Source organism: Cavia porcellus, unplaced genomic scaffold (genome assembly GCF_034190915.1).
Source record: "Cavia porcellus strain 051 isolate PalLab524CR breed Dunkin Hartley unplaced genomic scaffold, mCavPor4.1 scaffold_21, whole genome shotgun sequence".
NCBI classification, from domain to species: domain Eukaryota; kingdom Metazoa; phylum Chordata; class Mammalia; order Rodentia; family Caviidae; genus Cavia; species Cavia porcellus.
This window is the reverse complement of record NW_026947504.1, coordinates 48,336,934-48,407,267: the sequence shown is the minus strand read 5'-3', so window position 1 is coordinate 48,407,267 and position 70,334 is coordinate 48,336,934. Positions and strand designations below refer to the sequence as shown.

General features: G+C 50.0%; 1 protein-coding gene and 2 long non-coding RNA genes across 4 annotated transcripts; all 3 read right to left on the bottom strand.

Annotated features, from left to right (window-relative positions):
* Positions 1–27,788: 27,788 nt before the first annotated feature.
* Positions 27,789–43,698, bottom strand: LOC100725063 (poliovirus receptor homolog). Its single transcript, XM_063232819.1, has 9 exons — positions 43,426–43,698; positions 42,544–42,877; positions 39,327–39,686; positions 37,862–38,182; positions 36,054–36,171; positions 33,605–33,756; positions 32,051–32,215; positions 31,377–31,423; positions 27,789–30,983 (listed from the first exon to the last, which is right to left on the bottom strand). The coding sequence occupies exons 1-9, from the start codon at positions 43,696–43,698 to the stop codon at positions 30,813–30,815; spliced, it is 1,941 nt and encodes a 646-aa protein (XP_063088889.1). The 3' UTR covers positions 27,789–30,812.
* A 1,125-nt stretch (positions 43,699–44,823) lies between these two features.
* Positions 44,824–51,922, bottom strand: LOC134471987 (uncharacterized). Of its 2 annotated transcripts, XR_010041797.1 has the most exons (3): positions 51,656–51,920; positions 48,158–48,292; positions 44,824–47,139 (listed from the first exon to the last, which is right to left on the bottom strand). It is a non-coding gene; the product is annotated as an uncharacterized LOC134471987 (long non-coding RNA). The 2 variants fall into 2 exon arrangements; XR_010041796.1 differs by lacking the exon at positions 48,158–48,292 and having other exon boundaries at positions 51,656–51,922.
* Positions 51,923–59,807: 7,885 nt separating this feature from the next.
* LOC134472051 (uncharacterized) lies at positions 59,808–62,307 on the bottom strand. The gene is made up of 3 exons (XR_010041876.1): positions 62,121–62,307; positions 61,814–61,944; positions 59,808–61,091 (listed from the first exon to the last, which is right to left on the bottom strand). It is a non-coding gene; the product is annotated as an uncharacterized LOC134472051 (long non-coding RNA).
* Positions 62,308–70,334: the final 8,027 nt, after the last annotated feature.

Here is a 70,334-nt window from a genome sequence, read left to right as displayed (position 1 = left end):
ACTCAGGCTGGCCTCGAACTTGTGTCAATCCTCCTGCCTCAGCCTGAGTGCTGGGATGGCACATGGCCGCCACCATGCTGAGCTCAGCTCCCCACCGTCTCTGCCTCCCTTTGCTGTGCTGTTCCAAATATCCTGTCATTCTTGTGCAGCCGGCTGCTCCAGTCCAGCGTCTGCTGCATGAGTGAAGGGTCAGGCAGTGGACAGGCGACCCAACGGCCCTCCGGAAAGCAGTGCAGTCCCCTGAGTATAGGTTTGGATCCTAACGGTTCAGTCTCTGAGCAGCTTCTACCAGCCTCCAGAGCGCCCTCTTCTGGGGTTCACGGTAGCATCGCACTTGTCCCCATCTCTGGCATTAGTTTGTACCACGTGACTTGCTCCAACCAATGAAATGTGTGAGGCACTGAGTCGCGCTCAGAGCACTATCAATGCTCCATCTCGGGGGCGGGCTTATATGATACAGAATTTAAAGGAGTTGAGTGACAGAATCCTAACATAACAGTGGTTTTTCTCATTTGGCCCTGCCGGCTCTCAGTGTGTTGCCCTCAGCCACATGACCCAACGCGGCTCCCACTAACTTCTCCAACCCCAGGGGAAGGAAAACCGAAAGACCAGGGATTGCCATCCCGTGAAACACAGGACCTATGAACTGCTTGTGTAGCTTCTGCTTACACCCCATTGGCCTGCAGTTAGTCACATGACTCACTTATAGCTGCAAGGACTCTTGGGAAATGTAGTTTGTATATTACAGTAGGCAGCCAAATGCCTGGTTAAAAACTCGTAGGAAAAGAAGAAAATGGGTATCCAGGCTTGATAGGCAGTGGCTGGAATCGAAGAAGGGAGGCCTATGGACAGAGTCTGGATCCCTAAGCACTGACTGACCATCTTAATCAGGAGGAGGTTTAAGGGACATGCACCAAGTATTTAAGAGATTGGGGACGGAGAAATTCCTCACCCCAGCATCTCTGCGCTGCACCAGCCTGAGCTGTGACTTGTCCTCCTTTGAATTCTTCCTCATCCTCCATATTACTTTCCTACAGCTGCCGGAACAAAGAGCCACAAATGAAGCAGTTTAAACCAACATACATTTATTATTTTATAGCTCAGGTGGTCCAGAGCCTAAAGTAATCTCGCTGGGCTTGGTGTTGGACACCTGTAATCCCAGCACTCAGGAGGCTGAGGCAGGAAGATCACCAAGATTTTGAGGCTGGCCTGAGCTACACAGATCCTATCTCGCAAACAAAATCAGAAACAAACTAGAGTGGGTCTCTGGAGTGAAGGTGTTGGCAGGGCTGGGAGCCTGCTGGTGGCTTGAGGGGAGAAGCTGTATCCTTGCCTTTTCTGCTTCTAGAGGGCTCTGCGTCATCACAGCTCTCAAGGGCTGATGGGAACTGTCTCCCATGGCACCACTCTGCCTGGGTGGAGTGGGGGACTGGCCTGTGCTGGGAGGCAACCTCCTAAATGAATGAAGCAGTATGATTTCAGGGCTCTAGGAAGGTCAAAACCCTCACACGGAATTCGTGATTCCCTGGGGTCCAGAAGCCCACGTGTTTTAATCAGACACAGGGAGGGGATACAGAGGCAGCTCGGGAACCAAGCAGGACCTTGGGAGTCTGTTCAAAGACTTCTCCAAGTGTAAATTGTGCCAGTGAAGAGGACTCTGCTCTCTGAGGTCAGCGGCTCTGTTGCTCTGGAACGGGTGTCAGCAGCCCATGTCCCTGCCTCTGCTGTGCTCATCCTGAGCTCTGTGGGTCTGTGCTTTTCCAGCACAGCCAGAGGTCCCTGTGCTCTGCAGCTTAACCCTCACGTCCGGGTCTCCAGCACGTGTATCCCGCCTCCAAGACGCGCATCCTGCCAGGCTCTGCCCCTGCTGTGCTTACAGCTCCTTCTGGCCCTGACTCTCCCCTTGTCCCTGTCTAAGGGGTCTATGATGACATATGGGGGGATCCCTGGCACCCCGGGCAACTCAGGGTCGCCTTCCATCTCCAGATCCTGGCTGTAAGTGTGGCTGCCATCTTTTGTCATCTGAGGTAAAGGATTGATATGTTAATCAATGCTCTCCTCTGTAAAGAATTGTAAAATCTTACCTAATTGATATGTTAACCATTGTTGCCCTCTACAAATAACAGTTGTGGTGCTGAAGTAGGGTAGCTAAGGTTGTTAATTGCTGTTAGAATTCTCTATTCTTTGCTAAGAAAAACAAGATTTCTTCTTATCTAAACTTGCTTGTATGCAGGGAGACTTGCTTACCCTTACCTGATCTTGCCCTTCCCAAGACATGTAATCACCATTTCCGTAGTGTGCCACACCCCCATCCCCCTCCTTACATTGTGTGACCAGCAGCTGTTTGTGGATTTACAAGATAAAAGCCCTGACTTTTAGCTGTCAGGTGTGCAGTCTTTGGGTTGACCCTAGAGAGACTGTGTCACCAGGCCTGGAAATAAAGCCTTTGCTTCCCAAATTTTGATTTCTTGCTTCCTTGAATTTCATACCGGGGTCCGAGTGATCACATTTGGGGGCTCGTCTGGGATGGGAGCAAGACCCCAGACCCGTTTCTGAACATCTGAAAGTAAGTACTCTGGAGGGGTTTGTTTGGGCCGCGGTCAGTTGTAGTTGTATTCTTGGAGGGGACGCCCTCAAACTTTGGGAACAGGGGCTTCCTGAGGTCAGAGTCAATTGGTTTTGGGACGAATTCCGTCCATCTGTGGCTCTGACTCGGGTAAGGAACCGCTTCGTTGTTTAATTTGCTAAGTCTCTCCAGAGACCCAGTAATTGGTTTGGTTTTTTGGGGGTTTGCTTTTGTTTTTTTTGTTTGTTTGTTTGTTTTGTTTTGTTTTTTGAGCAAAGGCTATTTTTTGCTGCAGCGTGTCTTGTCTTGTATGTCTGTCTTTGTGTCTGTGTGATCTAATTGTTTCCCTTTTGGTCACTCAACTCTAACCAAGCCTTCTCTCCTAGGAACTCCTTCCAAGAACCCAAAGCAAACAAGGGGAAATTACAACTGTGTGTCTAGCCTTTGGAGTAAACATTTTCTTCTTTTTAACTGTCTTTTGAGTTTTCTAGCAGGAAAAACCAGCCAGCAACACTGCCAACTATGGGTCAGAACGAATCTGTTCCCTGCACTCCCCTTAGCCTTGTGCTTGACCATTTCAAAGATTTTAAAAGACGGGCTGAGGGATATGGGGAAAGGGTCCATAAAGTCAGACTAACAACTTTTGTCACACAGGAGTGGCCCCTAGGGACCAAGGAGCCTGGCCCCCTTCCGGGTCTTTTGATATGGGGACCTCACAAGCTTTTCGCCAATATGTATTTGGGCCCCCTGCACACCCTGATCAAATTGTTTACATTCAGATCTGGATAGATATAATCTATGATGCTCCCCCTTGGATTAAGCCCTCTCAGGATGCAGTTCTAGCCACCCTCAAACCGAAGACGAAGGCTGAAGAGGCAACATTCAGACCCAGCGCACCTCCAGTCCCGGCCCCGAAGGACGACCCTCTTGACCTACTATTATGCCCTCCCCCATATCCTGCCCCTGAGTCACAACCTGATTCCACCACACCTTCTCCACCTCGTCCCATTCAAACCCGTGGCCGTCTCCGGCCGGAGGGACTTCAGGAACAGGGCTCCGAGGCGGCGCTACTGTGCCCTCTGCGGGAGGTCCCTGCTGCAGGCGGGGACTCTATGTTTGTGTATGCCCCCTTCTCTACTTTTGACCTCTATAACTGGAAAACTCAGAACCCCCCTTTTTCGAAGGACCCAGAATCTCTGATCGGCCTTGTAGAGTCTATTTTCTTTACCCATCGCCCTAACTAGGAGGACTGTCAGCAGCTCTTGTGTACCCTTTTCATGGCTGAGGAAAGGATGCGTATTCATAACCTAGGACAAAAGGGAGTTCGAGATCCAGACAGATCCCCATCCACTGATCGGCAGAGTCGAGCTTTTGTTTCCTTCCTCCCGACCTGATTGGGACCCCAACACAGACACAGGTGAGAAGGCTCTTGATGACTATCGCCTGAGGCTTTTAGATGCACTTTGTGCAGCTGCTAAGAAGCCCACCAATCTGTCTCGAGTGAGTGAGGTAAAGCAATTGGCTGATGAATCTCCTGCTATGTTCTCAGAGCGCCTCCTAGAGGCCTATAGAGTACATACCCCAATTAATCCAGTGGCACCTGAAAATGCACGAGCCATTAATATTGCTTTCGTGTCTCAGTCGGCCCCTGATGTCAGGAGAAAGTTGCAAAAACCTGAGGGATTTGAGGGGATGCCCTTCAGCCAGTTGGTCAAGGTTGCACAAAAGGTTTTTGACAACAGAGAAACCTTGCAAGAAGCAACAAGTAAAAAGATGACTAAAGTGCTGGAATTACTTTGTGAAAAAGAAACCAAGGGGTCAACTAGTTCTAAAAAGAGAGAAACTAGAGGCCAGCGACCCCCTCTAGATAATGTGCACATTGTAAAGAGATGGGACATTGGTGTAAAGATTGCCCAAAGTTCAAGACTAAGCTGGAACGAGAGGCAAAAACTTTATTGTCTCAAAAATGAGGGAGTCAGGGCTCACCGCCACCCCCCGAGCCCCAGATAACTCTCCAAGTGGGGGGCAGCCGGTGGACTTCCTGGTCGATACAGGGGCCACCTATTCTGTGCTGACTCAACCATTAGGTAAACTAACTAAAAATTCTGTTGATGGAATAGGAGCCACAGGGGGACGAAAATTGAGCCCAAAGGTGACAGCCAGTTTGGCTCGGCCTGGACATAAACTGGTCCAACATGATTTCCTTTGGGTCCTTGAATGTCCAGACCCCCTTTTGGAATGAGACCTCCTCCATAAACTACAAGTGCAAATTGATTTTGTTACTGATGAGCCGAGACTGAAGCTGGGGCAAATACAAATTTAAACCTGGAAAGCATTAAAGTGCTGGCTCTTGTCCCAGAGGGAGAAAATTATCGCCTACTGGGAAACTTGTCCGGTGTGCCTGAGTCATCACGAACTGACTCAGAATTAGAACTGTTAAGCAAATGGAAACAGGAAATTCCAGACATCTGGGCAGAAAACAACCCTCCAGGGCTAGCAATTAACCAAGTTCCCCTTGTGGTGGAGCTCTTGCCTCACGCTCGCCCCATTTGCTTGCGGCAATACCCGATAAGCCTGCAGGCCCGAAAAGGGATTAAAGTCCACGTTCAGAGACTAAGAGACAATGGCATTCTCATTCCTTGTCTCTCCCTGGGACATGCCCTTGCTTCCAGTCCAGAAGCCAGGGACAAATGACTAGCGCCCTGTACAGGATCTCTGAGAAGTTAATAGACAAGTCCTGACCTTGCACCCAACAGTGTCTAATCCTTACACCCTGCTCAGCCTCCTCAATCCGGAGAACACCTGGTACTCTGTTCTGGACATGAAGGATGCTTTCTTCACTCTGCCTCTTGCTCCAGTGAGTCAACCCCTTTTTGCTTTCGAATGGACCGACCCAGATTCAGGGGTAAAGGAACAGCTGATGGACACGTTTACCTCAGGGGTTCAAGAACTCTCCTACCCTTTTTGATGAGGTGTTGGCGAGAGATCTCTTAGGATTTAGAGAAGAACACCCCGAGGTAGTACTCCTCCAATATGTAGATGACTTGTTAATAGCCTCAGCATCCCTAAGAGTGTCGAGAGGCAACTGAGAAATTGTTAAAGACTTTGGGACGATTAGGTTACAAGGTCTCAGCTAAAAAGGCCCAATTATGCCACCAGACTGTGGCTTACGTGGGCTACAAATTACAAGGAAAGAGAACTTTGTCTAAGGAAAGAATCCAAGCCATATTGCAGATCCCATCCCCAGAAACTAAGAAACAGGTGCATGAATTTCTGGGAGTTGTCGGATACTGTAGGCTGTGGATTCTAAATTTTGCTGAAGTTGCTCACCCACTGTATGGCTCTCTCAAGGGAGAAACCCAAAAGCCACTTGATTGGACAGAGGAATGTGAGCATGCCTTCCAACAACTTAAACAAGCCCTGACTGAGGCTCCGGCCTTGGGGCTCCCTGATGTTACAAAGCCATTCACCTTGTTCATAGATGAACTCAGAGGCATAGCCAAAGGGGTCTTAACTCAAGACACTGGCCCTTGGAAGAGACCTATAGCCTACCTTTCCAAAAGACTCAATCCAGTGGCAGGAGGGTGACCTCCATGTCTAAGAGTTTTGGCTGCTGTGGCCACACTACTCAAGGAGGTTAAGAAGCTCACTTTTGGACAAAGGATTTTCTGTGGTAACTTCCCACAATCTAGAGACTCTTATTAAAACTCCTCCAGAAAAGTGGCTTTCAAATGCTAGAATCTTACACTATCAGGCTCTGCTTCTAGATCCAGAATCAGTAATTTTCAAGACTTCCTCAGCTCTAAACCCAGCCACTCTTATGCCTGACGATGACCCCGAAAGTCAACAGACACCTCTCCATGAGTGTGCTGACATCCTCGAGTTGCAGCAGAACTTACAGGTTGATCTAACTGGCCAGCCTTTAAAAGATGATGACAACTATTTCACTGACGGAAGCAGCTTCATCCAGGATGGAAAGCGAGTGGCCGGTGCAGCAGTGACCACCAAAAAGGAGGTACTCTGGGTTAAGCGGTTAGAGCCTGGCACTTCTGCCCAAAAGACAGAGCTCATCGCTCTTACAGAGGCATTAAAGCTGGCTGCGAGAAAAAGAGTAAACATCTACACTGATAGCAGATATGCTTTTGCTACTGTACATGTACATGGGGCTATCTATCATGAACGAGGCCTTTTGACCTCAGCTGGGATTAAGATTAAAAATGCTCCACAGATCCTGGACTCGCTAGCAGCTGTCTGGCTACCTCAGCAGGTTGCTATTATTCACTGTATAGCACACCAAACAGGAGACGACCCATCATCCTAGGAAAAAACTTGGTGGATCAAGCCGCCTGAAAAATAGCAACCACATCAGAGGGGTCAATGGAGGAGGCAACTGCCCTGATGTTAATCCCTCCAACCTTGTCAAAACCAGTCTATGCAAAGACAGACCTACAGTTAGCATCTCAACCTGGGGCCAAGTCCCACATTCCGGGGGGCTGGTACCAACTGCCTGACAAGCGAGCACCGTTACCTGAGGCACTGGGATGAGAGCTATTGCACCAAGCTCATCAGGCTGCTCATTTAGGAGAAACTAAACTGGCAGAATTGTTCAGGGACCAGTTTTTCATTCCAAAACTCTCCAAGCTAACCGCCTCTTTGAGCTCCAGATGCCTGCAGTGCCTGTTGGTCAACCTGACCAGAAACCTCTACTGGAAACCACCCGATATCAAGGAATCTCTCCAGGAGAACATTGGGAAATAGACTTTACAGACATGGTAAAACCTGGTTTACAGGGCCACCGTTATCTCCTGGTAATGATCGACACCTTCATTGGCTGGGTAGAGGCTTTCCCCACTAAGTCTGAGTCAGCCTGAGTAATAGTTAAAAAGCTGTTACATGAGATTATACTTCGATTTGGCCTTCCATTATCAATGGAGTCCGACAATGGCCCGGCTTTTATAGCCCAAGTTATCCAAAGGTTAGCTCAGATATTAAAAATTGATTGGAAACTACACTGTGCCTATTGGCCACAGAGTTCAGGCAAGTACAACGCATGAATCGGACTATTAAGAACACTTTAACTAAGCTGTCTTTAGAAACAGGCGACAATTGGGTGAGCCTTCTTCCCTCCACCTTGTTAAGGGCCAGGTGTACCCCCTGTATTTCTGAATTTCCCCTTTTGAGGCTATGTTTGGGAGGCCTCCGCCATTAATTCCTAAGTTGTCAGAGGACAAATTAGCCGAAATAACTAACCAAGATCTCATTAAGTCCTTACAGAATCTCCAGCCTGTGCTGACCTCAATCCACCAGTTGTTCAGACAAAAACATCGGAACCCATCTTCAGAAAAGCCGCTCAAAGCACCAATTGAGCCAGGAACTTCAGTCCTGGTGCAACGCCACCAGCGGGACTCGCTTGAGCCTCGTTGGGGGGGATCGTTCACCGTGGTGCTCAGCACTCCCACCTCCGTCAAGGTAGCAGGAAAGACCTCGTGGATCCACCACACCCACGTAAAACCACTAGGAGCTGCAGACGATGAGGAAAATCCCCGGTGGACTGTACAACAGACTGGTAACCCGTTAAAGTTAAAGTTTATAAAAGACCCTTAGTCATAAAATCATGTCTATATTGTGGTACTTAGTTTGGTACTCAATTGTAATCATAAACTCTGGAAATGGAGATTGGATTATTTCAGATGAGAAAACTAAAAGGGAATTAGGAAGGGCTAAAGGCACAACCAATCAGATCACCATTGACCTATGTACACTTTTTAATGGTATTATACTTAATGATGACAGCCCGTCTGGCAGAGTAGGTGGGTCAGTCCCATGTAACTTCTGCTCTGGCCGTGGGCCTAGGGCTCTGCAAGTTATGTTTCAACTCAAACAGGCATCTTTGTATATATGTCCTAAGAACCAACCTGACCTGTTATAATGTGTATTGTGCCTCAGATCCAAAACATCAATATTGCTATTCATGGTCATGTGTTACAGGAGGCTTAAATGATATTACAACTCTGAAAAGTATCTCACAATCAAGTATGTAGGAAACAACAACTGTTATAATGCTTGTACTTGTAACCCAGTCCAGCTAACCTTTCTAAAGCCGACGGATTCTCAGTGGTTGGGGCAAGGACTTACTTATGCTATTAAGATTTATAAATCTGGACATGATCCTGCAGTTAGCATCAAATATCTTATATAAACCACCTAGAAAGCCCTCTGTAGTCATTTACAAGAGAGGATGCCACCCTATGGCAGCCCCCACTCCAAAGGTACCCACTAACTTCCCACACAGCCGCCCCCGGAGACATATTCTAATGTCTCCATTGACTAAGGCCATGTGTAATGGGAGTATTTACTATACAGACCAACCCCAAATAAAGCTGTGTGCATGGGGGGGGAAAGGAGATATCGAGCACTGGATAGAGGTTAAAATGCCTAGTCCTGATCCAACCCCAATGCAGTCTACAACCACTCAGAGACTACAAGAAACTGATTTAAGGAAGTCCAGACAGGCACTTACTGAGCCTGAAACCTCCACCTCACCTTCAATGACAACAGAATTGTTCCAACCTTTAGAAGTAGTGGCTGAGCTACTTAACAACTCCATTGATAGTGGTTTGTCAATTCCATGCTGGCTGTGTCTGTCCCCGGAGCCCCCCTTCTATGAGGGCTACATTACAGCCATTGATAAACCAACCTCTGATTCCTCCAGATGCAGTATGTTTCTTCCCCAATCTTTATGGAAGAGTACCAGTTTAGAAGGGATAAATGGTACCTGCATATATCATTCCAGCCACACAGCCCCAGAATATTGTGACCTTTCTGGCTCCTATCGCATTACAGGAGCTGGTGACACTACTCCTATAGTGGCCCCGGCCAGCCATTGGTGGGCTTGTACATCAGGTTGGTTCCCTTGTATGATTTCGAAAAAGTTTGTAGTTGACCAAGATGAGGTGTGTGTACTAACTCAGGTCCTGCCTAGAATTTATTGGCACTCTGAGGAAGAAGGAAACCAGGTTCTCACCTCTACTAGTCACCAGATAAATAAGAGGAGTTCGGTTCTTCCTATAATGGCAGGGATCAGTATATTCTCAGCTCTCGGGTTAGGTGCTGCATCCATGGGAGTTAGTATACACCAGCACGACATCCTATCTCAACAGGTGGATGAAGAAATAAAACAAGTTCAAAATGCTATTGAGACCTTAGAAGACTCAATTCATTCATTAGCTGAAGTAGCTCTCCAAAATCGCAGAGGGCTAGACCTCCTGTTAGCCGAAAAAGACGGACTGTGCTTGGCTTTAGGAGAGCAATGCTGCCTGTATGCTAATAACTATGGGATGGTAAAACAAAATTTAGCCGAACTCCAAAAAGACATACAAGAAAGAGAAAAACTAAGGCGAGAAACTCTGGGATGGGCAGAACAAATGTTCTCCTTCCCACCATGGATGACAAACATAATAGCGACCATAGCCGGTCCTCTTGTTATGATTCTAGTGTTAGTTACTTTAGATCCCTGCATAGTAAATAGGCTAACTGCATATATCCGGTGTCAGATGCAGAGCATAAAACTAATGATTGTTAAACAACAAACGTATGAACTTGTCCCCCGAGGTCTTTAGGTCAAAGATTTGACCTCAGTCACAACATCAGAGGGGAATGTAATAACCTAAGGCCCCCTAACTATTGCGCCATGAAACCTGTTCTGTATAAGCCGCCTGCTGCTTCCCCTCCTCTTCCCCCTTCAAATCTAACAAGGTTAAGTTTTAACTTCCTAAAAGGCCATAAAACAAAGGCCTGAGGTAATAGCTCCTGACAACCCCCTTCTCTACCGTAGCCCATCACAAATTGTGTTGATTGCCTTAGATTGTAATAGCTTCGTTTGTATCATAGCAATACTTGTGTGTTCCTTTCCCTCTGGGTAAAGGATTGATATGTTAATCAATGCTCTCCTGTGTAAAGAATTGTAAAAATCTTACCTAATTGATACGTTAACCATTGTTGCCCTCTACAAATAACAGTTGTGATGCTGAAGGAGGGTAGCTAAGGTTGTTAATTGCTGTTAGAATTCTCTATTCTTTGCTAAGAAAAACAAGATTTCTTCTTATCTAAACTTGCTTGTATGCAGGGAGACTTGCTTACCCTTACCTGATCTTGCCCTTCCCAAGACGTGTAATCGTGTAATCGCCATTTCCATAGTGTGCCACACCCCCATCTCCCTCCTTACATTGTGTGACCAGCAGCTGTTTGTGGATTTACAAGATAAAAGCCCTGACTTTTAGCTGTCAGGTGTGCAGTCTTTGGGTTGACCCTAGAGAGACTGTGTCACCAGGCCTGGAAATAAAGCCTTTGCTTCCCAAATTTTAATTTCTTGCTTCCTTGAATTTCATACCGGGGTCTGAGTTATCACACCCTGAGAGGTTGGGATGGGCAGGGTGGCAATACCCAGAAGTCGGCAGCACATTCTGGGGTGACCCCAGAGGAGTGGTTTGGGATGCTGAGGATAAAGAGCTGGAAGCCTGGCACGTGGGTGCCCATGAAGCCACCCAGGGGCCCTGGATATCCGGATGGGGCTATGGCCCAGCGGAGGCAGTGCTGGCCTCTGCAGACACAAGGCCACACGAGGAGCTGGGCCTGTCCCTGCCCTGTCCTATGGGGCGCTGGGTGTGTAGCCCCATCTACCTCGCTGGAGCCTCATGGCCTCGTCCTGCGCATGTTTTCTGCAGTGTCACCCCCGGCCCAGGAAGGCCTGGCTCCCCGGCACCCTCAGGAGGACATGGACACCAGCTGGCAGTAAGGGGCAGAGTTGGGGTTCAGCAGGTCCTGGGGGGGGGAGAGTGATTACGGTTGGGAGGAAGGAGGGGAGGAAAGGGCCCGAGACGGACTGACTGCTCCAGCCCGCTGTGTGACCCCAGGCACCCGCTCCTCCTGTGTGATCCAAGGCCCAGATGCATGCAGGCCGTGGGGAGGGGGCTTCCCAGGGTGTCCCTGGGAGCCGTGACCTTCCAGCTTGGGGCGCAGTGATGGGGGCGCCTGTGGGTCCTCTGCATCCCTCCCTGGGTCCCAGGGTCCCCCAGTCCCCTCCACACCTGGTAGTGGTGATTCTCTGACTCTGGTGGCAGGGGCGGGGGCACAGTGGGGGGCTGCAAGGAAAGGGGGTGCTGAGCCAGGCACCCACCGCCTCTGCTTTTCTGGTTTTACTTTTTTCTTTTTTTGTCTTTTGGTGCTGGGCATTGACCTCAGGACCTGTGCACCGAGCCACACCCCCAGCCCTTTTTAATTTTTATTCTGAGTCAGGGTTTTGCTGAGTCACTAAGTTGCCCAGGCTGGGGTCAAACTTGTGACCCTCCTGCCTCAGCCTCTCGGATAACTGGGATCGCAGGTGCTCCCCATACTTGCCCAGGTGTCCTGCGATCTCGGGCATTACTAGGCCTGGATTCAAACTTCCTGATGCTCCTCTTCCCCGCTGTGAGGGCCTTGGGCTAAGGAAGGCACCTGCCTGCATGTGGCTGCCCCCCGTGACAGGGCACAGGGCTCAGAGTCCCCAGAGCCCAGCTCATGGCCCAGTCCCCCAGAACACTCAGCTCCCAGCCACATCCGGCCCTCAGTGCTGGGCCTCTGCTCTGCAACCTCCTCCTGTCACTGGGTTTAAACAACTCGCTTAACTCCCTCCCTCCTTCCCTGCGATGCCCCAGGACAGAAGCCGCTCAGTCTCAGTGCAGCCTTCCTCCTGTAGCCTGGGCTGCTCCTTTCATCCTCTCTCAGGTGGGAGAGAGAGGGAGGGAGAGACAGAGACAGACAGAGACAGAGACAGAGACAGAGACGATGGAGACACACTTTCCAAACCAGGTGCTGAGGCACCCCAGGGTGCCACCAGCAACTCAGAGGAGGCCACTGCTGGAAGCTGGCTTCGGGGAGAAGGTGGTGCTGGGACTCACCGTGGCCGAGTTCACGAGCCCCACATCACTGGCTGGGGACCCCAAGGGGTGCGGAGATGGCGTAACTTCATAAATGTTGTCACCTGAAGCGGAGGACAAGGGGGAAGGCCAGCTAACAGGCAGTGTGTGACAGTCACTGATTCATCTGCTGTCCCTCCTCCTGCTGGACCATGCTCTGGGGACACAGAGGTGACCGGGACAGTCCAGGCCCTCTAGGGCTCCCAGCCCGCTGTGACAGTGGACGGTGAGAACCCAGAGTGTCCAGGGTTGGGGGACAGCCTGCAGGTTGGGGGAGGCGTCTGGGAAGAGGGGAACCTCAACGCGGGAGAGAGGAGAGGGCCTGGGGGAGGCGGCTGCTGCCCAGCCTGGGTCCCACGGGAGGAGAAAGCCAGGGGCATGACCACAGGCCAGGAGAGAGGGGAGGGGGCTTAGCAAAGAGGGCACAGGGAAGCCATGGAGGGTGTTGGAGCAGAGGAACAGGGGTGGGCACTCCGCCTGGCAGTGACCTGTGGGGTGGATGGGAGCCCCCACGTGATGGAAGGGAGGAGAGGCAGGTTTGGGGAGGGTACTGCTGTGCCGGGTTGGGTCCTGGAGGACCGCTGAGGTCTGCTGGGGCAGGGGATGGGTGCCCCGAGGTGAAGGCAGAGGGTCTGGGGAGAGCTGGGTGGTGAGACCCCGGCTCCTGCTTACCAGGGTCAGGGTGGGGGCTCAGCTCCAGCTTCCCTGTGGTCGTCGCCCTGGGGGGTGCAGAAGGAGCCACATCAGGATAATGAAATGCCGGGGACCAGGGAGGCTGGGCAGCCCTGTCCACATGGGGCCATGAATAGGGAGGGAGAGGGAGGAAACAGCCAGGCGGTACCTGGAGCTCGGGCCCCTGTGGTCTCTCAAAACCAGGAGGCAGGTGATGCTGCTCACAAGCAGGGCCCCCCGGCGGCCAGAGGCCCCACGATGGCAGCCACCATGACACCCGGGCTCACGGACAGATGTGTGGTGGCGGTAGGCAGGTCCTCCTGCCTCTCTGCAGGCAAGAGGGCTGTGTGACATCCCGGCAACCCAGGCGTGACCATCCACAGGGCTCTGACGTGCAGGTCCCTGTTTCTGGGCCAGAGCTGTCTGGTGTCTAGACTCTGCTTGGTCTCCCTTCTCTCCCTAATGACCACTGAAGCCTGCACCTCACCCCACCAGCACCCCTGGGTGCCTAAAGGGTGAAGCAGGGGAAAGACACAGCCCTGAGGTGGACTCTGAGCCGCCGACCTGGGTTCAAGTCCTACATCTGTTGCTCTCCAGTGGGTGCCCCAGGTGAGCTCCTGAAACTGTGCCTCAGTTTCCCCATCTGTGAAATGGTGTCCTCCTGCATGGCTGGGAGGTCACAGAGGATGCATGGAGGTCAGGAAAGGGAAGTCAGGCTCTGTGCTCAAGCACCGTGGGTATCAGTGTCAGAGCAGCCTGTGCCTGGTCCCTGAAGAACCCAAGTCACTGCTACCAGCCCTGCAGGACCACAGACGCATGGTGAGGAACCACAAATGCCCTAGAGCTTCTGAAGCTGCTTCTTTTTAAAATTATTTTTTATTTTGTTGACAGGGTCTTGCTATGCAGTTCAGGCTGCCTTGAACTTACTGTGTATCCCAGGCTGGCCTCAGATTCACTGAGATCCTCCTGCCTCGGCCTCCCACTGGGGGTACAGGTGTGTACTGCCATGCCTGGCTTTATTTTGCTTTTTTTTGGTAAGTTTGAAACCCAGGACCTCACACATTTTAGGCAAGAACTCTACCACTGAGCTATATCCCCAGCACTTAAAAAAAATCTTATAGTACTTAGAGATAGGGTTTCACTAAATTTCCCAGGCTGGCCTTGAACTTGAAGTTCTCCTGCCTCAGCTTCCTGAATAGCTGATATTATAGGTGTGTGCCACCATGCCTGTCCTAGGATGTCCTTTCTTGCTTTCCTGTCCAAGTATTGCTGGGCCCTACAATGTCCTGCCACAGGCCCTTTGCACAGGCTGAACTTGACCCAAACACCTCCCTCCATTCTTTTCCTCTCTCCCCAGACACTTCCAGGGATCACTGAAGCCCAGACTCACCACGGAGCCCCTATTCACAGCCTCACACTTCCTGCACGCTTTTCACAGCCGTGTGGCCCCCAGTTAGAGTCTATGTTCCCATTGGGCTGCGAGCCCTGGAAGCCCTGCACATCTCGCCTCCTATCCCCTCCTCACTCAGCCCAAGTCACAGCAGCCTGCTGCCACCTGTGTGTTGACTGCACCAGGCCAGTCTGCACTCAGAGCCTCAGCCCTCACTCTCCCTGTGCCTGGAGCTCAGTCCCTGCCAGCGTGCTCGGTCCTGCTGAGGACCCCTCTGGGATGCAGGCTTCTCAGTGATCTCAGGGTCACTGGGCTCCTGTGGGCCTTTTTTGAGGGACAGTGAACCCACTCATGAGCTCTCCACCCTGCCACTCTGGTCACCTCCCAGAGCCCCACCTTTCAGGCTGGGGCCACTGCTCCATGATAGTAGCATGTGCAAAGGCCCTATGGGCATCCCCAGAAGTGCAGAGAGGGATAAGAAACAGCGCAGACCCCACTTTGTAAAGCCATCACCTTGGGGATTAGGATTTCAATGTATGAATTTTGGGGTGGGGGACAAATATGCAGGTCATGACATCTCCTTCCCGCAACTACTCTGTCCTGTTCTGTCCTCACGTGTCACCTCTGCAGTCAAGCTGTCCCGATGACCTCCTTTCTACCTCCTGTCATCCTCGTTCATTCTCTTTACTGAGAAAATCACAACCTCTCTGTGCCTCAGTTTCCCCATCTGTAAAATGGAAATGATGATGCCTGCCCCGTGTGGATTTTTGTTAAGACAAGACCTCAAAGCCAGACTGGCCTCAAATTAGTGGCCGTCCTCCTGCCTCCGCCTCCTGGAGTCCAAGGGTTACAGGTGTGTACCACTGTACCTGGCTCAGGCAGCTGTTTAAAGGTAAAAATAAATTACTTTAGGGCAGTGGTTCTCGGCAGGGGTGATTTCGCTCTGGGAGACGAATCTGGAGATGTCTTTGGTTGTCACGGCTTAGGAAGGTGCCACCGGAATGTGGTGAGCAGGGCCCAAATGCTGGGAGCCCTCTCTGCAGCTCCAATATACTCACTGGTCGGAAATGTCGGGGTGCTGAGGGTGGAAAACTAAACTAGCCCCAGCCTGCGGCCCCCGAGCTCTGGCAGGTGGAGGGCGATGGCAGCAGGCGGCCTGGTAGGTGCTGCTGTCCGAAGGCTGGGCCTGCCGCAGCAGCATGGAGCCGTTGGGGAAGCCAACGATGTCCTGCTGACCCATAGCGCTGCCGTCCCACGGGGGCCGCTGGAGCTCGGGGATGTAGGTGAACAGCCTCATGCCTCCTCCCCCAGGTACCACATGAAGTCCTGGAAGGTGCTGGGGACACCCTGGATGGACAGGAGGAGGTTCTGGTTCTTTTGAGGATGCTCTGGAATCTTCTGGATGCAGAGAGCTATCTGAGTGCAGTGGGGCAGCCAGAGTGCCAGGACTGAGGCTGGAGGAAGTTATGGGGACAGTGTGAGACAGGGAGTTGTTGGACAGGGCCACAGTATTCTCCTCCCCGTGGGTCCTCATCCAAAAGAACTCCAAGCACTGTGTGCTGAGGGCAGTGCGGGGATCCACTAGTGATGTCTGCTCTGTATGCAGGCATAGGAAGATAGGTACTGATGCCACAGATCTGCCATCTCATTGGGTCAGAAGAGTCTTTTTTGAGGGTCTCACTATACAGTTGAGGCTGGCCTTGAGCTCACAACTGCCCTCCTACCTCAGCCTCCTGAGTGCTGGGATTATAGGCGTGCACCACTGTGCACAGCTGCTGCCATTTCTTCTTCTTCTCCTTCTCCTTCTTCTCCTTCTCCTTCTTCTTCCTCTTCCTCTTCCTCCTCTTCCTCCGTCTCCTCTTCTTTCTCCTCCTCTCCTTCTCCTTTCTCTCCTTCTCCTTCTCCTCCTTCTTCTTCTTTTTGTCTTGGTTTAGAAGATTTGTCTTCCCTGTGATGCTATGTGGCCTGCCCTGAAATGCTTGGACTCTCTGAATCCATCCATCCGTCCATCCATGCCTCCAATACTTATAATGGGTATAATATATATTACACATTTTAACAATACTAATGAGAGCTACCATGCTAACCAACCATTGTACTGCTATGTGTGTCAGTTCCCTGGATCTCTCAACACTGGGGTACAGCAGAAAGCTGAAAACAAATAAATTCCCATCCTGGTGGTCCTGACATCCTGGAAAACTCCATGGATAAAATGAAGATGGCCGGGTGTGGTTGTGCACGCCTGTAATCCCAGCACTCATGAGAATGAGGCAGGAGGATTGCCACAGATATGAAGCCAGCCTGGGCTACATAGAGAGTTCAAGACCAGCTTAAACTACAGAGACGCTGTCTCAAGAGACAGACACAGAAAATGAGGATGAAGCCTCTTCTGCGGCCCCGCCTGATCCCGCTCTGATCACTTCCTGTCCCCAACATCTCCCCGCCTTCCGGGGAAGTTTCTGTCAGAGCTGGGTCCCTGTCTCCCCCAGCCCCCCAGGGCTGGCCCCTCTTACCAGACAGCAGGAGCCCCGCTGAGAAGCAGCCCAGGGTTCCGGCAGGGGTCTCCATCTCAGTCCTCTGGCCATGGCCTGGCACCGAGGGGGCCAGAGCGCCAGCCCTGGCTCTCTGAAGCAGCCCAGCTCAGTGGAGGTCCTGGGGATGGCGTCCCCAGGGCAGCCTCGGCCAGCCCAGCCTCACGCCCTTTCCACAGCCTGACTTGTGTGCCGGTGGGTGGCAGCACAGACACTGGCTGAACCAGTTTCCCAAGTGACTGGGGACTTGCCCCCTTTCCCAGGCTCCTCCTTGGTCCCCTTCACCTCTTCTTCCCACTCGCATGACTGTCACTGTGGCTTCTGGTTAAGCCATCCTGTCAGACAACCTTGTGGAGCAGCACTTCACAGCTGTGCCCATTGCACAGACAGGGAGACTGAGGACTAAGGATACAGGCACGTCTTCCGGGAGGGGAGGTCGAAGGGGCCCTGCACCCACAGCTGGCTCTTTCTAAAGTACTTTGCTTTTTTCTTTCTTTCTATAGTACTAGGGGTTGAACACAGAGTTTTTGGACAGAGCTATATTCCCAGCCCTTCATTTTTTATTTGGAGACAGGATCGTGCTAAATTGCTAAGTCACTCAGGCTGTGTTTGAACTAGTGATCCTCCTGCCTCAGCCTACCAGACTGCTGGGATCAGAGGCGGGCACCCCTGTGCCTAGTTCCTGAGGTTTTCCAAAACTTCCTTCCTTCACTCTAGTGTGCATTCCCGGTGCCTGATTCGCACGAACAGTGATGACAGAGGTGGCCCTCATTCCTCAGGGGGCTCACGGGGGTCAGCCCAGTGGCCAAAGAGAGCCCCAGGGCCACCTACCTGGCCTGATGGGCTGGGAGGCCACAGCTCAGCTGAGACCTGGAAGGGCACGGAAATGGCACAGCTGATGGGTGGGTAGGTGGGGTGAGGCTGGCTGACGGTGTGGGCAGAGGTGGAGCCAGGCCGTTGAGCAAGACGCACGTTCTCGGACTTGGTGGCAGGAGGGGATGTGTGTACACACCATGCCTGTGCGAGGCTGGGGCAGTGGAGGCTCCCCACGCCCCAAACTTGGAGCTTGAACTCAGTGCTGAGCTACATCCTCAGTCTTTTTAACTTTTCAGACTCCACAGCTCTACCTAAGCAGCCCGGGCGAGGCTCTAGAGTGACTGTGGTCATAGTCAGCTGCCACCATTCCCTGCCTGGCTTTAGGTCTGTCTGGACAGAGTCTGGGTGGTGGAGGGTCCAGGCGTGAGCTGACTTAACACTGCAGCCATCAGCTACAATAATAATTACAATTAATTAATGTGAATTTAAATAGTCACTTAAAACGTACAAAAAATTAAATAGCCATTTGAAATATATATTTTACTTAATATACTTAATACATTTTCTATGTACTTACAATTTTTGTGGACACAGGGTCTCACTATGCAGTTCAGGCTGGCCTTGAGCACACCGTGTAGCCCAGGCTGGCCTTGAACTATGTGACCCTCCTGCCTCAGCCTCCCCAAGTGCTGGGATCACAGTGTGGGTCACGAATGCCTGAAACAATTTGAGCCCCTCAAACTTCCACCTGTTCACAGTGCCATGTGGTCAGTGGCTGTCACATGGGCCAGCACAGATAGGAAGCGCTGTCTTCATTGTTCCAGAGGTTTATAAGGGCTGGGTACCTATGTGGAGATCTGGGGGGAGGGGGGGCAGCGGCAGGCTGGCTGCATGGTGAAGTCTGTACCCAGCTGGTCAGAGGTCATGGTGTCCCGTGGTCCCCAGGTTGGGGCAGGTGAGGTGACTCCAGACCTCCTTGAGCGACCCGTTGTGGCCCAAGGGACCAACAGCAAACAGCTGCAGACTGCGTGGCTCCCTGTCTCCCGGGAGCTTCCTCTCTGGTGGGAGCTACAGCTGCCCCCTCGCAGGGTGCTGGGAGCAGTGGCCGAGCAGCTGCAGGACTGGTCAGGCCTGTGCTTGGTGCCAGCACTGCTGGGCTTGGTCTTGGGCTCGCCCCACCTCCCCAGCTAGGAGGTTTCTTGGTGGTCACCCAGGGTCCCCACGCCCTCTCCCTCCTCCTTGCTATAGCTCCGTGTGTCTGCCAGGGACAGGTTGGCACATCCCAGCAGTCATTTCCAGGTAGTGCACGTGGCAAAGCCGGCAATTCTAGATCTTCCAGTTGCTGGAGATTCTGTCTCTGTCTCTGTCTCTGTCTCTGTCTCTGTCTCTGTCTCTGTCTCTCTCTCTGGTACCAGGGATCCAATTCATGACTTCATGCTTCCCAAGCAGGCGCTTACACTGGCTGCTGAGCTAAATTTCTGGCCCCTGGAGATTCTCTCTAAGTCTGTCAGTCGGTCTGTCTGTCTGTCTGTCTGTCTGTCTCTGTTTCTCTCTCTCTCTCTCTCTCTCTCTCTCTCTCTCTCTCTCTCTCTCTCTCTCGATCTCGCTCTCCTTTTGCATTATTAAAAAGGAAAAACCCTCTCCCCCACTGCCTGTAACCTGATCACTCTGGGAGGCTGAGTCAGGAGGATCCCAAGTTCCAGCTCAGCCTGGACCACTTACCAAGACTCCTTATCAAAATAAAAAAGACTGGGGTACAAGACTCAGTGTGAACACCTTGGGTTCAGCTCCCAGCACACACACACACACACATAAAAACAGTCCCCTTTCTTTTCAGCACATTTATACAGACTGTGCCCCAAAGCACAGAACGAAGTTCAGTCTTGCAGCTACCAGAGGCTGGTGTTAGTTACTAACTGGTCTTGCCTTCTCTCCTTCTGACCAGGGATTGGTTGGGTGGTGGGATTCTTCAGCTCCACCGTGATCTCGCGAGAGGAGCGTCCTGCACAGACACGCACCCCCCCACCACCCCCCACCCCTCCGCGCCACAGCCCGCGTCGTTCTGGGCATGCGTGGTGCACGTTTGCTGCCTGAGTCTGAGAAGGTGGTTTCTCCAAGCTGGAAGGCACAGGGACGAGATTTTCCCTTACGGATTTAAGCAGGTGCTGCTGACAGCCGACTGTAAACTGCTGAGCTCCAGGACCCAGACAGAAATGATGTTGTTTTGGGGCTGGGATGGAGCCCCACGCATCTAAGCCAGTGCTGCACCCCTGAGCTGCGCTCGCAGTGCCGATTCTGTGCTTTCCAAGTTACTAAGCTTCTGCTAATAAGATTGATTCACTGGTTTCTTTCTTGCTTGCTTTCTACTGGATTGAACCCCAAGGTCTTCACATTGAGCTGCATACCCAGCCCATTTATTTATTTAGTTTTATTTCAAGACTGTGTCCTACTAGGCTCAAACTTGTGATTCATCTGCCTCAACCCCTCAGCGAGTGGGATTATAACCCTATGACACCATACCTTTTGTGTGTGTGTGTGGGTGAGGTTTTTCTTTTTGTACTGGGGATCGAACTCATGACCTCAAACTTGACAAGCAGGCGCTTGTGCTGCTGAGCTAAATCCCCAGCCCTGGGGTTGTTATTTTTGAGGCAGGGTTTCGCTCTATAACCCAGGTTGACCTTGAACTTGCCACCCTCCTGCCTCAGCCTCCAGAGTGCTGGCATGACAGATATGTGCCACTGTGCCTGGCTTCCACGTAAACTTTTAAAATGGACAATTTGGTGGCATTAATGTCATTCCCAAGGTTGTGCAAAACTGGGATTCCCATATGCAAACGAGTGAGCTCAGCATGAATCCCTGATGGATTTTCTAGCTTGTCTGTTTGGTCCCATTGAAGTATTAAAGGGGCGGAGTAGGGGAGACAGGGCAGGAGAAAGGAGTTGGAGAATCTTGGGGAGAGGCAGATTCTGGCGTTTCTCTTGATTCAGGGCCTTACATTTGCACCCCTGGTTCTGTCCCATATGGTGATGGTCCACGCAAATCTCCGCCCCCTGGATCCCTACAAAAGCCCCTCTGTAGACAGCCCTCCGGGATAGGAAATAAAGGGGCTTCACTGAGGTGCCGGGGCTGAGGATCACCCAGGAAACCCACCAATATCCGGGTCTCCCCAGCAGTCTCCCGCGGGGCTTGGCCCCCTGTAGATCCCATCGCTGCTTGTTCCCTTCACCCTTCACGCTGTGAGCTCTCTCAGCTCCCAAGCAAGCCCTAATCGTGCTCCAGTGTTTTCTCTTACAGCCTCCAAGCTTGCTGACATTTTCTTTCACTTTCTCTTGCAGTGGTAGGGGTGGGCCTCGGGGTCCTGAGCACACTAGGTGGGACCTCCACCTCTGAATGCACCCCACTCCCCCACGGGCCTTTTAAAGCAAATTTATCAGCAGCATGTGAGCAGCTCTGCCTCGTGGAGTTCATGGCCGCAGGGGCACCAGCAAAGGTTGCTAGAGCCCGTGGCCCCCAAGTTCCCATCTATCCACCCTTCCTCCTACTTCTGTAACAACCCAGGCAGCTGCCTGGGACCTGAGTTCAGTCTCTGTTTTTTAACTCCAGGGACTGGACAGAGACACAGATCTGGAAGCTCAGTGTCAGGAACATTCAGCTGGGCCATTCGGCAGTAAAGCGTCAGCCCCGCCCACAGGGAGATCTGGCCTTTTGTCCCTGTGCCTGGGCAGTCATCTCAAAGCCCTTACACAGCCGGCTGTACAGTTTATCTGGGGACCTGAGCCACTCTGGGTGCCTCACAGCAGGGCCCAGGAAGAGCTGGGCTACAGCGTTGGCCCTGACATAGACTCTGGCAGTGAAGGTCTCTCTCGGCTTCCCTGGCTGGTGATGCCTCCTGCGTGCTGCAGTGTCACTGCTGGTGAAGCAGGACTTAAAGAGCAAGGTGCCTTGAGCTCCCAGCCCAGCTGTAACTTCTTGTTCTGGTCCAGGTAAGATTGGCAACTGCGCCCATTGACAATTTCCATCATCCTGTTCTTGCAGGACTCAGTTGCTCTGTCTGGTCTCTGTACCTTTGTTTGCCTCTCCTCTCCCCATTTCTAAAGCCCAACCCCCTCACCTAAATGTGTAAGCTAGGCCTTTCCCTTGTTCAAATGCCCAGAGCATTTTGGATGTGACTTTGGCTGCAATGTGCGATGTGCATCTGCAATCCTTGTTGGTTTCTCTGATCTCCTGGATTCTGCGACATTTCTGGTAACCACAAAGGGACTGGACATCACAGATTTGCTGTCTCATTTGCCTGCAGCCAGAGCTGAGGCCTCTGGTGCCCCTGGAGAAACCGCGGAGAGGAACCAGCCCTCCTCCCACGGCAGCACAAATGGAACCTGAGGGGATTCAGGATGATCTGGGACACTTGCATTCGACAGGGCCACTGTAAGGTTTTAGGGGCCCCAGGGGGAAAGCCTTGTCCTGTTAGGACGGAGGGGGAGCCTGGTCACCTCCCGGGGAGTACCTAGTCATCTGACCTGCACTATAGTCGGAACGCAGCAGCACTCCAGCAGGTGTGCCTGCAGCAAGGATTGGAGAACTGGTTCTTAGAGATGCTGGATGCAGAAGCGGCCCACTGTCCCTGACTCGGACAGGTGAATTGCTAACAACGGATGGGACAGGCCCATGCCGGAGAGCAGCTTGCCCAGGACTGACTCTCCAGCAGCTTGCCATGAGAGCCAAACGAAACGCAGGGGTAACCCGCTTAGAGAGAACCTCAAAGACAGTGCTGGAATTATAGGTGCGGCCCAAAACCAAACGGGGTGGAGAATCCCACACCCAGATGGCAAACACCTAGGGGACAATATATATATATATAAATGTCTGTAGAAACAAAATAAAATGTGTGAGCCCAAGGTCTCCTGCACTCAGCCAGGGCTTGGGAGAGGAAAGTGGTATAACTGGTCTAGCTTTGTCGCACCAGGATATACAGCAGGGGAGGCTGTGGACAGCTTGATAGAAAAAACAGAGACAGAAAATCGGGTGATGAAAGTGATCCCGGAGGGGGGAAACAGTGAGTGCAGCATGGTTGGAGCCCAGGATCCCCCAGGGTCCCCCCCAGGCTTCCAGAGCCCCAAGGCCAGCTCTGGCTCAGCGCCTCCACCCTGTGCCGGCTGCCTGTTGGTGTCTAAGAGCTGCAGCAGCTCCGATCTGGGGCTGCATGGCCACAAAGTCCTGTTGGGCCAAAGCAAGTTTTACAGAAAAAATGAAATGATGAATTTTAACTGATTGGTATTTTTGTTTTTAACTGGGGATCGAACTCGTGACCTCATCTTTATAGGCAGGGGCTTGTGCCACTGAGCTAAACCCCCAGTCCGCTGATCGGTGAAGGTATTCTTTTGGTTTCCAGTTTAAGTTGATGTGCCTAAAACGTTTCTCGTGCCTTGCAAATTCTTCAATTGCAGTTACAGGGTTAACTTGCTCTTTGCCCTCTGTTGGTTTGAGATAAGAACATTGGTTGGTTGGTCAAGTTTATTACCTGAGGGAAAGGAGACACTTCAAAATTCCAGCAAAATTCCAGTCAAATTTATTATAACACAATAAAAGAGACAAAACTAAGAAAGTTATAAATATAAGAGTATAAATACTTTTGATATGAGGTGATATGTAAAAGTCTTGTTGTGCTAAACAGATACAAAATGAGAGGAAGCCAAGACTAAAAAGCTTATATACACTGAAGAAAGTTTACGGAAGGAGCTTATTAAAGCATGCATGTGATTTCCTTGTTAATTTAGGGGAGCTCAGGTTGTTCCTTCTAAAAACTCCTGCTTTGGGCAAGGAAAAAGATCAAATTGACATTTTAAAAAAGTGCTTAAGAAACTGGTCTGCACCACAACAGAGTAGATACAGGAATAAAACTTAAAAACCACCCCTTTAAAATGTATGCTGGCTAACTTTAAGAGAGGCTATATAGGAAACTGAAATACAGCTGATTTCCACCCCCAGAGGTTAAGAACCCCAGAAGTAAAAATACATCGGCCCCCTTTGATGGTAAATGGCCTCCTGGAGAGGGGAGGATTCACAGAAAAACAGCTGATGGTGAAGGGGTGCAGATGACCACCAGGACAGCAGGGTCCGTTTCCCTGCACTGACTAAACATAGCTCAGAATAGACGCTCATGCTCCAGCCCTGTCTGTCTGCTTACTGATAGAAGCCAGAGAGGCTGTCCTGGCAGGAATGCGACCCAGGTTTCAGAGGTGACCAGGAGGACAGACAGAACGCCGATAGGAGACTCACAGAAAAAGGGAAAATCACTGAGACACAAAGACAAGGATACTGACCAAAAAGAGTCAAAGCAAGCCAGCATCTGCTCCCAGATGGCGATCCTGGAGCTGTCATCTGCGGCCAGGGCCAGAACGCACAGCACAACAGGAACAGACCGAACAGGGGCTCCCGGCAGCAACATTTGGCAGTGGAGATAAAAAACTGGCTCCCTGAGGCTGGAGAACTTTCACACAGGAGCCTGCAGAGGGAGCCGTGTGCAGATGCCGTCTGCACACTCCTTCGTCCGACTCTGTGGCTGGCCGACCGTCCTAAACCAATCTTGATGGAACAAAGGCCGTGAGGCAGGGCCAAACCTGGGTTTATTAATTTATGGAGCAGGGAGTGGCTGGAGGATGGGTGACTGGGAGAGCAGGCAAGGAAGCCTGAGGTCACCTCTGCAGTATGCAGAAACAGTAATCCGAACAACGCAATCTGACATAGCATCTAACGTTCTGGGGTAGGTGCTTCAGCTCTGAGATGTAACCTTTTATGCCCTATAGCCTGCCTGCTCACACATGGTCTCTGGGAGGCATTGTGGGCAGAAGTGACAGGCAGGACAGCAGATGACAGTGCTCATGAAGAGGCTGAACGGGCATCGAAAGGCCAGCGAGACTCGGAGGCCACGGCCACTCGTGGAGGAGGAGGTGACACGGCAGAAGAGCTTGACACAGGTCAAAGCCAAAACCAAAACCAAAGCCACTACATTCAGGTAAACCAGCAAAGTGGGGAGAAAGGAACTCCTCCCCTGCAAAGCTGACCAGGCAAAGGCACTTAGACAAATCAAAGGGCCTCAGACCCAGGCCATAAGACCTCGCTGATGCCGGAGGCTAAGGAGCCGACTGACCTTTCAGATGCCACCCTCAGCTATGACCCTGAAGGGCCCCAGAAGATGCCATTACTTCTCACGTCTGAGGGTGGACTGATATCAAGGGCTCTTTGGCTGGCAAAGGACAAAAAGATTAACATCTGTACTGACCCGAATATAGACAGGCAGGCTCCTGATGCTCACAGGAAAAGGGATAAATTATAAAAAGTTTCACAGCTCCTAGATGCTGGAAGGGCCCCTAGGGAAGCGGTCACTGTGTACTACAGGGCGCCCCGGAGAACTGGAACAGTAGAAAAAGAGGAAAACAAAGGGGGCCCTGGCGATGCCCCTCATCACAGAGCCACCCTTCCCAGAGACCCCAAATTGCTCTTCTAATAAAAAAGCCTGCTTTGGCCAAGAAGTTAAAAAATATATATGGGGGAAGGATAATAAAAGTTTCCTGATGGGAGGCAAATCATTCCCGAAGCGCTGGGACCAGGCTCATGAAACAATTCTATTGGGGTTGCAGATGGGAAAGACAGAACTGGAAGCATTCCTAGAGTGCTGTTTCTGTGTGCCCCGAGGCACTGCAATGGCTCAGGCTGTTTGTAAACAGTGCTTGACCTGTGTGCAAAACGAAGACAAGGGCTCACCCAGCCCCCTGGCACCGGGGAAACAGGAGCTGCCCAAGGTAAGGAGCCGCCGTGGGCTTCACTAAACTGCCCTGAGCCCATGGCTGCTGATGTGTGTGAGTGGAACCTTCCCCCTCGAACAGGAAAGGCATGAAAGGTGACCAAGGTGAGGTCAAGAGACATCGTCCTAGGATTTGTAGCCAAGATATTCCAGGAGCTCACCTGGGGGTAAGATACAATAATCAAAGTAAAATAAAAGCTTTGCATGGTTTACTGGCCAAAGAGCTCAAGAACAATGGAGCCCACAAATCAGACACTCAAACAACTGTTTAAAGATACTGTTAAGAAACTCATCAGAAAAATACCATCAACATACCTTATAGAACTCGAGAAATCACTCCTAAAATTCATCTGGAGTGAGAAGAGACCTAGAATAGCAAGGACAGTTCTAAGCAGCAAAGGCAAGGCAGGAGGTATCACAATCCCTGACTTGAAATTATACTGCAAAGCAACCATAGTAAAATCAGCATGGTGCTGGAACCAAAACAGAGCTGAAGATCAGTGAAATCGATTAGAAGATACAACCACAACTACAAACACACTCAACTACCTTATCTTCAATAAAGGGGCCAAACATGTTCACTAGGTGAATGACAGTCTCTTTAATAAATGGTGTTGGAAAAACTGGTTCTCCATATGTCGAAAACTAAAACTAGACCCATGCCTATCACCATGTACTAAAATAAAATCTAAATGGATCAAAGATCTAAATATTAAAACAGAAACACTAAATCTATTGGAAGACAAATTGGGTAAAAATCTTGAAGACATAGGAGTAGGTAGAGAAGTCATGAACAGGACTCAAACCTCATGGAAAATACTTCCCAGAATCAATAACTGGGATCACCTCTTATTAAAAAGTTTCTGCATGTCAAAAGAAGTCTGCAGCATGGTGAGAAGAAAACCCACAAACTGGGAAAAAATCTTAGTGAACTGCCCCTCAGACAAAGGACTTCTGTCTACAACATATAAAGAATTTTAAAAAATCAGAACCCCAAAATTCAAAGACCCCATCCAAAAATGGGCATCTGAGATGAATAAACAATTCTTAGATGAAGAAATACAAATGGCAAATAAATATATGAAAAAATGTTCATCATCATTGGTCATTAGAGAAATGCAAATCAAAACCACACTGAGATTCCATCTCACTCCTGAAAGAATGGTCAGGATCAAGAAAACCAACAACAACAAATGCTGGAGAGGTTGTGGGGAAAAAGGAACTCTCCTGCACTGTTGGTGGGAGTGTAGACTGGTGCAACCATTGTGGAGGTCAGTCTGGAGATTTCTCAAAAAACTGGGACTCAAAGTCCAATTTGACCGAGCTATACCACTTCTAGGCATATTCCCAGAAGAACTGAAAGCATCATAGCACAGTGATATATGTGCACCCATGTTTATAGCAGCACAATTTGTAATAGCCAGATCTTGGAAACAACCTAGTGTCCATGGGCAGAATGGATAAAAAAGTTGTGGTATTTTTATACAATGGAGTATTACTCAGCTATAAAGAATGACCACATTGAGACATTTATAAATAAATGGACGCAGCTTGAGACCATACTCATAAGTGAAATAAACCAAACTCACATGTATAAATACCAAATAGTTTCCCTAGTGTAAGAAATGATAAGAATACATTAAAATATGTGGTAATCATGATTCCCAATCATATTTGCTTGAAGTCATATAATGTTTTCACTCATTAACCACAATGGTTTTAACCTGGGTTGTTCGATTTTAGTATCTATGATAGCACAAATAGCTATTTTGAAGAAAGCTAGTGCTGATTTAATATCATCTTGTTTTGAGGTCCCATCAAGCTGTAGTACATCTGTTTCCACTGGTTTTAACATGTTGTGTCTTACTATATTTCACTATATGCTATAGTATAAACAAAATTCTTTATAGGCAAAGAGATATCATAGAAACCATTGTTCATTTTCTATTAGCAGCTTCTAAATACCCTGTAATTCTTGCATTCTCTTAAAGGCTTCACACTGTCTAGATATGCTTGATATTATGACCGGCGCAGCCCCCCAATGAGACAGAGGACGCTCTTACTGATAACAGGAACTGCTGCTTTATTGCCACGGGCTCTGGCTTATATATTCGGGCGTGACAATCACAGGCTGCCACGAGGAGGCAGGGTTGGGATGGGACATGGTGCACTGCGGAAGCTGACGTGGTCCTTTGTCCCGGGTGGGGTATGGTATGTTGAGCGCCTGTGCCCAACAATATTATAGCACACAAAGTTACACTCAAATAATTTAAGGAAAGAGGCACTATGGTGACTACTATTATGTTAGATTATCTGGTGGTGAAACACAGTGATGCTTGAATTGCTCAGTTCTGCCCTGCGTAGTTCTATTACAATGTCCTCTCTTATCTCAATCTCCCCCCTTTTTAAAATTAATCTATTTTCTCTCATTTTTTAATTAAGGGAAAACTAAATTAAAAATAACGGGACATATTATAGTAACTTTTTTGTAGTCTTATTAACCTGACTTGAACCCCAGTATTGCTCTCCTCATCTTGTTCTGTCTGATTATTATATATTCTATTTTGTTTGATAGTATCAAGTTTCAGGGTATAGGCAATCTCTTTGAAGGCAATAAGATATACTATGATGCCCAATATGGATTGACTATCATCCTTTTTTTTTGAAGTCCTATAAGGTCCTCAGTGTAGATTTTATTGGTTTTGTTCCATATTGTTTTGATCAATTCTATTATACCTGATGATATAGACAACTCAATTTAAAAATAGCAAGAGGCACAATGGTAACCACTTTTGATCACCTGGAATTCTATTTTTGCATCATGTGCTATGCCCACCCTTCTGTTCTAACTGACTCTGTTTTGCTTAGTCACATTTGGTTTTATTCTCTCCAAAAAAGTAATAAGAACCGTGAGAGTAATAAAACCCTAAAAGTCTAATTGTTACTGTAAAAAAGAGAGGAAAGTAAGGTGGACTAAGGGATATAACAGCAGGTATTTTCGAGTGTGTAGGATGGAAAACCATATAACTGAGCTTTTGTTGGATCATTGAACGGAACTGTCTCCAATTTCACTGTATGAATGTCTACTTTATATGCTTTAATTTAGTGATATGGACAACTGTTTCTGGGAAGATAATATGTAACCTATTAACTGGTGATTTCGTACTGTATATATTTTTTTCTTGAAATACTGTATTATTTGTACCCTTTTACTACAATGTTTTTTTTTATGTCCTTTCTTTTTTTTTTTTTCTTCTCTTTTTAAAGAAAAAAAAAGAAAGAAACTCATCAGGATGAGTCCAAGTCCTGCTCATTCCTCTTCTGAGTCTGACACATGCCCTCCAGAGTATTCCCCTTACAAAATCCAGTTCAGCGGGCATCCCTCAAACATAGGTAAACTAAGGGTGATCTCTGTCAATTAGAAAAGGATAGATACACTTAAAAATAGCTTTGTAAGACATCTGTAACTGTACAAGGAAATAAACACTCGTAAGCCTGCAGACCCAATATACCCATTCCAACCTGGGGACTTTGTTTTGATTAAAAAGATAGAAATAAAAGAACTCGTGTGGGGTGGGCCCCAGACTGTAATCTGGACCACCCCCACTGCTACTAGAGACAGCACCTCTGCCAGGTCACTCGAGAAGCTGACTGGCCTACCCATGGCTGAAGCTTGAGAATCAGCAGAGAGACACAATAACACTAATGGACTGATTCTCCCTCTACCCAGTAGGAAGCCAGCCCACTTACCCGTCGTGACACTGATGCTCTCTGTTAAAATTTACAGACAGCATGGAAGGGAAGAGTTAAGTAGGATTTAAAGATCAAGCCTCCTTGAGCCCTTCCCCTTTAGCTATAATATCTTGTTCTGGTGCAGATAAAATTGGCAACTATGGGCAGGCACTGTGGTGCAGGCCTGTAATCCCAGCACGTGAGAGGCTAAGGCAGGAAGATCCCTGAGAGTCTGAGAGTTCAAGGTCAGCCTGAACTGGATAGTGACACCTTGTCTCAAAAAGACAAAATCAATCAATAAATAAATAAAAATGAGAAAAAAAGCTGGCATCTATGTCCTGTAAGCAGAATTTATGTTATCTTGTTCTCACAGGACTCGTAAGGCTCTGTCTTCTTATAAGGCTAAGTTATTGCTATAGTTTATGGCTAGATGTCTCCCAAAACCTCATGTTTTTCAGAGGTAGCTAATGGAATCTAGAGTTTGCGATTGATTCACAGTGGAGTGCTGGGATTAACTAAGAGGGATTGCTGGATCAGGCTACCAACTGGATTGGCACTGCCCTAGTCCCAGCAGTCTGGAGAAGATATAAGAGGCTTGTTTTCCCCTTTTTTGTTCTTGATGTTTTCACTGTCTTCTGCCACCAAGAACTGATGCCCCTCTGCCATGTGCCAGCCAAATATGGACTGAAATCTCTACAAATTGTGGACTGAATAAACCTTTTCTTCCTTAACTTTGAGCATCAGGTATTTTGTCACAGTAATGAGAAAAGTAACAAAGACAGTTATTAATTGCTCTGTCTTGCTTCTGTACCCTCACTATTCCCTCTACCAGTTTCTAAAGATCACCCCGCTGAGCCAAAGGTACAAAACTAGAAACTTCCCTTTGTTCAAATGCCCAGCACACTTGGAATGTGAGTTTGGCTAGGTCAATGTGCATCTAAAATCCTGGACATAATACTTGTTCCCCATGGGTCACTCTGATTTCTTGGGTTCTCCAGCACCGGGCGAGTCAGTGCTGTCTCCTCTGGGGCACGCAGTTGAAAGGTAGGGCTGGTCTCCGACGTCCTCTGCTTGTGCTGCTTGTCCTGTGGCTGATTTTTTTCTCTGTCTTTTTTTGAGACAAGGTATCGCTATGCAGTTCAGGCTGGCCTTGAGTTCACTTTTAACCCAAGATGATCTTGAACTCATAAAGATCCTCCTGCCTCAGCCTCCTGAGTGCTGGGATTACAGGCGTGCACCACCACGCCCGGCCTCTGGTTGATTCTAATCCTTATTGCTTTACCATGATTCACAGTGTCCAGGAGTAGACAGTGTTCTTGAGCTCAGTGGATATGCTGCCCACTCACCTCCCCTACCCCCTGGGAGATAAAGGCACAGCTTGAGGTCTGGTGGGACTAGGTGGCTGGTCCCTTTGGAAGCGCCTCAGCCACGTCGGTAGGGTCAGCCAGCCCCCTGTGTCACTCAGTCCTGATGTGTCACCTGTGTCCTCTTCTGTGTTCTGGACTGGAAAGGGCACTTGGTCCTGGGAGACAGACAGACAATGAAGGGCATTTCTGGGGTATCCTCAGGGCTTTCCGGAATAAAATTGGAATCTTTGCATTTACACGGAATGTGTGTAAAGCTGCGCCCTGCCTGGCCCCTCCCTGGAAGCTAGGGCAGGGCTCCCCAATGAGTGGCGACTGAGGGGGACTCATAATAAAATGCAGAGCCTTGGCCGCAGCAGACCTGGCTCGCAGGGGCTGTACTTTAGCGAATGAACTCTGTGGGGCTTGTGGGTGGCAACAGAGGCTACCTGAGGTGACAGGAAAAAGACCCAGGCTCCCAGTGGGGAACTGCGCATCTCTCCATCCCTCCTTGGTCAAGGGTCTGTGATTCTTGGAGACCCCTCACCCTCTCAGCGCCCCACCACACTCACCTGTTCAACTGGATCTCCGTTCGTTGAGGATCTGGACTGGGTCTGATCTGGGGAGAGGGAGGAGACGCTCTCAGGAAGGATGGCATGCTGGGGTGTCTGTTCCCCAAAACCTACGCTTGCCTCTGGACACTGAGGGGGTGGTCCCCATGACTATTAAACAGGGATGGTGCTTGTGCTATCTGAGAAGCTGCCATCCAGTTATTTGCTTGGTTGTGAAACAGAAAGAAAATAATTATTGTAGCCAGGCATGGTGGTGCCCGTCCTGGTACGAGCTGGTGTGGGAGACACAACCACGGCCCGGCAGCCCCAGCCTCGTCTCGCTGGGCTCACACTGCACCCGGCCAGGCTGGGGCAGGGCAGGAGTCGGTGCTTGGCCCACTTGAGGGCACCCGGGGACTTCTGGCTGGGATGTGAGGGATGACTTGTTTCCTGGCTGAAGGAAAAGCTTCGCGATCGAAGCCCTCTGTCACCTGGACTGGCCACCCGGAGTCCGGGGTGGCCTACAGGACCGCCCTCCTTCCTTCCCTAACAGCCATCAGGTGATCTGACGGCTCCAGCTCCTGTCTGCCCAGTGCGGAAAGGTCAGGGTGTGGGCCGGCACCCCGAGGTGCTGCGCTGGGGGCTCGGGGGACACCAAGTCCATCGGTCAGGGGAGGGGGCGGTGGAGGACTCACTGCGGGCCCTGCGGCGTGGGCGATAAACCTTGAAACCCGCGATCACGATCCCGATCACGATCCCGATCGCGATCCCGATCCCACAGATCACACCGATCTCACGGAGCACAGTGAAGATGTCTGTTCGGTCTGCTGACGGCTCCCGCTCCCGGGGAGGCGGCGGCTCTGGAAGGGAGAAAGGAGCGGGACTCCGGGTGGGAAAGGCCGGCAGACGCCGCCCTTCACTCGTGTCATGACCCGAACTTCCTCTAGGGGGCGCCCACCCGCCTGCCCAGGGCTGCAAGGCGCAGGCGCCCTGGAGGGAGGCCCTGCCTGACCTGGGCCTGGCCAGAGGGCGCGGTCCTTTCTCTCTGGCTCCTAAGTGGGCTGTGACCTAGGATGGGCCATGGATGGCTGTCCTCGGTGAAATGGAAATGGATCCTTAAAAGCTGGGATTTTTTTCCCCTTTTCTCTTTCTCTCTCTGTCTCTGTCTCTCTCTGTCTCTCTCTCTCTCTCTCTCTCTCTCTCTCTCTCTCTCTGTCTCTGTCTCTTTTTAGGCAAGGTCTCTCTATGCAGTGCAGCCTGGCCTTGAACTCACTGTGTAGCCCAGGCTGGCCTCAAATATCACAGGGATCTTCCTGCCTCAGCCTCCAGAGTGCTAGGCTTACAGGTGTGCACCACCACACCGAACCTCTCTTTTTCCTGGGGTTTTTCCCTCTTTCCCTTATTTTCTTCCTTCTTGCCTGGTACTGGGGCCTTTGCACTGAGCCACACCCCTATTCCTTTCCTCATTTTCTGTTTTGACACAGGGTCTCACTATCTCACTACATTACCTAGGCTGGGCTAGAACTTGAAATCCTCCTGCCTCAGCCTCTCAGAGTGCTGGGATGACAGGTGTGAGCCAGCACATCTGGTTTAAAAAGTTGAGATTTTTAAAGTGAAGGTATTTCTCTGGCCTCTTCGTGCTGGACACCAGTCCTGGTGCCTAAGAACCTTCAACCAGACCAGACCGAAACTCTTTCCTAAGTCTGCTGCTGGGTCAGAGCCTGGTAAGGTCCAAATTGTGACTAAACTAATTTTCCTATTTATGGGCTTTTCTCAGACTTTTGATAGTAGGCAGACTAAGTGACCCACACAGTTGGGACACAGACTCAGCCCTCTGAATGGACCCTTGGTGGCATGGAGGTTTTGTCGAAAGCTACTGAAAGTGGGCTTCTACTCTTGGGATTGCTAAGCGGGTGGGATGTTAGCTGAGGGTGCAGGATTCCCAGAACAGAGCTTACTGGAGAATAAAAGCAGCATAAAGAAATCTGAGATAAGCAATGTGAAGAAAAGTTCTAGATTACCTAGTTGGAGCACCTGGATCTAACCATACCAGAAGGTGTATTTTTAAAAACTTTCTTTTTTTGTGGGGTGGGGAGCTTAGATGCTTTTGAGTCATGCATCTGACAATTCCGAAGGATTCCGTAGGATTCCGAAGCCGGGCACCACACCCTGACCACCACCTGCGGGCGGTTCAGCTGCTCCCCGTCCTGCGGTGGCCCCAGTGGCCGACCCTCCTCCCAGCTCCTCACCTTTCAGCAGGATGGTCTCATTCCGCTGGCCAGTCCCCATGGCGTTGATGGCCAGGCAAGTAAACATGGTGTTGTTGATGGACTCATCAACATTGCGGAACAGAAGCTTCCGGCCCTGGACCTCCGCAGAGCGTGGCAGGGTTCCCGTGGTCCTGGGGAGATGGGCGGGTGATGACGTGGCCTGTTGGAGCCCTAGAGTGACCGCGACTCTGTTGCCTCCCGCAGTCTGCACCTCACCTTAGGAGCCATCTGGAGTCCTCCCCTCGCCACCCCCGCCTCTCCCTGCCACTGCGCAGCCATCAGCAAATCTTGCTGAGCCCACCTTCTAAACCCACGTTGAATCCCAGGCAGCTGGGGCCAAGCGTGGCCACTGTAGCCTCCCTTGCCACACTGCCCCCGAGGAGGCCAGCAGGGGGCGCCCGAGTCACAGGTCGCCTCGGAGCCCTCTGCTCAGCAGAAAGCCAGCATCCTGCCCCCAGCGACGTGTGCTCCTCCCCATCTTTCAGGCCTCTGCCAGAAGTCGCCTGGTTTGCCCGCTATTTCTCCGTCCCTGGCTCAACTGTTAAGATTTGTGGTGGAAGCAGGCAGGCACTCAGGAGCGAAGGCCCTGGCCCTGCTGCTTTCACTTCCCCACCATATACAGCGCTTTGCCCTGTGTCTAGATGGCCCCCAAAGCCTCACATGGCCATAGGTGGGCCTTTTACAGAGACGGCTGGACCTAGCGGGTGTGAGTCTGGGACTCAGGTACAGTGCTGGGCCCAGGACACTAGGGCTAAAGAGTGTGAATGCTGCCCGCCCCGGCCAGAAAAGAAAAAAGGGTGGAAATATGCTGCTAAGGTCCCTGTCACCTGGCTACCTCGCAAGCACCAAAAGTGTCTTCTGTGATGCTGCCTTGGAGCCAGCGGACTATGGACTGAATCTTCAAAGTATGATTCAAACAAACCTCCTTTAGCTTTTTGGGTTTTTTTGTGTGTGTGTGTCTTTTTGAGGCAGGGTCTCTCTATGCAGTTCAGCCTGGCCTTGAGCTGGTCTTTGTAGCCCAGGCTGGTCTCAGACTCCCAACGCTCCTCCTGCCTCAGCCTCCCGAGCGCTGGGATTACAGGTGTGCACCACCATGCCCGGTGCCGCCTCCTCCTTTAATTTTGAGTGCTAAGTGTTTTGTCTCAGCAATAAGGAAAGTCAGAAAGACATTCATGAAGATCTGGCACAGGCCGTACTCCATGACTCTACCCTGCTTACTTTCTCTCTGCTAGGAATGGGAGTCCCACAAGGGGAGAGGGCGGCTCTGTCACATCTACCAGAGCACAGTGGTCAGCAGCCTGGGGGCCGGATGCAGAGGACGCATAGCACGGTGGTCAGCATGGAGGCCAAGCATGTACTGTGAGGGACCCGAATCCAGATGCCACCCAGCAGCAGGACATGAGCAGCACCATCCCTGAGAGCGAGTGACTGCCAGTTCCTCCAGGGCAGCAGCTGTCCCCAAGGAGCGTGGCCACACCCCTGGGCTGTGCATAGCTGGCCAGTTAACTGAGGGCAAGTACACAGATGGGGCTTCCAGCCTCGGCAGAGAGGGGCAGCAAACACACAGTGATACATATGGGCTGGGGGTTCGATGCGTGGGTGGAGGGTGGGCCAACATGGATCAGCAAGGGCTGCAGAACATCAGGGGGGAATCTGGGCTTGCTGAGGGTTCACTGGGAATTTGCATGACCTTTCCATTCTAGTTTTTGTTTGGAAACAAAAAAATAAACAACAGGCAGGACATATAACAAAAGGTAAGAGTGGGTATTTCTCGCTGTCCTTATTGGCTACTGAGGAACTATTTCCCTCTTTTTGCTCGTGTTTTGTTTGAAGGCTGTGCAATGTCATGTTATTTTTGGGATAAGGAAAAGGGTCAATAAACACTGTGTAAAATAATGAACCATAGCGGGTTGTAGTGGCACAGCTGTAATCCCAGCACTTGGGAGGCTGAGACAGGAGGGTCACCATGAGTTTGAGGCCAGCCTGGGCTACAGAGTGAGTTCAAGGTCAGCATGAACTACATAGCGAGAGCCTCCCCCCCCCCAAAAAAAATCATCATTTTTTTGGGAATGGAGCTCAAACAAATTCTAGTTTTTGTTTGTTTTTTCTATGGGGCTATGGATGAAGAGGCCAGGGCCTGGCACATGTCAGGCACTTGGCCCAGCCCTATAGAGGACCTTTAATAGGTCGGCTACAGTGCTGACTGTCAGTGTTATGTGGCAGAGCTGGTACTCAGCTCAGAGTGGCGGTGTGGGCCCTGGGCATTAACAGCCCAGACCAAACACCTCCCCGCACGACGATGGCATGCTGGCCTGGGCTCGCCCATGTTCTTTCTTTAATTCTGTTCCCCTTTTGGGCTCAGCTTCCTCCCTCAGACCTGTGGGTCCAGGCCCGGCCTCCTCCCTCAGACCCTGGTCAATAAACTCACGTGTTCCAGTCCACAGTTACAGGCTCTGGGTTGCTGTGGATGTCACAGCTGAGGGTGGCATTTTTTTGGCCAGAATACCAGTCTTCATTATAGCCAGAGATGAACACTTCAGGCGGATCTGAAGAGAATGGGCACACACGCTCAGGGATGGGGAGTCTTCAGAATGGCTGAAGAACTGTGGGCTTCAGGCCCAAGTGGGGTGGGGAGCAGCTGAGCTGGAGAGGCCTGGGAGGAGCCCAGGGTCACAGGTTCCTTCACAGAATGGAAGCCTGGGCATCCTCAGGCAGGGAGCACCAAAGGGGCTTTTTGGAACCTGCCTTTCTCTGCCTGTTTCTTGGGTAGCCTCATCCTGGCCTACCTTAGTGTTCAAGGCTCTGACAAGTCTTGCAGGAAAGGGTCTCCTGCTTCTCTGCTCCAGCATCATGACCAGAGACACTTTCCTAAGTCCTCAGGGGCCAGGCCAATGGGACAGGGCTGTGTGTGGAGTGGGAAGGAGGCAGGTACAAGTCACCCCGCTGTCCTCCTCCCCCAGACACAGCGACTGTCGAGGGAACCCGTGGCCCACCTCCCTGGGGAGGAACAGCTGGTGAGACAGGGCAGACAGACAACATGCAGAGTGCCATGAAGAGCCCCTGTGGGCACTGCTGATGGGCCCCGCGTAGACAGAGCACCGGGTACCAGTCTTCTATGCAGCGAGGTGGCCACTGTGGAGGAAATGTTCATTCCTGGGGGAGCCAGGGAGACGATGCCAGGGACAGTGACAGCACAGAGAGTGTCCTGGTGAAGTTGGGGAAATGCAGCCGGATTGTGGGCGCACACGTGTGCCTCACCCCAGGAATCGCCAGTTAGATAGGTGGGAGCTTAGACCTGTGCTGTCCGACACAACCGTGATGCTTGCACGCTTGGGATGCAGCTGCTCTGAAATCCACAGCAGATTTCGAAGGCTTACAGTGACAATATTGTCAATGTAAATATTGATTTGCATAAAATCCACTATGCAAATAAACTTTCTCTCTGGCTGTCTGTCTGTCTGTCTGTCTCGGCAGCGCTGGGGATGGAACCCAGGGCCTCTGGAGGCTATACGAGCGCTCCACCACTCAGCTGCATCCCCACCCCTTTTTGGTTTTGAGATAGGGGCTCACTCAGTTGCTCAGGCCAGCCTTGAACTTTTGACCCCCTGCCTCAGCCTCCTGAGTAGCTGGCATTACAGGTGTGAGCCGCTTAGATCGCCCCACCTCTTAACCATCTTTAAATGGTAGCCGGTGGGAAAGTAAACATCTCATCTGTGGCTCATTGTGTCCTCCAGCTGGTCAGAGCAGAGAGAGTGCTGGGGTTGTCATTGTGGTTAAATCTGTGGGTATAGATACTGGTGACACCCTACGTGCAGCTGCACAGGGGCCCCAGAGTGGGAGGCCGGTCCGGCTGTATGAGGCTGTGTAGACAGAAGCCAGGGAGACAGCTTGGGCTGTGGGAGGGGATCAGACAGTGTAGCCCGCACTGGGCAGAGGACAGTGTAGACACTGCCCCAGAGACAATGGAAGAATGTGAGGCAGCTCTTCGAAACCACTGAGGCAGCTGGTACAGACACTATGGGGGGTCCAGAGTAGACACTGGGGGGCATTTCAGAGAGCACCTGGGAGAACCCAAGTAGAAAGCATAGGGTCACAGGGTCAGGGCACACGACCCCGAGACAGTAACAACGCCCCACAGCCAGTGGCCTAAGTGGCAAGTGTGGGCAGCACTGCCCGATGTCCAGGAGAGCCGGTGTAGACAGTGTGGGGGGACACAGGGTCGCTGCCCGTACTCACAGGGCACGGAGAGGGTCATGTGCAGCAGGTCCGGCTCCGCCAGAGTGTCGTGCTCCACTCTGCAAGTGACTCTCTTGCCATCTGTGCTCCTGGAGGGCACCATCAGCAGGAGGCTGGTCACGTTGACCGTGCCGGACAGGGGCTCCTGCTTTTGCTCCTGGGTCTCTTTGATCGTCTCATTCAGGGCTGAGTCATCGAGCTGCCAGGAGAGCTTGGCAGGGGGCCAGCCCCTCTTGGATGCACAGAGGGCCACCGGCACGGGCTCCCCGGGCCTCAGCGGAGGCAACACCTGCTGTGGCTCCACCTTGTTTTGAGGTGAGGCTGGGGGAGGGTGACACGGACAGGTCACCTCCTGCCCGCAGTCACCCTGCAGACCCTCAGCGGCTGAAGGGGTTACCCGAGGATGGCCAGGGTCAAATCCCAGCCCTGTCCCAGAGCAGCCGGTGACCTTGAGCAGGTCTGTGCCTCAGTTCCTTTAACTGCCAGCCTTGGATACTGAAGGGGTCACGGGCAAAGAGGAGATGAGGGGAAGAAGGCAGAGCGGCCCTGGCACACGAGAAACACTCTCAGTAAGTGCTGCTTGGTGGCCCTGTGGGGACCCAGCAAAGAGCATCACCCCTGGGCCCTGCCCTTGTGCCTGGGCAAGGAGGGGCATGGTTCCTGCGAGCCTGGAGTCAGGCTTTCATGTGCACAAGGTCTGTCTGACTCAAAAGCTCCCAACCGCCTCTTCCCGTCTCCGTCACCGTCCAGGGCTTCCCTCCAAGCTTCCCATCATATCCTGGGCCATCACTGCTGAGTCACCTCCACCTGACTCACGGAGGGTCCTTGACTGAGGGGACAGGAGTGCCCCTCAGTGGTGCCACCTCTTCTCAGCACTTGATAATTATGAGCTACTCACAGAAGGCCTGGGAAAATTCCAGGCACAGCAGGGGCCTGGGCGGGATAGCAAGAGGGACTGGGAGGCTTCCTGCCCCAGTTACAAGAGGAAGAAGGCATTTGTCAGATTTTCCAGGCACTTGGCCCATTCAGAAATCACTGGCTGTGTAATCTCAGCACTCTGGGAGGCTGAGTTAAGAGGATCCCTAATTAGAGTCCAGCGCCCACAACTTAGCAGACTAAATTTGTCTCAAATTAAAAAAAATAAATAAAATGCAGATGTGTGAAGGTTCTGGGTTCAATCTCAGTAACCCCACAAAAGAAAGGGAGGGGGTACTGAAGAAGCTAGTGCCCAAGATGGCAGTGGTGGAGGTGGGCTGCAAACTCAGGGCTCCCCCTCCAGCTCCTGCCAGCTCCCTCACACTCCCTTCCCCGGCCATCACTGCCCTTCTCTGTCCATCACGGTGCTGGGCCTTGGGTCTGAGATTGCCCCCTCAAAGCCGGCAGCCTGGCCCCATCCTTCACCCGCCCCAGCCTCTCTGGTCCTCATGAGCTGCAGGGGCCCCTCTCCCGCCCTGCCCAGGCTCACCCAACACCAGCAGCTGGGTTTTGATGACGATCGTGCCCCGCGGGAAGGTAGCTATGCTGCATTTGTAGAACCCTCCATCCTCAACACGCAGGTCTGACAGCATCAGGCTGGCGTCTGTCAGGTTCCCGCCGGCCTTGGCAGCCACGAACCTCATTCTCCTGGGTTCCCTGGAAAAGGTTCTGCCATCGTGGTGAAAGGTGGCTACATGCTGGAGAGCCCCCTCCAGCTGCTGGTTTTCCCAGGTGAACTGGCTCACGTGTATGCCTGGCTCCAGAACCCTCAGCCTACAGGGCAGTGTCACATTCTGGCCCACATAGCCAGTCACGTTAGAGGGTTTCTGCATACTTGGAGTTTCCATTCCTGTGGGGAAATCAGGGGCACCAATTATAGATGAGAAAACTGAGGCACGGGGCCGCTTGACACAGAGATCATCGGGATAAGCAGGAAAGGTAAGATTTGAACCTGGACTGTCAGTGGTCAGGCTAATTGGCCCTGCATGGAAGTCTCTGTGCCTTCACCCCAGCGTGTAGTAGATTCATGCATTATTGCTGACCGGAAGAGGGGAAAAGTCAAATTCTCAGTGCTCCTGCCCGCCCTGCCCTTGTGCAGGTGTATTTTATCTGCCAAGCCTCAGTTTTACCTGTAACACAGGTGCAATAGTTTGGATCTCAAGTGTCCAACCACGGTCCACACAGTAGAGGTTTGGCATCTTTGAGAGATAGGATCTAAAGTCACGTGCCCAGGCACACTGCTGACTGAAATCTCAGCACTATGGGAGGCTGAGGCAAGAGAATCACAACCTGGGTAATTTGAGCTCAACCTGGGTCATTTAACTTAGCAAGACAGTGTCTTAAAAAATATTTTTTAAAAAGTCTTTGAAGCTGTAATTCAGTGAGAAGAACCCAGGTTCAGTCCCGGTGACACAGAAGACAGCACATGGCAAAGCTGGCTGGGGAAATGAGTGGGACCGGACAATGACAAGATGCCAAAATGCCAGGACAGCACTAAATAATTCTCAGGATCCTGCAGGTAGGACTTCTCTCCGGCTCCCACAAGACAGGCTTGCTATAGAAGAAGACCTGACCCTGGGGAGCTCCCTACTGTGCCCTCCAGCCATAGCCCAGGCTGCATTTCTCAGACACAGCACAAGCTTTTAATTTTGCTTTTGTCTTCTTCTTTTCTCTTGTACTGCCCAAGTTTGCTCGGCAAAGCTGGTTTCTCCCATACCATTCACCTCTCACTTTCCTTTTTTTTTTTCTTTTTGGTACCAACCAGGGATGGAACTCACCACTGTGCGTTTGCAAGGCAGGCACTTATGCTGCTGAGCTAAATCCCATCCCCCACCCCTCACTTTTCAAATTAACTTTCATCACTACTTTTGAGCTAGAAGGACCCAGAATACTTATGACTGGCAAGCCATTTCTAAGGAAGCTACCTGATTTCGAGGTGAACGAAAAAAAAGAGGTAGGGTTCCGGGTGTGTGGGTATCTTTGGGTCACTGAAGGTGTGACCCAGAAAGGACTGCAGGATGCTGCATTCTCCTGTTCTTTCTTTCTTTCTTTCTTCCTTTTTTTTTCTCATCTTTTTGAGACAGGGTCTCTATGCAGTTCAGGCTGGCCTTATGCTCACTTTGTAGCCCAGGCTGGTCTTGGACTTGCAAGGATCCTCCTGCCTCAGCCTCCTGAGTGCTGAGATTACAGGCGTGAGTCACCACACCTGGCTTGGACTCTCCTGTTGTCTTTCTCTTGCTTCTAGACCATGAGGTGAGCTGTGGTTTTGTTCCTCCAGACTCTGCCTACTAAGATGCTCTGTCCCCCTGGGCAGAGAACAGTGTGGCCAGTGGCTCAGAACCTGCCACACTGGGAGCCCAGAGAGACCCTCCCTCTCTGTAGATGGACTGGTCTAGGTTTTCGCTTAGGTGACCGTACATATGGCAATGGTTAGCATGAGAAGGCAAGGTGATGAAAGTCTCACAGGGTGGTGACCTGATCTCAGGCGAATATTAATTACCACTGGGGTCAGAGGAGCAGAGGAAGCTGGGGGCAGTGCACGCAGGTGCCTGGTGCTGTTGGGCAGAAGCGGGGCTGACTGGGGGAGAGTGGGCTGGGGTTTGGGTGCCTGACTCTGCCCCGGCCAGTGACACACCCCCACCCCCGTGTTTCTCTCTGTCCAATGGGATGGGAGGGTGAGGTCACTGGCAGGGAGGGGCCCGGCCTGGGCTCAGAGGTGGTTACTGGGCCCTGGTATCCTGCCTCACGTTTCCTGCGAGGGCGTCGGCTCTGGCCCGCCCGGGACTGTCTCGGGGCTGGGTGTGGCCTAGTGCCCTTGGGCTGTGGAAGCAATAGTGCTCTGGGCACCTTCAGAGAAAGCTCAGGCCAAGGAAGTGGGTGCCCTGCACGCTGTATTATTACCCAGCACAGCACCGGTGACAGATCCTATACCTCCCCCACCCCACCCCCACTTTCCCCTAATGAAACCTTCAGGTCCTGGGGATTAAATGCCAAGTGCGGGAGCCACGGTGGGCTTGGGGCCCCAGCGTTTAGAACACTGTCAGGCACTCTGGGGGGGGGGGGGACACGACCGCACAAATTTAAAAGAAAGCCTGAAGTCTGGTGGTGCAAGCCTGTATCCCCAGTATTCCGGGAGGCTGATCCTAACCTGGGCAATTTACACGTGACAAGGCTCTGTCTCAAAATTTAAAAAGTTTTAAAAAGTTTTTCGGGGGTGGGGTGGGGGAATCCTTCGGTTCAGTCCCAGGCAGACAAGCAACGCTGCGCCTTTTAAAGTGTGCCCGACACCCGGGCCCCACCCCACCCCTTAACCGGGGAAGGCGGAGCAGCCCAGAATCGTGCTCTCTAAAATCCGCCGCGCCCCGACCTTCCTGCAAGCCAGCCGCTTTTATTCACCAGGGCTATCCTGAAAGGCACCACAGCCATCCTCAGTGACACGGAGGCCCTGAGCTCCTCCGACAATAAGCACAGTCGGGCACATGCCAGGAGTTCATCCTGGAGACCAAGCAGCACACATCTTCCTCTCCGGAGCCAGGAAGCAATGCTCGATGTGAGGACCAGAGATTCTCCAACAGCAACATGTAGGCGAACCCACAATGCTAACCCATTCAGACCCGTTCATTGCTCGTGCCCCCACCCGAACGCCTGGGCACTCGGCAGGTGGCCGCGGGGCTCAGGAGGTCCAAGGGCGACAGACGGACACTCACCGGCTCCCCCGGGGCTTGAGCGCAAGAGCAGCCCCAGCAGCAGCAGCAGCCGCAGTCGGGCGAGGGCCATGTGGCCAGTCCGGCGGGTCTGGCGAGTCCGGATCCCAGCGGAACCCATCTCCTTGTCTGGCTCGGGGCCCGCAGCCGGCGACGCGGGGGCAGCCCTGTCCGGGGCGGGGCGGGGCGGGGTGTCGCTCGCCGCGGTTGGGTGCAGCGCCCCCCACCCTGCCGCCGGCTCTAGGGATTCCCACGCGCAAGGCTGGCGGCTGCTGAGCGGCGGAGCTGAGCTGAGCAGGCGCGGCCGCAGTGGGGAGGCTGGTCCGTGGCTTGCCCTCTAGGAGGCTAAGCAGGAGGATGGAAAGTTGGAGAGAAGCCTGGACAACTTAGCAAGACCTTGCCTCAAAATAAAAAAAATGAAGAAAAAAAAATGAAAAGGGCTGGGCATGTAGCTCAGGGCAGAGGTCCTGGGTTCAGCCTCAGTATCACCAAAAATGTAGGGGCTGTACTGGGGTCTTGACCGCCAGCTCCTTCCACCAGCCGCGCACAGACCAGGCACACTGCTTCTGTGTGGCTTTAGTTTTCTCTGAAAACTCAGCACCATCACAGGGCTCACTTTAAGCTGGAAATTTCCAGTTCCACCCAGCAACTACTGGTTCATAACTGGGGGTGGGGGGGGGTGGGAATCAGCTAGAAGTGAAGCGAGCTCTGAGGAAAGCGAGCTCAGGGTGGGGCTGCTCGGTGGCAGCAAGTGTTTATAGCACTTGTGTGAGGCTGTGTGTTCTGTCCCAGGGCCATGAATCAAGCCGCAGTGTAATTCAGTACAAAGTCATGCTGTCAACAGCGGCTCTGTCTCTGTGGAGTCTGGGTGCTAGAGGAGGGGACAGATTGATGGCAGAACGAGAGGCGTCCTGGTCCCCAGGGATGTCCCTCCAAGCTACTGTCCCCTAGCAGCTCTGGGCCCTGGTCCTGGACATCCCGGTATATTTGTAGGAAATTCCTGGCTGCCTTGGGAATTCTGTCCCCGGCCATGGTCTCTGATGCCACAGGTGCCAGCTTGGAAACCAGGTGGCTGTAGTCACCCTGGATGTGTGCAGGTGAATTTCTGAATGAAATCACATATGTGGAGCTCTTGGAAATCTCTGAACTTTCTAGCATCCTTGTTATGCTGAGTTATTTCCAAACTAGGAACTTGTGGCCCAGCTTTGTTCCTTCTCCGGGTCATGTTGTCATCATCACCTTGCCCCGTTGAACTCTGCTCTGCCTCTGCTGATGTTTGACTTCACATTTGGGGTCCTTCACCCCTGCTCCGCCTCTCCCCCACCCCAGGCATCTAACTCTTTGGTGGTGCAGATGTGTCCTGAGCGATTTCATATTATGAGATGATGTAGGGGCTCAAGTATGAAGCTCAAGCAGGGTGACAAAGCCAGGCCCAGCATAGTGGTGCAGCCTGTAGTCCCAGCACTCAGGAGGCTGAGGCAGGAGGGTTGCCACAAGTTCAAGGTCATACTGGGCTACATAGTGAGACCCTGTCTCAAATAAAACTAAACAAAAGGCAGGGTTGAGAGCAGGGAAGGGCAAAGGTTGAGATGGAGTCAGAGTTAGGGGTCAGGATGTGGGAAAGTCTCGGGAATGGGACTAGAATGAGATGAGGGTCAAGGATCTAGTGAGGGTTAGCAGGAGATTAGGGGCATCAGTGACCAAAACAGTAATGTTTCTGGCCCCAAATAGTAATATTCCTGGCCCCAAATAGTAATATTCCTGGTCCAAAATAGTAATCTTCCTGGCCCAAAATAGTAATTCAGCTACTATGCTCTGGGAAGGCCCAGCCTGGCAGGATTATCCCTGCCAACTGCTCCCCACCTCTGAGCCCTGAGGAAGGGCGAGGAATTCAGTGAAATGCCCCTCTTTGGGCTCCTACAGCTTTCTGGTCTCCCCGTCCTGGGCCTTTGGTCTCTTGTGTACATGTTTGTTGAGCACTTACTACGTGCTGCCCCCGTCCCAGATGCAGGAGATGCGTCATGAACAAGAGGTGGCACGCTGGGGCGGGAGGCGGGGAGACACAGGTGGTAGAGAGGGAGGCAGGTGCGGTGTCAGAGCAGGGTGGAGGCTATGGGAACCGGATGACAGGACCCCTTGCCCATTGCCACCCTAGGCTTTTTTTTTTTTTAATTTTATTTTGAAAGTAGTAAAATACAACAGAACAAGACAGAATAAAGCCCACTAAGATCATACAGTGAAATTGACACAGAACACAGAACTTCACAGCAGGTTACCAGGATAACAGTAATAAGTATCATAGTATATTTTGTTATCTTTACAATAGTTGTTCTTTCAATCACGTATATCAAGATAAAATGAAATACAGAACATTATAGAACTTATCAAAACAGAATATTGAATAGATCAGTACCATTAATCAGAATAGAGCAAAGCAGTTAATAAAAACATTTGTCTTCAAAGAGATGGAGAAGGAAATCCCCCTTATTTTCTATGGTCAACCTCCCAAGAGATGCTCAGATTTCTGGTTCCCATTTGCTAATGGGGGACAGGAGAAGGCCGGTAGGGGAAGTGGGATGTTTGACTCTAGGCCGTACACCGGTAGGTTCACTATTGCTTGGCAGGGAGGCAGGCTGGTTGCTTGGTTCCCAGCTTCGTAAGTTCTAACATGGCTCAGATCTCAGAGGCTGCAGGGGGTTCTCCCCCGGGAAGGGCCGCAGCCACTCTAGGCTTTAAGGAGAAGGGAGCCTGTGGTCAGTTGAGAGCACAACCAAACTGCTCTTGTAGACTGAAGAAAGTGGCAGGGTTTTGCTGATTCCTGGGGTGAACTAAAGTCCGGTCATTCCTATGGCCAGAGGCTCTGTTCTGAGAGACACAACAGGTTTGGATCATGGGCGGTCATGGTCATCTCGTCCTAGATTTGGTGCATTTTCGTGTGTTTGGCGCCTCTGTCCTCACATCCCGGCCTTGAGCGTGGTGGACTAACAGGAGGTCTGATTCTCTCAGTGTCTGCCGAGCTGCCCTTCCCACTGGCAACATCTCCCACATACACGCTCCGGCCATGGGACAGGGAAGGACATCCAGTGCTTGGGCTGCTGAGAAAGCAGGACACAGTCCAGCTCCCACGGGCCTAGATCACCATGTCGGGGTCTCAGACACATTTCTTCAATGGTCCACAGTCTATGTGCAAAGCCCAGCAGAACCTAACCCCACGGCTAGGACAGCACAGGGGACAGATATGACAAAGGCACGAGTGTCAGGCCTTTTATCCCACCCCAGCCGCCCACCAGACAGCTGCAGGCCTGGGGAAGCATCGCTGTGCTCAGCAGAACTGGCCTGCTTTAGTCAGGGTGGTGCACAGAACAATTAGAACCAGGACATGGAGTTTATAATACTATTTTTATCACGGTCACCCAGAGTTAGCACAAGAAACTGCAGGAAATCTATCTGTAATACCAAAGACAGAATATTCAGCCAAGGGTCTGACTCCCACAGCAATGTCCCACATGAGCCCAGACGAAAATCCAGAGCTCATGACAATGCCTCCCATGAGTCCAGCTGGAGATCTAAAGCCCAGAAGAAGGACTCACGCCAGTCTGCTTTACAGATCCGTGACGGGAAGGCACAAAGGTCAGCGGTGGAAGCCAAAAAGTCCATGCCAGTGGGGTGAAGGAGCTGTGCTGGTGGGATGAGGGTTCTATGCTGGAGCTGCAACATCACACTCACAACAGAGACCAGGGCTGTCCTGAAAGGCACCACAGCCATCCTCAGTGACACGGAGGCCCTGAGCTCCTCCCACAATAAGCACAGTCGGGTATGTGCTAGGAAGCAGCGTGATAAGTTTATCCTGGAGACCAAGCAGCACATATCTTCCTCTCCGGAGCCAGGAAGCAATGCTCGATGTGAGGACCAGAGCTTCTCCAAGAAAACCAACGGCTCAAACAGCAACATGTAGGAGAACCCACAATGCTACAACACCTCAACCCTCAACACCTCCCTTCTTCTCCACCAATTTATGCTGGCAACTTTCCTCAGGTGGAGCATCTATGCTCAGCACCGTGCTGATGTAATCTGGCTGGTGTTAAGTTGGCCACCAGTTTTTAATCCAAAACACGGCCTCAGGTGCCCTGGAAGTAACCCAGGCACTGTCCTCACAGCCCACACCTGGGGATGGGTGATGTGTCCGGCACGGAGGTGGGGCCAGGACTGTGTCCTCCGGGCGCGTGGAGGACTGGTGACTGTAAATTGACCAAGGGCGAGTGGGGCTGGAGAGCTTGTTTAGCTTTTTTTCTTGGAGTCTTTCCTCTGTCCCTGCAACATGGAGCCCCCTGTCCTGACCCCAACAGCAGGCCTGGTCCCTGGTGAGCTGTGAGTGGAAGTGAGGTGGGCTGATTCTGAGCATGAGTTGCAAAGCTGTTGGCCTGTTCTGTCGCTGGCTCTTCTGTGGTCACCATGGCTTCTGTCCCAGGGGTTCTCCATGATCCCAGGACAAAGACATGTAGAGAAGACTTCAGGCTGGCCTGCAGTCAACACTTGTAATGTGAGTGAAGAATGACCACATAATCCACCACGATTTGGGGGTTGTTCCTACAGCAGAATCTGGTGAAGCAGACATAGAAAAATCACCTTTGGTGTGGAGTGTTTAAGCAGAGATCCAAGGGAAGTGAACTGTGAAAATCCTGGGCATAGATTCTTTTGCAAGTGCAAAGGCCCAGGGGCAGGAATGCACTTGAGAACTTGAAAAACAACAAAAGGATCAGTGAGGCTGGAATGGATAGAGGGACGGGGACAGTGATAAAGGGTAGGCCATTATCCCTTGTAGGCCATGGCGAAGAATTGGCATTTCACTGAGGTTAGAAGATATTGGAGCGTGACCTCTGTGGCTGCTCTGTGGGGAACACAGGCTGTTGGGCATGAAGGTAAAAACTGGAAACCCAATAGGCTGCTCAAGGAGGCAGAGGACGGGCTCATGCCAGCATGGCTGGTGTGGGCAGCGATTAGATTCTAGACGTATTTTATTTTATTTATTTTTGAAACAGGATCTCAAACTCACAGAAGATCTTCCTACCTCAGCCTCCTGGGTGCTGGGCTCACAGGTGTGTGCTCCCACACCCAGCACCTAGGTGTGCTTTACAGGATGGGGCAAAGGGATTTGCAGTCCAATTGAATGGGAGGGGATGGAAAAGAAATAGAGTCACACACAATTCTGTGGTTCTGGCCTGGTGGAAGGGAAGGAAGAGATTCTTCCTGAGGTGGGAAAGACATAGGAGGGGCAGGGCTGGACGACAGAGCCCGTCTGCTCTGGGCCACTGCTATGGTTAGGTGTGGCCCGAGTCCCCCAGTGCTCTGTGGAGATTAGAGTGTTGGAACCTTTGGAAGTGGGACACACACACACACACACATACACACACGGAGGAAAAGCCTCTGGCCTAAAGCCAGAGGCATGAAGCAATAGTGAGTGGTCCCTGAATCAAGATGAGTGGGAAACCAAGCCAAGGCACACATTTTAGTTTTAAAAACAGAAAGGAAAAAAAAAAAGACAGGAAGAGAAAGAACAATGCTAAAGCCATGTTGTTTTTTCAATGAAGATACAAAGAATAAGAAAATAGATTCGTACTTGCTTCCTTAATTTTGTTCTGTTGGTTTTTTGAGGCAGGGTCTCAATAAGCAGTTTAGGCTGTTCTTGAATTCACTGGGGAGCCCAGGCTGGCCTCCAATTCACAGCAATCCTCCTGCCTCAGCCTCCTGAGTGCTGGAATTACAGAACATGCATCACAATGCCTGGTCATACTTGCCTCCTTATTCAAGTTTTCAGGATCCAGAACTTGGGACACCACGGAATCAAATAGGATGGATTCCCAGAACTCTTAGACCCTTTGGGGATATCTGTTCACGTGGAAAATTCCACTCAAGTTCTGCTTTCAAAAGAATGAATGGGAAATTTTAGAATGGGTCCCAACACTCAACAAATGTACTCAGCACAGTGAGACTGGGGGCAGCAGGCGGAAACACTGTATCATACAGCTTGCCTTCCTGCAATGAAATACCGGCGGCAGGTAACTTCTAAAGAGAAAGGGCTCGCTGGGCTCAAAGCAGCAGTGAAGTTCTAGGTCCAGGACCAGCAGCCCTGTTTGTGTGAGGTGACAGGAGGAAGCACAGGGTGGCACAAGCTGACATCCCTTCTGATCTCACGAGGCAGGAAGTCACAGACTCCGTGGTCCCAGGTCCCTGCCTTCTAATGTTTCCTGGAGGTGCAGAACCTGTTTTTGTGGGGGTGGTGACAACTTGAGAAGTTCCCCTTTGTTTTTCACTTATCACCTTGGTGATTGTTCAGGAAGTGTTACATACAGTAAGATCACCCCAGAGGTGAGGCCCTCCACCTCAACCCCATCACCTTGGAACCCCGAGCTGAATCGCCTCTCCTCTCCTCTCCTCTCCTCCCCTTTCTTCTCTTTTCCTTTCCTTCTGTCTCTTTCTTTCCTTTTTCCTCCTCCTTCTTTTCCTCTCTTTTTCTCTTTGTTCCGAAGTACCGGGGACTGAACCTGGGATCTTCACACTGAGCTTCATCCCTACCCCTTCTGTTACAGCTGAATAGGCCAATTATAGTCCAGGCTTTTGTGTACAACAAGGAAAGAATTGCTATGTTATATCCAGTATTAAGCAGTGAGCAGCTACATTTATTTTTATTTATTTATTTATTTGTCTTTTTCCTTTTTATCAGTACTGGGGATGAACTCACAACTGCCTGCTTGCAAGGCAAGCGCTTATGCCGCTGAGCTAAATCTCCAGCCCCACAGCTACATTTATTGATATTCACAGGAAGTTGTACACAGGGCAAGTCTGCACCCCTAAAGATAAAACACAAACAGAAGGCTGGGCATGGTGGTGCATACCTGTAATATCGGCACTCAGGAAGCTGAGGCAGGAGGATTGCTGTGAGTTTGAGGACAGCTTGGGCTACACAGTGAGTTTAAAACCAGCCTGAATTACAGAGCAAGACCCTATCTCAAAAGACAGGAAGAAAGAAAGACTAATCTCTGGTACCCAAAAAATACATAAAACTTAAAAAAAAAGAAAGACGGACAGACAAAAAAAAAAAAAGAGAGAGAGAGAGAGAAATGTGCCACGGTGATAGAAAAGCATGGTGTACAGGTCAAAGCACACAAAAGTAGCAACAGCAATAAAAAGGCCTAGAGAAATCAGACTTTACAATTTCAAGGCCAGACACAGTAGTTTAGGTGCCTCCCACGGAGCTAGCGTGACCTGCTCAGTACAAGATCCCGGAACGCATGCACAGAACAGCTCCCAGAACCCTGTGCGCAGACTTCTCTTGGAAACTGGGCAGCCTGGGCTGTGGGATCGCAGCACCACTGTTCAGAACCCATGTAGAAGTCCTTGGGATTTGAACGGTGTAAACGGCATGCCGACACCAAGAAGGGCATGCCTTTGTGATTTTCCTTCATCATAGCCCAACCTGCTTTCTCCAAGGCATTCTTTTATCTTGCTTAGGGCCATGCATAAGTGTCCCAGAATACACTCGAATCTTAATTATATTCATGACATGCAGTGCATATTCATGAACCTGTAATGAGCTGGGCATAGGGGTGACCGGAAGTCAGGCTGGGAGATCCACTATGCCTGTGCTCTGGGCTACAGCGTTGCCATCTCCTGGGTTTTTGTTATTTTATTTCTCACCTCCATCATTTCTACTCAGAACTGATTGGGTGAAATAGACACGATCAAAATATTATTCACTTATAAAATGATTTAAGTTTTTGTTTTGTTTTGGGAATTAAATCCAGAAAGCACTAAGGTACATCTCTAGTTCTTTCTTTTTTTTTTGTCTTTTTCATTTTTATTGGTATTGGGGATCGAACTCACAACCGCCTGCTTGCAAGGCAGGTGCTTATGCCACTAAACCCCCAGCCCCATCTCCAGTTCTTTGTCCTTCATTTATAATTTTTTTTTGAGACAAATTCTTGCTCAGTTGCCCAAGCTGGTCTCAAACAATCCTCCTTCCTCAGCCTCCTGCAGAGGTGGGATAACAGGCCCGGAACAGGGCCCCCACCTCTCCACAGTGTCAGGTAGGAGACACAGTGAATCCCGGGCAGTAGCTCAACCAACATGAAACAGCCTGATTGTGACACCAGTTCCAAAGCCCAGGCCTGGGCCAGCCCTACCCTACACACCAGATCTACCCTAAAATAGCACTTCCTGAGGTGGGACCGCTGAGCCATGAACAGACTCTGAGGCCATGGATATCCCCGGAGGAACTGAATTCTAAACTCCTCTGCACTGAGCCAGCTCCCTGGCCCTTTTGAGACCCCTTTATGCTGAATCACTAAGTTGTTAAGCTGGACTCCAATTTCTAACCCTCCTGCCTCAGCCCCCCCAGAGTCCTGGGGTCACAGCACCTTAACTGACAGCACAAGCCACCCGGGGTCAGTGGCCACTGTATGATACAGGGCAGCTCCGAATCCTAATTGTGCAAAACTAATAATCCCGTAGCTGCTATGTGTGGATGGTAGATTCCAGGCTACCCTGGGGACCTTGCCCAATCCCTGCAAGGGTCGGATTTGGCTCAGAGGCCCCAAGATCTAGCAGTGTCCTTCCCACCCGTGCCCTCCACAGCGGGCACTCCCTTTCTAGCCTCTGTCAGAGGAGAAGGAACTCGTTTCCTTCTGGAGGCTGCAGGGAGGGGGTGTTTTGCACAGCCTGCTGGACCTCAGGGTGACACTGCAGCCTCCCCCTCGGCCACCAGCCAGCGTCCAGACCCCCTCTGGCCCAGATTGCTGCAGAACTCACTGCCCTTTGGATGAGTTTGATAAACAGCACTTCGAGAAGCACTGTGACACCCATAGGCCCCCCCAAACCTTCACATTCCTCAGAGCCCCTCATGGCATGACTCGTTTTATAATTTCACCCCCAAGACACCGCCTCACAACACATCCTTTATTTCCTGTTGCGTTATTAAATGTTTATTTGCTGGCTGGCCAGCCTATAATCCTTGCACTGGGGGGGGCGCAGGGGGTGGTGGAGGCTGTCAGGACCAGCCTGAACTCCATAGTAATGCCTATCTCAAAACAAAACAAAATACTAATGCACAAATAAATACCTTTCATTTGCCTGATGATTTAATGTCCATCTCCTCAGACTGTCGGCTCTTGGGACTTCTGCCCCGAAGGCAGATGCCAAATGAAGGTGTTGAGTGAGTGAACGAGAGATGGAAACGACGACAGCTGGAGAACAGACTCCGCTAGACTCCAGCTCCCACCCCGTGGTTCCACCCTCCAAGTGTGATACGTGCAGGGTGTCCTGCTTCCCACCCACAGGAAAGTGAGCCGTGTGAACAAGTACACAGCCTGGGAGTACAGGACAGGATGAATTCCCAGGAGAGGAAAGGGAGGGCCAGGTGCCTGACTTGGACTTTTGACTGGCAAGAGGTGGAGTCAGTTTCCCCCCTAACCTGGGCAGCCACGAGACTTGCAGCGGCCAGTGGCATGTCCGGAAAGTGACATCACACGAGTTCTAAACTGGGGTCTAAAAGGCCTCGCAGTGCCTCCTGTCTTCTTGCAATTGTGCCTCTGCCCTGAGAACTAGCATGAGTCAGATGCTGGTGGTCCAGAGAGAATGGGAGGAAAGGACAGTCATCCTTATTGAGCTATTTTAATCCAGGCTGGCCCAGATAACCTGCCAACTGACCAGATATGCAAAAATAGGGCCAGCAGAGACCAAAGAAGGGCACAGCTGAGGGGCCCAAATCAATTCCCTACAGAATTATAATCAAAAAGTCTGGCATGGTGGCACACATCTGTAATCCCAGCTGTAACTCAGGAGGCTGAGGCAGGAGGATTGCTGCAAGTTGGAGACCAGCCTGGGCTACAAAGAGCTCAAGGCCACCCTGAACCGCATAGAGAGACACGGAGTCTCAAAAAGATGGAAAAAACAGTGGTAATCCTTGCTTTCCTGGAGATCTTCCTGGATCCTTATCTTAAGATCTTCCTTCTTTTGGATACATGGTATGGGGGATCAAACCCAGGGATCTATGCACCCTCACAAGTCCTCTACCACTGAGCCACCCCCAAGTCCCCCTTTTTTCCTTGAGTTACTCCAGTGAATTTCTGTAGCTTGCAGCCCAAGAGGTTCAGGAAATTCAGGTGGCTTTCAGGGTTGTGGCGGGTAGATAGGGTGTTGGCTACTGGCAGGAGGAGAGGAAAGCAGTCCCTGAGGACTGAACAAGATGGGCACACCTGGCAGAAACTGATGATGGAACGGGAGAGTGGGGTCTTGGGGGAGCCCTCTGCGGGAGCTCATCCTCCTCCCAGAGCCCATATCCCTCTCTGCTTGCCCTGAGGTCACCTTGGGCTGAGAAGATGAGTGCCCACAGTTCAGCAGCATGTTTGTACTTTCAGTTGCCTGTCCTGCAGTGGCAAGAGGGACACAGCCATCATTACAGCCTGGATAATAATGTGAATGAGGTCCTGTGGTGAGGATCGATCTGACGGCACTGGTGTCCTTAGAAGACAACAAAGAAGCCAGGCGTGGTGGTGCACGCTTGTAATCTTAGCACTCTGGAAGGCTGGGGCAGGAGGACTGCAGGTTCAAGTCCAGCCTGGGCCACCAGGTGACTTAGCAAGACCCTGCCTCAAAATAGAAAATAAAAAAGGGCTAGGGACTGCTGGCCGGGGAGAACCCGCAAGGAAGCCTCCTCTGGCCCTGTCATAACACCTACCCACAAACAACGGATGTGACGCAGGCTGAGAAAATCATAAGGGAAGTAGAGAAGCAACTGACATTTGTGTGGTTTGAGTGATTGTGCAAGGCTGGGGCAGGAAGTCTGAGCATCTATTTAGTGGGTAACAATATGCAATATGGTAACTATTGTGGATTTCCTACTGTCCAGTGTTTTGTTTTGTTTCATTTTGCTGTTCTGTTTTATTCCCTTGGAAAAAAAAAAAAAAAAGACTAGAGAATGTATGAAACTCAATGCAGAGGCCCTGGGTTCCATCGCTGGTATGGGTCACAGATTAATTTAAACTAGCATTTGTAAGACTTCCTCCAGAACCAACAATTACATGGCCTAGGAGAGCACAAAATCACTGCAATAACCTCAGGTTAAGCTAGTTTATCTATGACCCACACTCCAGTACTGGAAAAATAAAAAGACATCATGACCCAAGGATGAGTCCACAGAAGACAGACAAATGATCCTGTCAGGACACCCTGGGCAGGAAGAGGCACAGGAGAGGCCAAACCTGCCCACACCTTGACTGTGGGCTCCCCGACTCTGGAACAGTGAGAAAATAAATTTCAGTTGTTTGAATGACCCCGTGTGTGGCATCTGTGATGGAAACCAGAGCATATGCATTCAGTGGTCACTGTCACATGGCTGAGGTCTCACTTGGCCTGCAGCTACATCCTTAGCCCCCAATTCCTTTTTAAAAATTTGAGACAGGGTCTCCCCAAGTTGCTAAGTTGCCCAGGCTGGGTTTGAACTTGCAGGCCTCTGCCTCAGCCTCCCAGGGTTGTGCTACCAGCATGTAGCCGAAGTCCCACAGCCAGTGGGTGGTAGAGCTGGGGTTCAAATAAAGTGGCCAGGTTTTGGGCCCTCACCCGCTCTGTCAGGCCCTTGTGGGTGAGGCTCCCAAGGTCTGGGGCAGCACACGGGGACCTGCTCCTCCTGCCTGTAGGCGGATTTCCAGGCCAGCCTGCTTCTCTCTCTTCACTTCTCTGGAATGAGATCTGGGAGTTGGGTTTTGTTTTTGTTTTTGTTTTTTTGATTTGTTGGTTGGTTTTTGCAGAGTCGCAGCTAGAACCCAGAGCCTGATACATGGCTAGACACAAGTTCTACCACTGACCACACTCCCAGACCTTTAGACCGCTCATTAGCTGTGGTCCTTGCCCAAGCGGCTGGGTTTTTCTGCACTGGAGTCGATTCATCTGGAGAGTGAGGACAGTGGAGCGCTGGCCTGGAGCTCTGGGCTTCCAGGCTTCTGAGTGCAGAGGCTTAGCAGGCTGCAGCTGCTGCCCCATGAGCAAGGTGATGCCTGGACTTCTGCTCCGTCCCTTCCAGCCGGTCCTCAAGGCCTCCCTGGCCTCTTCCAACCCACAGACCTCACTTCTCAATTCCCGGGCTCCATGTGAGAAGTCAGCTATAAGGATTCGGGAGCCTGGGGGGGACGACCCCAGGAGTCTATGATTCTCTTTCAACCTGATTGTCAGACAAAAGGTTTGGAGGTCCTGGCCTTGCGCTGAGGGCCCAGCTTTGTGTTCAGAGAGGGACACATCTGGAATTTGTCACCAGGTGACCTGGCAGGTGGTGCGAGCTGGAAACCACTGCCCAGGGCTGATGTTCAACCTCAAGGCACTGTTAGCAGTGTGGGAACTGCACCAAGGGCTTCCTAAAGGAGACAGGGCCTGGGCCTAGATTCTAAGAGCTGAGTTTAGATGCAAAAACCAAGGTAACAGCTGTGAGGGTGGGCCCAGCTGAGGAGCCTGCTACCCACAGGAATGCGTGGGGTGGGGTGATACCCAGCTGGTCAGATCACAAGGTAGGCGGTGGGGGCGGGGAGGCAAAACAATCAGTAGGATGTGGTAGGTGTTTAGAAGACAAAAAATGTTACAAGAAAGAGTGTACACAGAGGCTAGGCGCCTGTGCTATTAGGGGTTAATAATGGCTGAGTCACACAGCTTCTGGGAAAGTAAAGGCCAGCAGGAAAGGCTCTGCCTGTGCTGCATCCCCTGGCTGCACCCCTGCAAGCACCTCCGCAGAGGCTGAGTGTTTGTTTGATCCTCACAGCGCTTGGGGGAGGTCCGCAGCCTGCTTCTGTCCCTCCCGTTCCTCTTTCCTTCCTCAGGATGGGGAATGGGGGCTCTGGTTCCACACAGCTGGAGAACTGGGCCTTGTGCTTTGTGGGTTTAAATTTACCACGTGCGGGCTCTGTGTGCAGACAACTTTAACTCCCACAAAAGTGTCCTGTCTTTGTCCCTGGCTTGTGGGGAAGACACTGTCTCTCATGCATCTGTTAGCTGCAGGTAGGGATGTGGCCACAGCTGGTGTCTGGGCTGGGCGACGGCACCTCCAGCTAGATCTTACGGCTGTGCAGAGTTGGCCCCAGCCTCACCATGCTGGCCACCACCCATGACAGGCTACTACGCCACCTTCGGGCCCCTCCAGGGCCCCTCCGGGCCACCTCTGGGCCCTGTCCCCTGTCGCCATGATGTCACCTCCAGGCCTGCTTCCTCTTTACCAGTTAGTGTCAGCAGTGGGAGGGAACAGGCTGGGACAGGAGAGGAGACTCAGTCCTTCAAGCCTCTCTCCACCCTGAAACCCTCACCCGGAGAATGATGGGGATAAGAGAGTATGGCAGACCCCACCCCACCCAGCCACTCTGGCATCAAAGGCCAGGAATGAAGCCTGCTGAGGTCCTGGTTTTGTCATTGAGTCCTGTGACTGTCAGCTCTGAGCCTCGGCTTTTCTCTCTGTAAAATGACATTTATAACAGTGACAGGCCTAGTTGGGAGGGCCCTGGCATGAGAACCCAGAAACATGCCTGGCTCATGGTAGGTGCTCTAGGAAGGCCAAGCTACTAAAAGGGATCAGGAGAACGCTTCGGTGAAAGGGACAGCTGAAACGAGTTACTCACACCAGGCTTACAGGTAGTGCAAGCCATGCAGCTAGCCAAGCTCAGAAATATAAAAGCAAACCCGAGCTTAGGCAGAGTGTGCTACAGTGCTACAGTCGGTGGATGGCTCCTCCTACCTCCAGGCTGGGCTTGGAAGAAATTAAAATGCAGAGTAACTGGTTTCCTTTCAGTTAGGCCAGTTGAGAGATGGACTTTCTTTGAAACAAAACCCAAACCCCAGTTGGTTATTCTAAACCTACAGAACCACCCATGATGGGTGATGACTAGATCACTAAAATGTTCTCAACCTCTAATTATGTATAAAAGACCAGGATTGAAGAAAATACTGCAGGGCTTCTGGAAACCCTGGAACTATTTTTTTTTTTTTCCTTCCAATAAACACTTATCTTTTCTTTTTAAAAAATCTTTTCTGAGACAGGGTCTCATTGCACAAATCAGGCCGGCCTTGAGCTCACTTTGTAGCCCAGGCTGGTCTGGAACTCACAGTGATCCTCCCCACTCAGCCTCCCGAGTGCTGAGATCACAGGTGTGAGCCACCACACCTGGCCCTGCATGACTTCTTGTCCAAGATTTCATTCTTTAACTTCGTGAAACAATAAAGTCAGGTTTCTACAATTTGTACAAAATTAGCTGTTTCACTATTAAACTATTAATAATTTTTTTTTAATGATTTTGGAGGTAGAGACAGTGTAGTGAAATTGGTACAGAACTTCACAGCAGGTTACTGGGATAACAACAATAGGTATCACAGTATATCTCGTTATCATTACAATAGTTGTTCTCTCAATCACGTATAGCAAAATAAAATGAAATACAGAACATTATAGAACTTATCAAAACAGAATATTGAATGGAACAGTACCATTAATCAGAATAAAGCAAAACAGTAGTAAAAATATTTGCTTCAAAAAGATGGTAGAAGGAAATCCCCCTTATTTGCTATGGTCAACCTCCCAAGAGATGCTCAGATCTCTGGTTCCCATTTGCTAACGGAAAAAAAGGGGATGGGGTAGTGGGATGTTTGACTCTAGGCCGTGCAGCAGTAGGTTCACTATTGCTTAGCAGGGAGGCAGGCTGGTTGCTCGGTTTCCCAGCATCCTAAGTTCCAACATGGTGCGGATCTCAAGAGACACTGGTGGCTCTCCCCCTGGGGCTGCTGCGGCCTTAAGTAATAAACTATTAAATAAAGCTGAAGGTGTCCTGGAGACATGATAGAATAAGGATCTTTCTCATACCACTGTGTCCTGATGATATCACCTGATTCTGGAAGGATAAACCATAAAACTCCTTTTCTCTCACCCTTCAGGCTCCAGGCCAATTCTTTCTTTCTGGAGTTAATAATTTTATCCTTTGGTTCCGGGAATGTGGCTTAGTGGGAGAGTGAGTGGTTAGCATGCAGGAGGCTCTGGGTAGGATCCCAGGCACTGGGAAAAAATAATATAATGCTCTATCTACTAGCTGGTGTTTATTGTATGCCAGACTCAGCACTTGCCTTTTGTAACTGTTGCCTAGCGGAATCCTCCTAGCAACCAGGGTAGATAGGTCTGGTCATCTATTTTGCAGTGGTTATCGAGGCTTCATAACTTGCCTGACATCAGTTATGCAAAGTGGCCTCCTGGCAGGCCTTGGAGGAATCCACCTCAGCCCTTGTACTTTCCGCCTCCTTTCTGTGAAGTCACACACGAAGCATCTCACGGCTAACTGCACTTCAGGATTCTAGTCTCACATTGTTACCTGGCGCTCAGGTCCACAGTACTGGCTGTTCCCCAAGGAGCACAAGAAGCATGGTGGAAAGAAAGTGCTTATTCAACACTAGCTCAGAAGGAGATGGAGGGGCCTGTGATTGCCTCGTTCAGGTGTGAAAGGGGTTTTATTGCAAGTCAGAGAAAGAGAAAGAGAGAAAGAGGGAGAGACAATGAGAGGGAGAGATCCAAGGGGACAATGGATAAGGAGATTCCCATGCTTATTTTATACCCTTGGCATTCTTGGCTTCTGTCTCTTGCAGAAATGAAGCCAGAGAGCTCTACCTGCAGCTCTTGCTGCGGATCCTGCTAGGAATGCCTGTTAGTTTCCTGGGAAAAGAGTTACTGTTCTGTCCGTTTGTCTGAGCAGAGGACAGGAGATTGGTAGCTGTTTTACACCCTCAGCATGAGGAAGTTGGAGGAGCAGCGACCCTCTAAAAGAGAAAAATATAATAATTGTTAAAGAGCCAAAGCAGATAGCACCCCTTGTAAGAGGTCTTCCCAAACCCCGCCCCCTGCTAGCAACATGCACTGATTTTACCTTTATCATCACTATGTGAAATTATTTATTTCTTTGTCTGTTTGTTTATTGTCTGTCTCCCTCTCCCCACTCACACCTCCCTGACCCAGGAGGGTAAGCATTTTGTATGGTTCACAGCCGTGCATACCATAGATGCTCAATATTTGCTTTTTTTTTTTTAAGCAAACACATGAATAATGAGTGAGTTCATGAAATGGAAGAGGTAACATTTCAATTAAGGGTCTGTGTGGTCTTCTGTCTTCCACAGAGAGGTTCAGGTTCTACCCAAGGACAAAGCTGCACCCATGAGCCTTTTGTGGAAGTCATTTTCAGATGACTTGGTTACTTATTAGCATATTACAAACTGCATTTTATGGTCAGAGAGCCTCAACTTGTGTGATCAGCTGGGCCAGGGGCCTACAGACTGTTCATAAGTGATTGCAGTACAGTTGACAACATTATGTGCTGTAATCCTAGCAGTCTCGAGGCTGAGGCAAGGGGATCGTTTTGAGTTTCTGACCAGCCTGGGTTACAAAGTGAGCTCAAGACCAGCCTGAACTGCACAGTGACATCCTGTCTTTAAAAGACAAAAAAAAGTTATATGGATGAGGACTTGCTTTTCTGCTTATCCACATACCTCTCTTTGATCTAGATAACAGCACTGGAGTGGCCTTAGAAAAACTCCTGTCCTCTGGGATTCAGGGAGGTGAGGGGCAAAGACTGGCCAATCAGAACACTTCTTTCCACCACTACAGTAATTGGTTGAGGGCTGGACATGTGACCCAAACCCAGCCAATCAAACCACCTGAAATCTACACCACAGTAATGGCTTGAGAATTGGGCATAAAAAAACTATCTTAAGGCTTTTACTGGGATTCTGGAGAATAACACATTTTCATTATTCTTTTGGATTTGTTACACTTGAGGGATATTAGTGTGGAGCTGCTGGGACTCATCTTTCTACTAGGAGAGACTGCCCAGCAATGAGCCCAACATGTGGAGACGCAACAGTCGAGATTTCTGACGATACCATTTAAACACCTGAGCCAGTCTCAGCTGGTGTTAGAGTTTTCTGGTGCAATAGAGAAGCGAAAGGTAAAAAAAGAACCATTTATCTTTATTGAGATAAAGAAAAAAACATTTATTGAGGACATGGAAAGGAGCACACAATCCATGGCGGCTGAGCTATCTTCTTTGACCACACATAGTGGCATGGGGTATATGTGACCTTTGAGCAGATGTGGCACAGGATGCCTGAGGAGCTGATTGGAATTTTCTGCATGTGCACAGGGAAAGGAAGAAAGACGCTGTAATGGGGAAGAAGGAGTGAAAGAATTTTAGGCGTGATAAAAGAGAATATAAAGTAAAAATAGTCTTTATTCCAAAGAAGTGAAGAGGAGACCAGGACCACCAGTGGCCTGGCTTTCTCTGCTAGAACGTGGGCCACGGAATTGCATATAACCTCTGACAGGGGTGGCTCTTAGGGTGAGCATTGATGACATGTGAGGAGCTGACTGGAATTTTCTGTGCAGACAAACAGGAAGGGGAGGTGCAATTAAGGCTGAGGAAGAAGCAGGAAGGGGTAGGCGTTCCTGCTTGGCCTTCTGCCATGTTAGACCATGTTTCTACTGAGACAAAGAACCTTTCATTCCCATCTTTGTATTGTTAGGAAAAGGGCCAAGTCTCTCTATTACTACTTCCTGCTGAAAGGAGGGGGCGCCGTATTTGGATTCAGGAAGAGTTGATGGGATGATGGTTGATGCCCATGTAGAAGCTGGTGCCAGGTGTTTCAGCCAGGACAACTTTATCATTGGTGAATGCTGGCATCTTAGACTAGAAAACAAAGAGACAAGGTGCCATGAGGAAGCAGGCCACTATCATATTTAAGGATCCAGGTGAGGTAGAAGGAAAGGTGCCTTTGATTTAGATATGTCATTTTATCAGGACTACGGTGAGGTGGAATCATTATCACGGTGAGGTAGAATTCTAAAAACTAAGTGTGGGGTTAGGAGGAGTGAAGTTATGAGGGGTAATTATTCCTCCATCTAAAAGGGTAAGAGTTAAGAGTGTAGGTAGGTAGGGCTTGTCTCTGGTCCAGGAGCTGAGCTGGAAAGAATGAGAGAGTGGGGATGGCCATGGCTGTGTCACTATAGGGAAGGTAAGAGCCTAGACCTTCAGGGATGTCATGTTTGACCAAACAGCTGAGGGTAGAGAGAACTAAGACAGTTGTCACATAGAACAATATGAAGATGATCTTACACATGATGTGGGAGTCTTTAGGAAAAACTGTTGAGAGTCCTGCTGAAAAAAGGTAATTAATAGAATGTAAGGAATTAGGAACTAAATTGGATAATAAAACATGACTTAGTCTGAGAGTTGTGGCTGTGAGGCCTTCGTGAGACGGAGATGGGTGGGCGATAGAAGATGAGATGATCACTCAGGATGGTTAGATTCAGGGCTGGGAGGGCACTGCTTAGCTTGAGTGATGTGTAATCAGGATGGCAGTCCAGCGACCTTGACCACTGTTGAAGTTCTGATGAAGACCAGGTAGGGACCACTCCATTTTAGTTGTAGTCCTTGGGATGATTTTTGTAACAAGACTTTATTAAGTCTCCCTGGTTGTGGGAAAGGCTTTTATCCATCCTGAAAAAGTACAAACAAAGGTGAGAAGATATTTGAGAGTTTTGTGACAGGGCATGTGTGTAATATCTATCTGGAAAGGAAGGGGGTGCCACATGTCCCTGAGGAGAGGTTTTACTATAGAGATGACAGATGTGAGCTGTTGAGACCTCAGAGTGTCTGGGTCAGTCTGCATAAACACAAAGGAATAAAAAAAGGCATTTTAAAGATCTATGACTGTAAAATGAGTGTTGGAGGGAGGGAGGGATGTGAGAGAGCATGGTATAAGGGTTTGGCACCACTGGGTGGATTGGAATAATGTCACTATTGATTACCCCAAGGTCCTGCACTAGACAATAAGAGCTACCAGGCTTGAATACTGGGAGCATTATAAGCTGAATGGGTAGGTTTAAGAAAATCATTGTCTGAAAGGCACTTAATTGTAGTTTTAAATCCTTGTAAATGTTTGGGAGCTATAGGTTATTGGGGAACACAAGGAAAAATTGAAGAATCCCTGAGATGAATTAAAATAGGCATGGTATGGGGTTGGAGGTATCTCAAACTATGGGATCAATCAGAGAAGAAGCAAGTCTGGGGCCTGTATGAAATAAGCCTTGTCTGGAAAGGCTGCATAGGTTGGCCATCAACACCCATTATAGAGACTGAGGACTTAATATAGTGGCCTGAAAACTCAGGAAGAACACTATACATGGCCTCTATGTCCACAAGTAGAGAGAATGTCATACCTGAGACTTCCAGTGGGACTTGGGCCTCTGAGAAGGACGCCTTAATGGGGGGCTGTGAGCTCTGAGCCCCATCAATCTTCAGCAGCAAGTCCGAGATCAGTCAATGATGAATCTGGTGGTGATGGAGTTTCCTGTAAGGGCAAGAAGTTAGAGGATGGCTTACCCGCACCCTGGCAACTAGGACAGTCACTCTTCCAATGGCCCTTGAGATTGCAGAGGGGACATTCTCTTGCCCAGTGTCCTTCCTTGTCACACTTGAAGCATGGTGCAGGAGGGTTTCTGGCAGCTCTGCTTTGCTTTGGTTTACCTGTCTTAGAGCTCCAAGCGCCTCTGCTAAATGATCAGATTGCTATTTTTCCTCCTTTTAAGTTTTATCTCTGTTGTTGAAAACATGAAAAACCATATTAAGAAGGTCTCCCTGTGGGGTTTGAAGGAAAAATTTAGCTGTTTGCCTGGGATCTGGCCCACAGAGGGAGGTATCTGTTTCTTCCAAGGTCACAAGATACTTGGTCCTCTGTGCTGGCACCTGTCTGACTGCCTGCAATGTTTTTAACTGACTCAGCTGCCTGTAACTTTTTTTCCTCTGAAGAAGTAACCTGAACTTCCATGAGGGGAATGGCTGATGACCAATGTGGCTTTTTTTAGGCTAAAGGGGGAAAAGTTGTTGAATGGCAGTTAGGGATACTCTGCAGAGCTTTTAACTAGTGACTCTCAGTAGATAGCAGGCATTTTTATTTTGGGTAGGTGTACAGCTTTAAGTCTAGAAGAGACAAAGGCAAAGAATCAATTATGTATGCAAGGACCAAATGATAGAATCAACAGGATAATTATGAGTATACTTTTAGTAATGGTTTCCCATAAGGAGGCTAAGGATAAGGTCCAGGGATTTTAGAAACTGACATGTCATTCATTTGTCATTAATTTTTGCAGTTGCGTAGTACCTCCTGTGCTGTTAGAATGTCTAATGCCACCTGATTTTAATAAAACAGGGTGGCCTGTTTTATTAATTTCCCCTTTTTTATTTAAGAGAGAGATCAGCTGTGATGTCATTTATGACCAGTTGAGTAAGGTTATCTATAGCCTCAAATGAGTCATATAACCTTTTTCTGGAAAAGATCTGGTGGATCACAGTAAAAAACATCTAAAAGGAATTTATAATTATGTCTAAATGTTAGTTGTTGAACATCCAGAAGAAAAGATTGATAACAGTACAGTGTAGTAGAGGCAGAAAGCCTAACATAGAACATTAAATGGAACCGCTATTTTCTGTTAACCATGGGTATTTAACATTGGAGATGACATTTTGTAACACATTCCTTTAATAGGATGTCACTAAAGAAATTTATGAATTGTTTGGACTGCTCAATATTTAAGCATCTCTTAAGTATAGTGCCACATATATAACATATGTATTACATAAAATTTTGTTTAAAAATTATCATTTGGTGATCTCATGTTGGTTTGACTTGAATCTCTTGGCTGATACACAAAAAAAAGGCAGATGTCTGGATCTGAAAGAAAATATTTATCATCATAAATTAACCAGTTTTACATTTGAAGGCACTAATACCATCAGATCAGCAACAATGAATTGTCTTAGCCATGTGAACTTTAGCTGGGGCGTCTCCCATAAGGCTATGGAAATTATTGGGGCCTCTGATTAATTAATAAGAACTGGTTAGAGTTCCAGGCAGCCACCTTCTTACCCATCAATACAAGTCCTGTCTAAGCTATCCTCATCTCAAGGGATTTTGTTTAACTGGTTTTAGCATCATTTTGCCCAACTGGGAAGTATACTTCTTAAATCTATAATCCAAATAAACCTTGATTATATGATCTGAAAATGCAGAAGAAAAAGGAAAAGAGAAAAGATTGTTGAACTCAAATAAAAAGGAACAGCAGTTTACAGAGCAGAAAATGGACAAACATGGATAGGTGATCTGTATAGTACAAACAGACTAGACAAACAGACAACAGATACACAGACAGACTGACAGACATCTTACAAAATCAGAGCGCACTCAAATATATTTGGCCAATTTAAACTATAATAAATAAACTAGTGTGAACCTTTTTATAAGTCAATTAATGGAGATCTCTTGAAATAAGAATAGCAGATCCAGGGTCATTTTCAGTAGGATGTGCTTTATGTCTACGATCCACTTCCTCTCAAGCTGCTTGCCATAGCTGAGCCCGCCCTTGTGAGCTGAGGGTGGTGTTCAGAATCACATAAACAGCCTTGAAATGTAAATCATCACAGTTGTAAATTTAAATTTTCTAATATAATTTTGTGGGTAAATTATAACAGTTATAAATTTAAATTTCCTAATATAACTTTGTGGTCAACCTAATTTATGGTTAATCTGAGATAGTTCTGCAAGGAAAAAAGGAATGTGAATATGAACTGTTCCCTCAGGACCAGCCTCTTCCCTAAGGAGGAAAGGGATTGAGGCTGAGAAGGCTGTGGAGTGGGAGGTGTACATGGCCACCAAGCAGCCAACTGCCCAGTAGGCATCTGTGGGCAATTACAGGGTGATTGACCATAAAATGGCCACTCGTTACTGTGACAGGGAAGCACAAGATTGTGACTGGTTACCACGAGACCCGTAAGATCACCGCAGCTGAACACATGCTGAAGGACTACAAGATGGCGCCTGTCCTCCATGTGAGCTGCAGCAAGATGGCTGCTGGGGACCGCGGTGCATGGGACAGCAAGATGGCGGTTGAGCACCGTGCTGTCTGCTAGGCAGCTGAAACATGTGAGACCAAGTACGGTGAGCCAGCGGGGAGAGGCGACACAGGAGTAGCGGGGAGAGAGGAAGTGGGGCCGTCTGATGGGTTAGATGGCTCAAGTTGAGGGGTTTGGACTTGGGGAGTTGGGGGGGGGAGCAGTAAAGACAGGAGCCTCATTATCTGAGGGGTCCTGTGGGGAAGGAGAGAGATCCTGGAGGAGCAGAGCGAGCCAGAAGTACTCGGGCCATCACAGAAGACAGAGTGAGAGAAAGACACATCCTTAAAGTGAAAAAGGCCTAAAGATGAAGGGTTCCTGCCACTGTGACAAAAGCATGAATGAAAGATCAGCTTTTTGGGTTTATAGCCTTCTAGAGGCCAAGAGCACCAAGGTTATGAATCAGGTGCCCCAGAGATGTGTTTTGTGGGGGACAGAAATGGTGTTCCCCACAGTGCCCGAGTTAGAGGTGAGCCAAGTGACCAACTTTGCCTCGGGACGTAAGGGCTTTAGCTCTATCCTGGGTCAGACTTACCAAAAGAGATCGTCACCTGCTTTGAAAGTGTGACAAGGAAGGTCCCAATATCCATGCTCATCAGCCATCACCAACAGTGCAGGGTGGGGTCCAGAGGACAAGAGGGTAACACTTCTGCCTCCAGCTGCCTTGCACTAGGAACAGCAGAACTGCTCTCTGCGTCCAGGGATGGTAACAGATAGGTTTTCTAATGTGAGCTCACAATTTTTTTTTTTTTTTTGTCTTTTTTGAGATAGGGTCTCCCTATGCAGTTCAGGCTGGCCTTGAGCTCACTTTGTAGCCCAGGCTGGTCTCAAACTCACAAGGATCCTCCCACCTCAGCCTTCCAACTGCTGGGATTACAGGCGTGAGCCACCACGCCCGGCTAGAGCTCACAAATTTTTTAAGGCTAGGAAGATGAGATAGGGCACCTGTGACAAATGAGGTGACTCAGTGTTGGACACAGGCTAGTAGCCCCACAGGAAGGAAAAGTGTTTTGTAGGCAGTGGAGCTCAGACGGGGAGTCAATCTCAGGAGCCACGCATTCTGCAATCCAAGTCACCAGGCACCAGAATGTTAGAGTTTTCTGGCGCAGTAGAGAAGCAAAAAGTAAAAAAAGAACCTGTTTATGGAGGACGTTAAAAGGAGTGCACACAACCCATGGGGACTGTTCTATCTTCTTTGCCCACACATAGAGAGGTGGGGGTATATGTGACCTTTGACTGGATGTCGCACTTGGGGTGGGCATTTATGATGCGCAAGGAGCTGATTGGAATTTTCTTCACGTGTGCAGGTAAGGAAGGAGGAACTTGTAATGGGGGAAGAAGGAGGACGTGGCCCTCAGGGTAAGTATTCCTGATTTGGCCTTCCACCATGTTAGACCACCACCATAATGTCCTGTAATTTATTCTAGGGCAAAACTCTTTCAGTTGGGATTTAATTACTTGCATCCCAAAGAATATTGATTTGAAAGGAAAAATGAAGAATAATGGTGTGTGTGTGTGTGTATGTGTGCGTGAGTACTTTAAACAGGAACTTGTTGTGTAGTTCAGGCTGGCCTTGAAGTAACTGTGTAGCCCAGACTGCCCTCAAACTCAAGGCAGTCTTCCTGCTTCAGCCCCCTGAGTGCTGGGGCTATAGGCTCGCACCACCACACCCAGGAAGAAGAACTATGTTTGCAGAGGATGTGACTCACATGTAGCAGAGACTAAGGCTGGGAGAAGGAAGGTTAATCTGCTTCCGGCAGGAAGAGAAGGATGGAGCAGGTTTCTGAATGCTGCAGAATCCATCCAGGTCAGGCACTAAAGACTGCCTGACTTCTGGTTGCAAAAAACCCTGTTGCTATCTTGGGATGACTGCAGCTCCCCTATCGGGTTCAGTCCTAGATCCACGATGTCCCAAATGAGTGTATGGTGGAGGTTAAATAAAAAGAGACAAATTGTATGATTTTTAGAGCTCCAGGAGGGTCAAAACCCTTTAATTAAGCTCGAGGCTTTGAAGGTAAAGACAAAGGATTCTTCAGATCAGTCCACTTACATTAGGAATAAGGACAAAGGGTGGAGAAACTGAGGAAAGTTCAAGCAATGAGCAGGACCTTGGGAGTCACCTCACGGATGTCTGCAAGTCATGAATCAAGTCAGTTCAGCAGCACTGTCTTATCATGAAGACATGGTAGAAGTGAGACTGTAGAGTAATCTTTGCAGCTGCAGTCTCTACCTAGTTAATTGGGGTTGGAGCCAGTGCCGCAGCTGTGGCCTTATCTTGCCCTTTGAGGTATTTCTGGCCTCACAGCTGCTACAGGCCTCAGCCAGGACCAGTGATTTATAGAGGTTCACTTACTATGAATCAGCTTCCGTTGCCAGGCTAGGGGCGTAGGCCTAGGACAGACTCACAGATAAACATAGAAAGCCAATTAGTAAAATTTAAATCCTGCTCAGAGCCCCTTCTTAGTGGTCTCCAACATCTCCCCCACTAAAATAATCTGCCTGGGCAACCCAAATGTATCACAGAACTATGGTATCCTTTCTTCTTCGGGGGACAAGGAGGCTACTAAAAAAGGGCTTATAATCATGGATCCTTCCCTTTCCCTTTCAGATGTACTATCTGTCTCTGCTACCCAGGAGCACCATGCCCCCACCCAGTTTTTAGGTTTTGTTTTTGCAGCTCTGCTTCTGCTAGGTAAGCACCTCTACCACTGAGCTCCACACCTCCCCGCCCTTGCATGCCATTCCCTGGAAATAAGTCATCAGGAATTTGGGGCTCCACCATTCAAGGAGAAATCCACACAGTTTCTCTCTGATCACCTTCCAGTTCCACAGCCATTGGGGAATTTTGCTGCTCCCTGCCAAAACTTAGTTTCTGGGTCAGCTTTGCCTAGTTAAACTTCACCTCCTAGTGGTTTTGTTTGTTTGTTTTCTCTTTTTTTTTTCAGTTCTGGGAATTGAGCCCAGAATTTCACTCATTCTCAGTCCTTTTTATTTCTTATAGTTTTAAAAATTTTGAGACAGAGTTTTGCTAGGTTGCCTAGCCAGGGCATGATGTGCAATCCTCCTGCCTTATCCACCCGGAAGGCTGGGATCACAGGACTGGACCACTGTGCCTGGCTCACCCACTAGTTCTGAACACACTTCAGGCCCTGCCCCGACCGGTGCATTTATGTCCATCCCTCTCTTTCTCCCATAGTCACTCAATAAACCTCTTGATATTCAAGATCAGATCTTGTTCTGACTCTTCAGGCTCTGCAGAATCAGCCATCTCTTCTCCTGTTTTGTGCACACACTTTGTGTGTGTGTGTGTGTGTACAGCATGATGGTGTCCAGTAAAACATCACTTTATTAAGAACAGGACCATTGTGGTTTAAATGGGAAATGCCCCCAGGTATTCTTGTATTGAGGGCTTCATCCCCAATAGAGCAATGTTCAGAGGTGACCAGATTATGTTAGGAGGTGGTGCCTGAAAGGTTCTGGCCCTAGAATAAATTGTACAGTTATGGCGGTGGTCTGACGTGGCAGAAGGCCACAGAAACGCCTTCCACTTCCTGCTTCTTCCTCAGCCTTCATTGCACCTCCCCTTCCTGTTTATAGGCACAGAAAGTTCCAATCAGCTCTTGGCACATCATCAATGCCCACCTAAGGGCCACCCAGGTCAGAGGTTATTTGTAATCCCATGCCCCACGTTCTGGTCAGAGGTGACTAGACTGTCTATGGTCCTGGACTCCTCTCCATGTCCTTATAATAAAGGCTATTTTTACTTTATATTCTCTCTTTTATTCTGCTGAAAACCTTCAGTGCCCAGTTGGAGCAAGGGGACCACCAAGGCCGTGTCTTTGAAGGCTCTAAGTTGTTCCCAGCCTTTCTTGTCTGTCTCTTTTACACTGTCTCCTTCCCCCTGCCAGGAGGTGAGCAGGTTTGCTTTACCATGATGGTTCCACCCTCCTGAAGGCCCAGGGCTGTGGGACCAGCTGCCTAGGGACTGATGCTTCTGAAATCTTGAGTCAAAACAAACCTCTCCTCCAGGGGTTTGGTCACAGGATGAAAAGCTTACACAGGGACAATCACCAGTATTTGATAAAGATGAGCTGTAGGGCCCTGCTAGACACTAGGGGAGGCCTTAACCCATATTTCTCACCTTTCCACGGCAAGGATGCCCCCGTCACTCCCAATTAAAAACATTTCTGCCCCAATCTGGCATCATGAAGCCTGTGGACAAATGGTATTGACATGTATTGGGCTCACCATGCTGTAATCATGGGAGGATGGTCCCATAGAAGACAGACCTGTTCACCTACAGTGCCAACAGTGCCCCAGTGAGGAACCCAGAGCTGGGGGACCCCCACACACCTTAAGCAGTTGGTATGTTTGTGAGTTAAAACAGCCTGCTTGGTACCGATCTGTCCCTCCCTGGTTTTGGGAGTGTACTTTCCCCTGCCTCCTCCTACTGCATGATAAAAGACCTGCCCTCCCAGTAAAAGCAATGCCGGAGTAAATACAATCTAGAAGGGCTAGTGGTGCTTCCCCAAACTACAAACCTCTCTTTCATGCTTGTGGAAGTTTACACTGGGAATGTGGTCACCCAAGATGGAGACTATTTACCAGCATTCCTTGTGGCAGACATGGTCACGTGACCAGGCCACAGCCTGGAATGTGAGCAGAAGAGATTTGTGTTTCTGGAACAAGCCCGTCCAGGAAGACCTCCTCCTCTTGTTTTCTCTTCAGGCGGGAGCAGGGACATAGTAAGTGAAAGAGTTTTTGGCATGGTTAGAAGACAGAATATAAAGTAAAGTGGCCTTTATTTTAAGGCTATGCTGGCTTTCAGGGTTCTAATGTCTTATTTCCAGCCATCTCTATGGTTTTGTGCTTGTCCCCAGAGTCCAAGAGCGTTCCTTACTTGAAACAATTTTGACCTAAATGAGATGCTGTAGTGGAGTAAGCCATGCTGGCTTCTCCTTCCACAGGTTTGGAAAGCAGAAATTGTGCAAGGGCTATTCCTGCCCCTGGCTTTGAAGAACCCAGTGCTGGAGTGGCTGGGTGTTTCCTGAGGCATCCTCAGCCCAGCTGTGTGCATCTGGGGCGCTGCCCCAGGGTGGAGCCAAGAATGTGGAGAGAGAACCCCCCAACCACTGACACTGAGGTCTGGCTTTCTCTCTGCCAGACATGTGGAGTGGGGGCATATACATAGCTTAGGTTTGGGGTGGAGCCTAAGGGGCATTACTGATGCACAGGTAGTCCGTTGGAATTCATTTCGCCCCACAGGTAAATTGCTTAGGGGTGGGGAAGATGACCTTTTGCTTCCCAGCACCTCCCACCACTACAGCATCTCATTTAGGTCAAAATCCTTTCAAGTAAGGAACGCTCTTGGGCTCTGGGGACAAGCACAACACCATAGAGATGGCTGGAAATAAGACATTAGAACCCTGACCCCAGCACCTTTGCCGAGCAGAGCAGCACTTTGGTTTGGACTGCTACCAGGACAGGGCTACATTTCTGGGTGATGTAGGCCATAGGTAGTCTGAATCTGTCACAGGCAGATGCTTTCAGTCCAGAGGCGACAGGAGGCACAAGTGGAGGGGATACATGCCTCATGTTTGCTTGTACTGCTTATTGTTTTATGATACAATCTGTGGCGAAAGGGTTAGAATTCCCAGTCCTTCAACTTTGCTGACAGCATACGTCTCTGTCTGGGGCATACTGGGAAGCACTGCACTAATGAGGACTCAAAACAGCACAAGACCAAAGACACCATCCTTTCTTCCCCTGAGCCAATGCTGCATCTTTTCCAAA

What these genes read in the sequence shown, in the direction of transcription:
- LOC100725063 (XM_063232819.1), bottom strand. Translation starts at nt 43,698, where the DNA reads ATGCTAGAAAGTTCAGAGATTTCCAAGAGCTCCACATATGTGATTTCA. An exon ending in TCTCGTTCTGCCATCAATCT is followed by an intron (nt 42,878 to 43,425) that starts GTCCCCTCCTCT and finishes TTAGCCTCCTAG; the next exon opens with AGGGCAAGCCACGGACCAGC. An exon ending in CCCACGCCGCAGGGCCCGCA is followed by an intron (nt 31,424 to 32,050) that starts GTGAGTCCTCCA and finishes CCCTCTCCCCAG; the next exon opens with ATCAGACCCAGTCCAGATCC.